The sequence below is a fragment of the Artibeus jamaicensis genome, unplaced genomic scaffold (genome assembly GCF_021234435.1).
Source record: "Artibeus jamaicensis isolate MK-2021 breed Jamaican fruit bat unplaced genomic scaffold, CSHL_Jam_final contig_588, whole genome shotgun sequence".
NCBI classification, from domain to species: Eukaryota; Metazoa; Chordata; class Mammalia; order Chiroptera; family Phyllostomidae; genus Artibeus; species Artibeus jamaicensis.
This window is the reverse complement of record NW_026521895.1, coordinates 5,097,926-5,170,014: the sequence shown is the minus strand read 5'-3', so window position 1 is coordinate 5,170,014 and position 72,089 is coordinate 5,097,926. Positions and strand designations below refer to the sequence as shown.

Here is a 72,089-nt window from a genome sequence, read left to right as displayed (position 1 = left end):
CCTTCTAGGCTTTTAATGGTTTCACAAGTTACATTTAAGTCTTCAATATATTTTGAGTTAATTCTTGGGTATGGTGTAAGTTGGTGGCCTAGATTTATTTTGTTGTACATACCTGTCTCTATTATTTCTGCCTCATCTACACTCTAATCATTCTGCTCTAGATCTCCTTATTACTACTATGAACTCTTTCAATTAATTTTTATCCCTACCTCTAGTCTTTAAATACATTTCCCTTACATAATCATACTGCTTTCATGATTAAAACACTCAGTGTCTGTAATATAAAATCTAAAACTTTTCATTTTAGAGTGCATCACAAATACACTTGTAGAGTGTACCTTGTAGAGTGTATCCACAAGGCCTGGATGAGATGAGGCCTAGTCGCTTTTTCATCCATGTGTTCAACTATTCTTATTTAGTATTTCAACCTTAAACAAACTTCTAGTGTTTGTAGCTTCCCTGCAAAGTAATACTAGGTCTCAGTGATGCAGCTTTACTTTTTATCCCTTCTGAGACTTCACTAAAATAAACACAGAAATCCATAAAAATAAAATTAATACATAACTGAGAAATTATGAGCAAATGAGAAATATCAACAGATTTCTAGAGACTGGAAAATGCAGAATAAACAATTAACAACTTTACACTAAACTTTACACTTTATACAAAAATCAACTCAAAATAGATTATAAATTTTAAATTGTAGTACACTGCATAAAGCTTTTCAGGCTATGGCCATGGTGAAGAAATTTTAGATATGACATCAAAGTCATGAATAATAAATTTTTACTTATAAATTGGGCTTCATCAAAATTGAAAACTTTTTCTCTCTAATGGGACTTGCTGAAAGGATTAAAAAACAAGCTAAAACTGAGAGAAAAACATTTGAAAATCCTAAATCTAACTAAGGTCTTATATCTTGACTATCTGAAGCCCTTTCAAAACTCAAAAAAGGACAATGAATTCTTTTGAAAATGGGCAAAAGACATACAAAGCCTTTCATGGAAGATAGCATATAGGTCTCAAATAGGTACATGAAAAGCTGTTTAATATCACTAACTCCCGGGAGATGCAAATTAAGACCATGGTAATATATTACTATACCTATTAGAACAACCAATATTTTAAAATGTTGACAAACTAAATGTTGTTGGAGATGTAAAGAAACAGGATATTTTATATGTTGCTGGTGGGAATGTAAAATAGTACAGATACTCTGGAAAAATAGTTCAGTACTTCCCCTAAAAAAAACTACACATACACTTACCACATAACCCATCAGTTACACTCCTGGGTATTTATACCAGAAATACAAAAATTTATGCCAACACAAAAACCTGTACATAATTGTTCAAGTAGTTTTACTTTGTAATAGCCAAAACCTGAAAATAAACAAAATATCCTTAATAAGATGACAGTTAAATAAATTGTGATACATCCATACTGTTAAATGCAATTCAGAAAAAAAAATAAATGATATGTGCAACATCTTGGATCAATCTCCAGAATTATACTTAATAATGAAAGTGGATATCAAAAGTTCACGTGCTGTATAATTCCTCTTACATAACATTCTCAAAATGACAAAATTATAGTGATAGAAAATAGATTAGTGGTTGCCAGGGTTAGGGTAAGTAGGTGGAGGGGTAGGCATGTTTAAAAAAATAGAACCCTAGGAAATGAAGTCAAGGAATTCTCCTAGAGTATAAAGCAGAAATGCAGAGTCAAAAAACATGCAGAAAAATATGAGTCATAGCACATCAGTTTAGAGGTCCAACATCTAGAAAACAGAATTTTAAAAGAGAATGAATGAAAAAAATGGAAAAGAAATTAATTATATATTTCAGATTTGAGATGTATAAACATTTAAAGTTAAAGTATGAAGTGGCAAGTGGAATAATGGCAGTTACAGTCCTCACCTAGAGACAGTCATAAAATTCCAAGATGAAAAATCAGTTATCTAAAAAGAATGAGAATGGATTAACTTAGACTAATCACAAACACTAAATACTAAAAAAAAGTGGATCAATGCCCTCAAGTTTACAGACACATTCTTTTTACTCTAGAATGATATACCCAGTCCAATCTCAGAGAAAGAGAGAGAGAGACATTTACTAATGATACATATTCACTACTTATCTTTTCTTAAACAGTGACTTTATGGTGTTAACTTGAAAAATTAAAGGACAGAGAAAGAAGATGAGGAGAGACAGGATTTAGAAAATGTTGATCACACCCAGGAAAGCAATGAAGACAATTCCTGGAGAGAGGTTGTTCAGTGGTCCCCAAATCAATCAACCTGATTTAGGTTAGAGTAGGATATTCCCTGGTGCCAGGAGGAAGGCATTTGGGAAAAGATCCCAGTTTGAGAATATATGGGGAAATATTATGAAAATGGAAGATGCGTATCACTTTTTCTTTAAGACAAAAGAGAAAAGCCAATTGCTAACCCAAAAGAGAAAGAAAATACCAAGGTCGTGTACAAAGCTATGATTCAAATATGGAGAAAATAAATCATTGGCATATTTTAAGCAATTGATAGCAAGAAAAAAAGAATTCATTGTATCATATTACATAGTATATGCCCAGCATAATCATAAAAATTTAAACTTTCAGAGTCAATTTATGAAGAGGGGTTAAATATTGGGTTGCACTTTCATATCAAATTATAAGTGATAACAATCTTGAAATAAAAATAATAGGGTGGAGAGTGATGAAAGCAAAAAGGTGGAGGAAACAGTAGAGGTGATAATATCATCTCTTAATAATGTAGCAGCGTATTATTTATTATTATAAAAGTAACCCCATAGATGTAATAAAATGACAAATAACTCTAAAACATACATGAAGAGTAATAATCCTATTAAGTAGTGGTATGTAGGAATCACCAAAAGAAGTGCAGGCAAAAAATACTTAAAAGCTTGCCTCTAGGAAGCCAAATAACTAGCTGTTAAGTGAAAATACTTTTGTTGGTTTGGCCATTGAATTTTTTTAAATTGTTTTATTATTGTTACATGTCCAGTGTTTTACTTATAATTTCTTTAAAGTTTTTGAAGAGAGAGCTTATGAGCCATCTCTTCCAGGAAGCCTTTCCTAAGCCTGAGGGTCCAAATGGCTCTTCTCTGTGATTCCACACTCCAGGTGCCTACTTCCAGCTTGGCTTTAATCTTATTGTACACTTACTAGGTGTTCATCTCCTCCACCAGACATGGCTCCTTCTGGAGTAGAAACTGTATTTTACTTATTATTCTACCCTCATCAGCAGAGTAGGTAATGATTATATGTTCACTTAATTTATAAATAATCAACTACATTGGGTAATCTATATTAAAGTTAATATTTCAGTCTGTTTATGGGGATTAATATAGACATTCATAAGATACTTAATTCCTCCCTAACCTCATTGCCTTTTTTAACCTTCTATGACAGTAGAATGGGATAGAGGTAATATAAAGCTACATGTTTCCAAATCAGCATTATTTAGTAGATATTACAAGGAAATTTTAAACATAATGTAGTATTCAAACTTCTTCATAGCTAGAATTTTGTGTTGCAACCATTCAAGGCCTGACAAGTTCATGGTATTCGGGTGGACATAAGAATATTCACGGAGCCACTGGGGTGTCTGTCATGCCTTTATTCAAGGGTGGGTAATCTACACATGCTGCAAGTTGTGTGTCTCCCTGCAATGGCACACTGCATGTCACCTGTCTCCTTGCATGGTACGTGTCATGGCACCCAGCAGGGAGTGCCTAGCCCTTTAACTACTAGGATACAGACAAAGCCAACAGGACTGCAACAGAGCTCCATACAATGCATGTGAGCCCACTCAAGGCTATGAGAACAATCAAGGCTATGAGAACACCACTTATCAGGCCCTTTCTCAAGATTATGGGAAACTGCTTCCCTTAGTTGCCCAGACACCTGAGTGAGGAAGCCAGACTGCCTCTGTTTACCCTATAAATGTAAACATAAATAAAAAATTGGTTCTCCCTGACTGGTTTGGCTCACTTGGTTGAGCCTTGTCCAACAAAGCAAAATGCCACTGGTTCGTTTCCCAGTCAGGGCACATGCCTAGGTTGTGAGTTCAGTGCCCCAGTTGGGACATGGACAATGGGCAACCAGTAGATGTCTCTCTCTCTCACATCAATGTTTCTTGCCCTCTTTTTCTCCCTCCCTTTCTCTCTCTCAAAAAAAAAAATTCAAAGATTTGGTTTTAAGTCTATCAGGTTTTAAATGAACTTACCAAGTTCAAAAATGTTAATATTCCTCACTAACTCACAGCATGCCACTATCAGCCTTAATTTGGTACTATTTCATTAAAATGTTGCAAGTGCAATTTAGTCCACATTGATCAGCAAAAGTTAAAGGGCAAAATTAATTAATGAAAATAGTAAAGGGCAAAAAATTAATATGATGGCACATCTAAAATGCTTACAGCGTAGAGAAGCACTGTTATTTTGAGATTATCCACATTGATTTGCAAAAGAACAGAAGGAGAAATCTATGTAGAAAGCTGAATTTCAACACACTGAATTGTATGTCAGCATTTTAAAAAATTATTACTAAAAATAAAAACCACTCTAAAGATTTGAAACTTCTACTGATAAACCTAACAATAACTAATGACATTACAAATAAGCTGTTTAAAAAATGTACAGCATTGCATTAAAACTCTACCTTCCAAGTTGATGTGTAGATTTACACCAAGACCTCGTACATAAAAAAGTATGACTTGCCCTGAGCAGTGAGGCTTACTTCATTGGGTGTTTTCTTTGTGAGGCTCACAAAGAAAAAAGTCACTGGTTCAGTTCCCTGTGAGGACACATGCCTGGGTCGTGGGTTCAGTCCACAGTTAGAGCACATATGATAGGCAGTGGATTGATGTTTTTCTCTCCCATTGACGTTTCTCTTCCTCTCTTTCTCCCTCCCTTCCCCTCTCTCTAAAAGTAAATAATAAATAAGTAAACTATTTTCAAAAAAGGACTCATTTGTTCTCAAAATGCATGAAAGTTTTAGATGCCATATCAAATATATATATATATATATACACACACACACACACACACACACATATATATATATATATATCACAAAGATTTTCTGGTGATATTACTTTAAATACCTAAGGAAAAGTATAATATTACAACAATTCAACAGACTTGAAGAATGTATGGAGACTTTAGACTAATCAAGGATAAATAGTTAGTGATAATGAATGTCCTTATCTTTTGGAAGGTTTGTGTGACTGTCAGAGTCTCAACATAAATCAAATCCAAAAATGAAATCAGAATGTCACATTTGCTATTTATAAACCTCACTCACTTTATCTCACTTGCTCTTAAGAATAAATTTCAGAGTTAGCCCTGGCAGGTGTTTCGAATTCCATTTTAGATAGAAGGAACATGAAAGATTAGAATGAGAAGCTCTACATCACAGTTCCTTAGAAGTAGAATGGAGTCTAGGATTTGAATCTTTTGATGTTTAATGGTTTTTCCACTAAGGGCTGCTTTCTAGTCCTTTTCAGCTACTAAAACACACATATCCTATCAGGTTTCAGTTACAAGTTATTTTGTAAAATATTGAAACTGTAATGAGCCATTTCCAAACTAAGTAATTTTTAAAGCCTCTCCAACTCCCGTATCCCAAGAAATGGCTCACCACAAGTAAATGGGAGAAATGATAGAAGTTTCCTACTAAAGCTACAGCAATATTCCATGTGAGCCCAATAAAGCAGTTAAGAGTGACAGTGAGTTAGTTTTAACAGGTTATGAAAGACGTTTAAGAAACATTTGATAAGCTACATTTTTTATAATCTACATTATTTTTATAAGCTACATGTAGAACTCTGCCTACTACATCCTACTAAGGATGCCCACTACATCATTAGAACAAAACACAATGAAATAAACAATATTTCCGGCTGAGTTGTAAGCTATCTAGTACCTTTGATCCAAGGAGTTCAAGTACCCTAAGATCCATGTAACCCATTCCACCAAGCAGGCAGACATTTTGATTGCATTTTTTTAACACTTTGGAATTTGATATTAATACTTCAGATCCATCAAGGCATTTTAAATACTTAAACATATAATCCATGCATGGAGCACAGTAAAAAGAGATGCTCTTCACATCTGGGGGATGATTTATAATAGAAAAATAGGAACCATTACAGAAAAAAAAATGTGTTCTTGTTTCCTAGGGTAAAGGTCTTGCAGGTAACGCTTTGACAGAAAACCAAGATTTCTGACCCAAAACAATGAATTTTCTTAGTGGAAATAAACAGCCCCTTTAATCATGTAAAAAGGCAATTTTGACAGATTAAACTATGCAGTAATTTAAAAAGAGAGAATAATGGCCTCAGTACAGACATTAGCCACACAGAGCTGTGAGGTCAGTGGCAGAATAGCAGCCGTAGTGGAAAGGCAAGGTGGACTGGTTAGAGGTTTAGAACAGAAAGCAGAACAGAACAGCAAAGGAGATAGAATGGCAGCCCAGGGTTTCTTAACACACAAAGAATCTAGGAAATTCTCTGTAAATATGGTGTTCCAGAGAAATGGGTGGAGAATAAATTGAGCATCAAGATTTGGGAGTAATCAGATCCTTTGCTGATTTTTTAATTGGTAGTAACCAGAGGGAAGGTGAGAGGTAGATAATGGGGTAAATAATGGGAAGGGTCATCAAGGAACACGTATAAAGGACACATGGACAAAGCCAAGGAGGGTAGGATTAAAGGTGGGAGGTGGGGGTGGGTGGGGTGAAGGGGACTGGTGAGGGGAAAATAAAGACAACTGTACTTGAACAATATAAAATAATAAAACAAAATGAAAAGATCTAGGAGTAATCAAGTAATATCCCAATCCTAGAGTCCAAAGACCCAGGTTTGATACCTAGCTTCATCACCCATGAGCTACATGATTTTCCTGATTGTTTGGGTCTATATCCTCAGTTTTCTCATCTGTAGTCTAGCATGAAATATAATAAAAGAAATAATAAAAGCATTTACTCTATGGGTTTTAAGAGATAATAAAAATAGTTCATTGGCATAGTACACTCAATAGAACATACCTATTAACATTATTAATATAGCAGGAAATCATTGAGTTCCTTGTAGCTTAATAAGGCAGCTAGGACTAATGACATAGGAGACCCAGGAAAAGGACAAAACACTGATTAGCTCCAATCTCACCCCAAGTAATGGTAGTAGCTCTATGGTAGTGGTTAAGAGAATGAACTTGGGAACCAAATTGCCTGACACTCCTCCTTACTAGGGAATCTAGGGCAAATTATTTAATCTTTATCCCTATTTTTCTCATTTGTAGAAAAAGAGCTATAAAATGATGACACCAACATAGAATTATTCCAAGGATAGAGAAAATTGCTTTTATTTTTTAACATGGTTTGATTTCTCTTTATTTTTTAAATTATATTTTATTGATGACACTATTATAGTTGTCTCTTTTTGCTCCCCTCCACCCAGCTCCCCCTGCTCCCTCGGGAAATCCCCACATCATGGTTGATGTCTATGGGTCATGCATATAGGTTCTCTGGCTGCTCCACTTCCTATACTGTACTATGTATCTCTATGGTTATTCTGTAACTGCTTATTTGTATTTTGTAATCCCCTCACCTCTTCATCCATTCCCCCACACCTCCCACCCACCGGGAAACCATCAAAACCCTCTCTGTATCCATGATTCTGTCTCTGTTCTTCTTGTTTGCTTAGTTTGTCTTTTAGATTCAATTGTTGATAGGTATTTGTTTTTATTGACATAAAACACTATACTAGTTTCAGGGGTACAACATCACGATTTGATATTTTATATATTGCAAAATTATCAGTAATACAAGTACAGTTAACATTTCTTAAGATACATAATTACAAGCCCTCAATGTCTATCCATATTGTCACAAATGGGAAGATTTCATTCTTTTTTAATGCTTGAAATATGTATATTTATTTTCCACATTTTCTTTATCCATTCATTCATCAATGGACACTTAAGTTGTTTCCATATTTTGGCTATTATAAATAATGTTACAATAGACATGGGAGTAAATACATCTTTTTGAGTCAGTATTTTCACTTTCTTTAGATAAATACATGGAAATGAGATTGCTGGATCATGTGGTAGTTCTATTGTCATATTTTTTTCTACAAAACTTCATAATCCACCCTCTCTTTACTTCTGAATGAAACTTTGCTTGAACTCTGACCTACCTTTGACTCACCAGCAATTCAATAAATTACATTTCTGGCTGTTTTTTTCTGTATTACACAAATGAGGTCATAAACCCTGTAAATCTAGAAATACTACCAACAAGGAACACAGTTGAACACATTCACACATTTTATTTCTAAATATTACCACTATCTCTTTTTTAATAATATGGAAAAATAGATACTATTGAAGGTAGTGGTGAAGCATCAGAAATATTTCCTAGATTCAATGGACTGATAAGCATTTATTAAATAATAAAAAATGAGAGCAGTATTTATTGACTACTCACTTTGTTCATAATAATAAACAAAAGCTATTTCCTTATGGAAATGTTGAGGCCTAGACTAAATAACATGAAATGCCAGTGAGCCAGGACTTGACTCCATGTCTATCAGATAGGAAAGCTCATGCTCTGAATCCACCTTGTAGCCAAACTTCAGTAAACTAAATATAATTATTATTTAAGAGTAGTGTGCATTCCTAGGGAAGTATTCTCTTCACTCACAAGAAAAGTAAAGAATCAAATAATAACAAAGCACACAAAAAAATAAACTTATAAAATCTCAGAGAATGTTTCAGATTTCCCATGTTCTCAAGCAAGTGGCGAGGTAGTGTCAAGGAATAATGAGGCCTAGGTACAAGAAGTTGAGTAATTCAGCTTCTGGGTCTTAAGCTCTTCTTGCAAATAACCTGGTGGACTGAATACTTTTAAAAATCCTTTTAAAATCCTCATCTGAGTGACTTCAGAGAGAGAGAGACAGAAATATCAGTGTGAGAGAGTAACATGGATCGGTTGTCTCCCATACCAGGGAGGTCGAACCTACAACCTAGGTATGTGTGCCTTGATGGGGGATGGAGCCTGTAACCTTTTGGTGCATGGGACCATGCTCCAACCAACTGAGCTGCACTGGCCATGGCAAGGGAATTGCTTTAAAAGCTCTTAGAACAGTGACTGGTATTTATTGTCTTTAATTACAAATAAGAATATCAGTGTTTTGAAGAAGAGAAATTAGTAATAAAAATTAGTAAATATGTTATTGTTATTCTTATTTAGCATGTTTTATATATTTATTGTTAAAGATTTGGCATAGTGCAACTTATTTATTCTTTAGTATCTTTTCCATTGCTTTGGTCACACTAGGACCACACTCTATTTCTCTTATGTATACCAGGCTATTTCACTAACTTACCACCTAAGACCACAATTTTTGCATTACCATAAATATGGCATAATTTAAGGAGAACCAATAGGTCTTTCACTTCAAAAATATTCTATGTTGGAATCTGTCTTAAATCTCCTCCATGATTTTAACCTACCTGCATCTAAGTCCCTCTTATTGTCAAATTGCAGACCATCAAACCATTAGTAGTTAGCATATCACTTAGCGTGTCCTGACAAGTAAATTTTTAAATAGAATACAATAGAATAGAAAACATCAGGGTGTGCATCATAAATGGTAAGGGTATAATTTCATACATCTTTTATTTCAATTGCATATGTGTATTTATGTGTGTATATATACATACACACATATATATATGGAACAAACACACACGTGTGTATATATGTATATATATGGCACAATAACTCCCCTTTTTGTTACAAAACCTTTTATTACAAAATCATAAGCATGTGATTCTGTAACATAACAATATCACATTCAAGCATACCTTATAACATTTTAGGTGACATGTTCAAATTGCTGTCTCTCTCATGTGAGACATTCATGTACCCTATCAACCACACTCAAGAAAGACTTACTTCTGCCAGACCTGGTATATATATGGCCTGTCCAGAAGGTATCCAGCCATGTACTATGAAAAACAGAGATATTTACTGAAGAAGATATGAGAAACATTGTACAAAGGACAATGAAGCTTCAGTTCCCTTCAAAGTAGACACTTTGGGACCTCACACAGTTCTCCCAATTGCCATCAGCTGCCCCGTCATATTTTCCTGAATCTTATTGACGGTCTGAAATTTCTCCCCTTTCAAAGGCAATTTCTAGTTTGGGGAAAATCCAGAAGTCCCAGGGTGCCAAACCTGGGCTTTATGGGTGCTGAGTCACCTGAGTGATTTGATGTTTCACAAAAAACTCTGCACAAGACATGATGCGTAAGCAGGCATATTGTCATGATGAAGCTGGCAATCACCACTTGCCATAGCTGTGGGGCCTTCTGAATCATCTGAATAGGTTCCTTGGAGGAATGTTCTAGATTAACACAAAACTTGATGCAGATTCATTGCTCTACTCACTCAGTCATTTTGAACATGATAGTCACACAGTACACATGTTCACTCAAAGGTGTCTACCACCCCCACTAAGTACAATGAAGTCATCATTGTTCACACATGCACATTCCAGTCCACTCTCCTTGGCTGTCAGTTGACATTAATGTGGTGCAAACTATTCTTTTTATGTTAATAATGACTGAACTTTTTTCCAGACACACCATTAATTATAAAATTATATATTATAACCATATAATATGTATAATATATATGTCCACAAATAATTATATATAATATAAATTTGAATTGCATATAACAATTATATGTGATATGTATAATATCTAAATAATATGTATATAATTTTATATAATATATAAATACTAATTATATGCAACACTTCTATATAATATGTATAATATATAAACAGTATATATAATACATCTGGTTCGTGACCTAAACTGTGTTTCTTACTATGGGTTGAGGGAAAAGCAGTCTGAAAACCATCGCTCTGAAAGTGGTAACATTGAGAACTTGACCCAAGTTGGATTTAGTTTACCAAAGTATTTAATGTGTTACTCAGTGGGACTGAGTATCTTATATTCCGTTTTAATGAAGGAAGCCTGAAAGAAAAGAAAATTACGGAGCACAGAACACGGCGCTGCTGGTGAGCTCAGGAAGGAGGCTGCAGTGGGGAATGTGGAACGGCCGCGAGGGTGCCGATCTGAACTAAAGAAACAAAAGGCCGCACGGAGAAATAGCGATGGCATGAAACGCTAAATTTCAACATTTACAACTTTGTCTGTGACCCCTTCCTCTATGCCTACCTCTGTATATTTATAATAGCTATAAAGCAAGAATATTTATTCCTGCCCCTTTCTCCTTCATAGGTGCACCAGAGGATAAGAACTATGAAACTGCTTTTGGTTTGTCATAAGAAATCAGTATACGAGAGCTGCCTTTAGCCCAAGGAACTAGAGATCAGAATCACTTGAACACTCCCCCAGCACTTTATGTGGCATAGTTTTGGGATCATCAGAATGACAGTTTTAAAGAAAGGTTTGTATTAATTTATACTAAGAAATTACCACAGTACTTTCCTGGTCCTCGATATACTATGCTTTTCACTTTTCTTTCCTCCCTCCTGTACTCATTTCCCTTCTTACCAATTTAAATCCTTTTGATCAATTATTACAGTCACTACATTTTACATCCCCAATTCTCTTTCCTCTCTCACTTCATGTTCATTTTGGCTGAATCACAATATTGGTGAAATATACTTTCTTGCCTTCTTAGTTCTGGAACCCCAGCAGCTAACATGGCTGGAGAAAACATATTACATGTAATCTAGTCTCTTAAATTTACGAACATGAATCTTAGGGAGGTCCATAATGCTGCTTGCCAATCATGTTAGATTTGCCTATTTCCAGTTCTCCTAGACAAGCACTTTATAACTTCTTTGTCCTCTTCACACTGTAAGTGTCTCAATGGACTAGGAGGATACTTATGGGAGGTTCCAACAGGACATGCTTTTGAAAAGATCTTGCTTCCTGTCCAATAAGAAAATTAAAGCAATTAGAAGAGAATAACGTTCTGTACCCATGTACTTTGCTTTCCCTCCTGTTGTGAAAGAAAACTATTGGTACTTCCACCTAAGTCCAACCCCTCCCATCTGTGTTCTTGATCCTAACTCACTTCCCTACTCAACAACATGATTTTGGAAATTCTTCTCTTTGACCCCTATACCAAATTCTCATTCTCTACTGGATCATTTACATCAGCAATTAAACATACTTTCTCTCACATTTTAAAAAGAGAAAAACTTCTCTTGGCTGCACTTCCCCCTAGCTAATGCTTCCACCATTTTTTTTTGCAAAATGATTAATAAATTGCCTATACTCTCTATCTCAAATTCCCTTCTGATTTATTTTTCATTATCATCCAAAAGACTTTCATCTCCACCATTCTAGTGAAACTGTTCTCATGGTCACCAGTGACCTCCATATTGTTAAATCCAATCAATATTCTGTTCTCATCCTAGTTGGTCCACCAGCAGCATTTGACACAATTGATTACCAACACTCCTTTCCTTGGTTTCTAGGTCACCATGCACTGTTAATGTTCCTCTAATCTCAGGTGCTGCTCCTTCTTAGGCTCCTAGTTTTTACTCCTCCTCTCCCTGCTTGTTAATTAAATTTATTGAGATGAAATTGGTTAATAAAATTATGTAGGTTTCAAGTTTCTGTTATGTAGGTTAATAAAATTATGTAGGTTTCAATGTAGGTTTACATTTCTATGAGACATAATCTGTATATTACACTGTGTGACTACCACCCAAAGTCAAATCATCTTTTGTCACCATATATTTTTCCCCTTAACCCTTGACTCCCCTAACCACTCCTTTCCCTCTGGTAACTACCATATTGTCTGTATCTATGAGTTTCAGTTTTATATCCCACATATGAGTGAAATCATATGGTCCTTAGCTTTTTATGACTGTCTTGTTTCACTTAGTATGATATTCTCAAGGTCCATTCATGTTGTTCACAAATGGCACTTTTAGTCTTTTCTTATGGCTGAGTAGTATTCCATAGTGTATGTGTACCACATCTTCTTTATTCAGTCCTCTATTGAAGTACACTTTGGTTGTTTCCATGTCTACCATAAAAGACTCTGCAATAGACATAGAGATGCATATATCTTTGTGAATAAACGTTTCCAATTTTCTCAGGTAGATACCCAGGGGAGGGATTGCTGGGCCATATGGTAACTCTATTCACAATTTTTTGAGGAACCATCATACTGTTTCCTTAGTGGCTGTACCAGTTTACATCCCCAACAGCAGTGAATAAAGGGAAATGCAAATCAAATCTACAACAAGATACCATCTTACACTTGTGAGAATGGCTAGTAAGAACAAGACAGGTAATAACAAGTGTCTGAGGGGGTGTGGAGAAAAATAGACCCTCAACTTCTTAATACAGGAATCCACTGGACTGGGTCTTTTTCTCTACATACTTATTCTCTTTGTTATCTCTTTTAGCCTTACTAGCTTTAAATATTTTTTACTTAAACTGATAACTCACAGATTTATGACTCTAGCCCAGACTAGTCTTCTGACCTTCAGACTCACATATCCAATTGTCCGCTTGACACTTCTTACACTTGGATGTCAACTAAATATCTTAAAATTAACCCAATCAAAATCAATATTCTGATGTTGTGTCAAACCTGGTCCACCAGCAGTGTCTCTCTTCTCAGTAAACTGAAATTCTGGTTTTTCATGTTCCGACAAATGTCTAAGCAATGTTGACTCCTTTTTTTCTCACATCATGTTTATACCATCAGGCCAACCTATAGACTCTATCTTCAAAATACTCATTGGTATAAAATACAACCTGTTCTTACCATTCCACTATTAATGACCTAGTCCAAGAGCCCCATGATCTCTTACCTGAATTTTTTCAATAGCCTTCTAACTTGTCTACTAACCTCCCACTCTGATCCTCAGTAGTTTATTCCCAGCAGGGTAGCAGGAGGAATTATTTTACAGTGTTAGATTATACCACCTATCTTCTCAAAATTGTCCACAATGGCTCCACCCATGCACCAATTTTATTTATATTAAAGTCAGTCTTCACAATGACCTACAAGCCTACGTAATATTCTACATTCCATTATGTCACTGATTTTGCCTTCTAACCCCCTTAATGTTTCTGTTTAGCTGTACAGTCCCTTTCCCCAATCTTGCTGTTGTTTAAACATGCTAAAAACTTCAATTTCATGATCTTGAGGGGGCTGTTCCACTGCCTGGAATGCTCTTCGCCCAGATACCCACATGTCTCCTTCTCTCAATCCCTTGATGTCTGCTAAAATACTACTCCCTCTGTTGTTAGTAGGATTCTAAGAAGGCCCCAAGATTTCTGCCCCATGGTGTACTCACTCCCTTGAGTGTGGGGGGACTTGTGAATATAATGGAATATCACTTGTGTTTAAGTTACTACATAGTTGACTGTCAGCTAAGCAGAAGGATGACTATTCAGATTATGATGAATGGGCTTGTCCTAAATGGAGAAGCCTTTTAAATAAGGTGAAGTCTCAAAAAATACTCTAGCTTGCTTCAAAGACACAAGCCACTCTATTGTGAATTGACTGTGGGGAGGAGGGGGCACATGACAATGAAACACAGGTGACCTCTAGGGCCTGAGAGTGACTTTAGCCAAAATCTAGGTAGTATAGATTATACTACCAGGAACAAGAGAACAGGAGCTTCAGTCCTACAACCGCAAGAAACTGAATTCTACCAACAACCTGAATAACCTTGGAAGATAATCCTGAGCTCTAAATGAGAACTATGAGAACCAGAGCACAGCCATCACCTTGATTTCTTGATTTCAGGCTTCTGAGCTGTGTGCAGGGGACACAGGTAAACTGTGCCTGGACAACTGACCTGACTCACAGAATAAATAAAATAATAAATGTGTTATTTCAGGCATCTAAGTTTCTGGTAATTGTTTGATAGCAGTAGAAGACTGCTAATATAATCAGAGATCTCTACCAGCTAATCTATTGAAAATTATACCCACTCTATTTTGTAAATTTTGTACCCTTAATTCTTCTCCATTATATTTTTCATGTCACTAATATTTTTATTTATTGTCTTTGACCAAATGCAATGTAAGTCCCCCAAGAGCAAAGATTTTTATCTGTCCTGTTCAGCTTTGTCAACTACTGTCTCTGGCACATAGTAGTAGTTCAATAAATATTTGTTGAATAAATAAAATTATTAGATACATAATTAAAAAGCAGGAATAACCAAATTAATCAATTATTTAATTTATAATACCATGTACACAAAATCTTACCTAAATTTTAAATTTACTTAATAATACTTGTTAGTATTTAATTTATCTTTAGGTATTTAAAGTATTATTTTTACTATTAAAAGCAATGAAAAAAACTTTAAAATTCATAAGTTTGAATACTGTAAGCAATAATATAAGTGCACATCTTTATTTGGGGCTTACAATTTGCTATTACTCTTTTAAGTATCTTTCTTACTAGTTTAAATCACTAGCTTGCTTCAAGTGATTAACTTACTAGTTTATCCTGGTAAAAATATTATTACCCCCATTTTAAACTTAGTGAAACTGAAGCACAAGAGGTTTAATAATTCAGGCAAGGTTGCATAGCCAGTAAGTGATGAAATAAGATTCAGACACAGGCAATGCAACTGAAGGGCTTGAGTTCTTTATATATAATATTTGTATTTTTCCAGAACCAAAAATTATAAGTTGAAAAACTGTCAAAGATATTTGAGCCATATGACAAAGGGTTAATACTCTTATATGGAAAGGCCTTTAAAATAAATAAGAAAAGCACAATATATAATTTAAAAATGAACAAAAAATACAACAAATAAATCACAGAAGAAGAAATTAAAAATGTAAATAACACTCCTGGCTGGTGTGACTCAGTGGATTGAGAGCCAGCCTGTGAACCAAAGGGTCACCAGTTGGATTCTTAGTCAGGGCACATGCCTGGGTTGCAGGCCAGGTTCCCAGTGGGGGACACGTGAGAGGCAACCACTCACTGATGTTTCTCTCCTTCTCTTTCTTCCTCCCTTTTACTCTCTAAAGATAAATAAATAAATAAAATATATTTTTTAAATGTAAGTAACACTTGAAAAATATATTCAATGTTAGGTAGATAAAGAAATATACATTAAATCAAGTCATATGTATGTATGTGTGTGTGAATATATATATATATATATTTTTTCCTTTCCTTGTAGCCTGGTAAAATAAGTTTTACTATTTGGTGAGAGTTCAATAGACAGGCACTTTTACAAATTTCCAGTGAGAGCGTATATTAGTACAGTCTTAATGAAATAGAATTCAACAATATGTGGCCCTGTCTTTTTAAAAGTCATATCAGGTGGACCCCAAAATTTCTTTCCTTATAAAATTTATTAATAGGAAATAATCAGGGATAGAGAAATAGATTTATGTGCAAGATACACATCTCAAGTCATTTAAATGAGGAAAAATTAGAAACAACCTAAATGTGAAGCAATGGTTAATGGACAACACTATTCATTGTTAATCCATAAATTAATATAGACACTTGTAATAGTAATTTCCAAAAATTAAAATAGTGGTGGAGAAATACTCATGGTAAAATATGGATAGAAAAAAGGCAAAACATTGTCACAGGATGATCCAAATTATTTAAAATGTACTATATAGTATTTGTAACCTGTGCATAGAAAAGGTCTTATTTTTAAGTTATGCAAAAATATTAACTAATGTTATCTATGCATTTCATTCAATAGATGATTTATTTTCTTCTTTATAATAGACGGGGGAAAATTTTTTAGTAAGTCTGTGTTGAGCTGAAATCAGAAGTAAGCAAAAAGTTAGATTATTTTATAATTTTTTGATCAAAATATACACTTCTAACTCATATATAAAAACAGGTGAGTCTTCTGATTCTTACCTCCTGCCCTGGTCCACATGTTGCAGGAAGACAGTGGCATGCCTGCCACACAGATGACCCCACCATGAGATCACACCATAAAAGCAAGACTAGAAAGTTCCACTCAGAAAACCCTCCAAATGAAGGTTGAAACTTCCTACCTAACAACCCAGAATCAGTTTTATATTATGGAGCTTTTTCCAAAATATGGACTATTTTTAAAAGAGTTTATTTATTTATTCAATTTTTAGAGAGAGGGAAAGGAAGGAGAAAGAGAAGGAGAGAAACATCAGTGTGGAACTGCAGTGCCTCTCATGCACCCTGCAGTGGGGACCTGGTCTGCAACCCAGCCATGTGCCCTGATGGAATTGAACCAGTGACTCTTTGGTTCACAGGCCGGCGCTCAATCCACTGAGCCACACCAGGCAGAGTGTGACTATTTTTTAAATATAAACATATAACTTAGGAGTTCTTAGATTTCTCAGAATTCCTATGAAAAATTAAATATTTTCCAGCAACTATTTTTAAAACATCTGAGAATATACTGAAATTTGTAATTGTCATATTATCAAGATTTTTTGCTGTTATAGTTTTTGTTCTTCATGTGGTAGTTGTCAAGCTACATTTTTTACTAGATGTGATTTCCAAGAAGTTGTGGTATTATTTTACCTGAATCCAACTCAAAGCAGATAAATAAATACGACATTTCATGAGGTTATGAGATGCATGTATATAACATCTCTGAAGCATGGGTGTGTAGGTACATCTCAAAATAGGACATGTTATAAATAAATTTACAGCACTTTTTTCTTTCTTCATGGTCTGTAAGAATAACTCACCCCACAATGGACAATGTATTGAATTCAATTAAACATACTGACCATTTGCTTCTTTCATTTGATCACTTAAAATCAATAATGTTAAACTTTGATTATCTAAACACCAAATTGCCAAACTCTAAAACTTAAGAACATCCTCTAAGTTCAGAGCTCTTCTCTCAAAAATAACAAACCCTTTATCCTGACAAACAAGAATTGCTTTCTGGAGTAAAAGACAGGCAGTACTGGACGAGCGTGCTGTTTCCCAAAGTCTGTGTTGGGCAAAGTACTCAGCAGCTCTATAAACACGTTCATGATCTTTGCAAGTTTGCCATGAATGATATGCAAATAAACTAATTGACACCGATGGCCAAAGACATTGCAAACGAGTCAAGGCCAGCTTGGCTTGGACTCTGAAAATAGACAGTCAGCACAAAGGTATAAAGCCATGTAAGCTTCATCCTCGGCTAGGAGAGTCACACACTGCTTTCTGACAAGTTCTTTAAATATCCCTAGCAGATGGCTCAGAACCTGGGTGAGGGCGGTCACATCATTCCCGAGGAAGGGCAGGCAGTTCATTATGGCCCTGGGTCCCTGATTTCAGGCTAGAAGGAAGTCCTCAATCAATATAGCATTTAAAAAATGTGTATGTAATGAATGCAAATACTACTTTATTTTGTTTTGGTTTGGTTTTGTTTTTCCCAAACTAAGGGCATGTCTCGCTTAGGACAAATACTCATTTCCAACACACCTGATAAAGAAGAGCAGGTGATTATACCTGCTTAGTTATGATCAGTAGTTCTGTCACATAGAAAAGAAAAATTTTTTCACATTTGGCTAGTGATATCTATTAGAGATCATCTGTTAAGAAAAGCAAAAGACACAGACAGAGAACATGAAAATAAAGAAATAGAAAATACAGTAACAAAGCCCATCATCAAGGGCAGTAAAAGCAGGGCCTTTCATGACAGCTGTTACAGTGGATGACCAGATGGCCATCAGCAGGAGAGAAGACTGCAATAGAACCAAAAGATGAAAACATCTTTGCAGCTGAGGGATTCACACATTCATCTGCATCAATCTCTTTTGTAAGCCCATACTATATTCACAATAAATTTATACAAGAATAAATAACACACTATATATTGATAGCGTACATCACCCCTATCTAACCTCTGGTTACAACTCTCTTAACCCTAATACCCACATTCTTAAAAGCATGGAATCACTATAGTGTATATGTGGTAGAAAATTTATATAGTAATACCGTATTCCCTTAAAGAGTGTTTTACTTATTAGTTTGTTTAATTTATTTAATGTTTATTTTCCTCAACTAGGAAGTAAGCTCAGTAAAGGCAATGGGGTTTTGTTTATGTGTTTTTGTGTCTTCATCCAACGCTGTATTCTCGGCACCAAGAATAGTACCAGCGTATAGCGTGTGTCTGCTACATGTTTGTGGAATAAATGAAAAAGTGTACATACCATTTAGGAACATCATATAATTCACTGTACTTCTATAACATTGAAGATAAAATGTTTACTATTCCTTAAAACTGAGTGAGTACAACAAGTTCAGAAATTTGTGGTCTAGTATCATATCAGCTGAGGTGTATTTCAACTTGATAATTAAATAGAAGGTTCACACTTTCCAGTAAGTACTTCCAAATACTGTATCCCAAATACCTGAAAATTGTAAAAGTCAAATACATTCCTTCATGACCCATCCACAAACTCATAAGAAGTGAGGACATAAGATATAAGTAGACATGAGGAAACCTGGGTTTTACTCTTCTGTGCTATAAAAACAATATACAATATTGTTAATACTCCCCTAGTTCATTTGTTGCCAGGGATGCAGAAAGCTAAGCAGCTCTGGTGGCTGGCTGCCAGTAGAGGGCAGCAGAGAGCTACTTTGAGGAAACCGCACACAAAAGGAAGATTTAGCTCCCCTCTGAGAGTAGTAGGGTCCTTAGCCAGATCCACAGTGTGCTAATGAAGAAACAGTATGTTTGGAAAACCAGTCCACAGGGTAGCCAGCAAGAACCGAGTTCCCAAATACATTAATATATGAAGTCAAGGAGCAAGGGAGATGGCAAGAAACAACGCCAGAATACTCAGAATAATCCAGACTCTGACTCAGCACAGCTCCCAGGAGCCACTGATTCAGACAGAGAGCGATTGCTCTGCAGAGCTTCTGAATCAGATGAAGTCTCACTTTTATTACAGATCCAAATTTTTGGATCCGAATATCATTAACAAAAATGTTGTGAATACAGTCTGCACACAAATATTATTTCTTCCATGGAAAGAATAGAAAATTGTTAGTATTAAGAGAAGAAAATCATATTTGAATGAAGAGTAGCAAGCACTGACTCCACCATGTGGCAGGTGGTCTCTGAAATTCTCTAAAAGTTGAGATTTCTCAAATGGAATCTTTGTGAGAGGCCTAATGTACAGCAGCAAGGTCAGTCAGTAACCTTGGGTCCCAGTGTGAGGGCCCCAACCCTGAGGACAACAAGGGGTGAAATGCAACCTATTCAAGAACAGGAGCCACACTCCTTTTCTGTGTCTTCCTAGTGGGATTAGCTTAAGTTAGTAATTTAGCCTCTCTAGCTCAGTTTCCTCACTTCTAAAACAAAATGATGCCTGTCCCTCTTCGGTCTAAGATCAATTCGCAAGAGAAAACATGCCTTGTCAACTTCATACAAATATAGGGTATTGTTATTACCAGCCTGAATAGTAGGAAGAGCAGGAAGATATCTAGGGAACAAAAGAAAAGCAACTAAAAACAAACTTTTGACCGATTCAGAATTTTCTTTGTAATGAATGAACCCAGTTCTTCTATCAGTCCAGGTCGGTATAGTTTCTGATTCTCCTTGTATATGTCTTGGCCTGACTGGGGCATAAATTAAATGCTGGGCTTATTCTCATCATGGAGTAATATTTGCCTCTTGTGGACAGTCTTCTCCTTGCTGAATGTGGGTAATAAAGTTCCAAGGCCATCTCCTGAAGGAATATGTTCATAGGGCCACAGAAGCCAAAAGGAAATGTGAGCTGTTTGCAGTGAGAGCACTTTGGCTCTGGTTAATAATAATAATAACCATTACCATGAGGACATGGGAACCTGTTAGAGGAACCCAAATATAGCCACCTCAGTTTTGTGTTCAGTTTATTTCCATACTGTAATAATTCCGGATGGACAGCAAGAGAGAGCTGAGTACATGCTGATGAGTTAGTAAATGTTGCCTGGAAAGCTAAGATTTGTGTCATTCTTTAAATCAGAGAAAGGGGGAGATAGTTGCAACATAAAGAAGGATTTGTCAATTCAGCATAAACACTGAAGAGTCAAAAATGAAAGCAGGGCACCAGAACAGGGTCATCACAAAAGAGGGTTGATCATCAATTTATAGATATTTTGAACTATAAGAGAAAGTGGAGAGTTCAACCTCCTCATTTTGTATATAAGGAAAGTAATGTCCAGAGAAGTGGTGTGAGTAGCTCAAAATCTCCCAGGTGTTAATGAGTCCAGTTATCTTGTTATTCTAGAATATTAACTGCTAAACTAGATAGCAACCCAATCAGGAGCCAAATCCATAGTAAATGCATAAAAAATATGGATCAAAAATAAAATGTAATAGACAAAATTGGCTTCCTTTAAAGTTACAAATCACAAAACACGGGTCCTTATGTTCCAGTAGTCATCAGCTGCTTTGCTGATAGGAAATGAAACACATTTGTGCTTCAGCCAGTGCATGAACAAACTCATGTGCCCATGTACATGACCAGCTTATAGTCAGAGAGAAAGAGATGAACTCTTCTTTACCTCTGCCAAAAGTGTTAAATGCCAAGAAAATGCTAAATTGTTACTCTGAAAAGCCTTAGGCTATGTGTCTCTCTGCTGTTGCTAAGACCTGTGCTTAAATATTCCACTTATTTTATGCTATATAAAGAAGAGATCAAGTACCTCCAGAAATGGGAATCTCATTTCTTTGAAGTTCAAAGTGTTTTGAGAAAAGGTGATATAGACAGGGCGTATATGTGGTGAGTTAAAACATATTTTTAGTATGCTCCCTGATATTGACTACACAGCTATCTCAAGTCAACTAAACAGTTGGTTCAGACAAAAGGGAGTCTCAAAAGTTTCTACCTTTTCCAGTTTTGTTATGCATTTGTGAAGTAATACATGTGGTTTTAATTTGGGGAATTATTTAAATAAAGCACAACCCACAAAATTATTTTTTAGAATAAGTCCCTTTACATGAAATTTAAGACATTAGAAGACTATTCTTACAAATTTCAATTCCCTTGTGTACAGACTTCAGGTAGTTAAGAATATTTTTCTTTCTATATCTCAACATAATCTAAATTCAGTAAAATACCCTTTGATATCAAAAGAGTACTGTTTGCCAGGCAGACTACTCTGAAAACCTGGGGAAGCGATCCCTTACCTTCATCAGTGTTATCGGTGTTATTGAGCATTATTGTCACTAGATGGCGCTGATGCCGTTTGAATGGGATTCCTTCCCCCACCCACCCACTTCCTTTTTTTTTTTTTTTAATTCTTATGATTTGGGGATTTTTTTTTTTTTTTTGCAGTTGGAATTTTGGTGAGTGGGTGATATTTTATATATTAATGAATGCAGATCACTTATTTTTTAGATGAAAAAAGAACTAGAAAGGTGAAGTAACTTGCCTCAAGATCCATAGGAAGAAAGCCAGAGTTGGCAAACTGTTCTCATGTTTACACTTACAGGCTTTTAAAACGCAAAAGTGTTCCAGATGGAAGCAGTGAAGGCCATCATCTTTTTATACCAAAACCCATTGAATAATAGTTATTACATATTACACTGGTTTTATTTTGCTTTCTCCCCATGGCCTTCTCCTTGGAAACTGGATACACATGAAGCATGAGGTCACATGACTTTCCCAGGCCAGACTTTAAAGAGTAAGAGAAACTGACAAAAAGGTTTCATGTAAGTCCAGGCAGATTCTGTCCTCCAGGGAGGCTCCTGAGGGGTGTGGGAGGACAGAAAGCTCCCCTATAAAATTGTTAAAACTAGACAAACATGCACAACAAACCGTCTTATAAAGACTGCATCTCCAACTCAGCTTTCCTGCCAACAGAAAAGAAAGCCAGCGGAGTTTTCTTCAGAAGGCTACAGCTAAGCAGGATGCAGAGGAGGCTGTGAGAGCAATGCCGAATCATTTTCACAGACCGAGCTGAGAAGAAAGAAAAGGGATAACTGAAGCGAATATGAAGGCAAATGAACTAAGTGCCACGAATGAAGCTTTCAGATATTCCCGCTCTCAAGGGAAAACCAAAAATTCACCACCTCTTGGGTGGATTGGCAGGCAGGAGCTAGAAGAGGGAGTTCTCATACGCTCATTCAAAGTTGTTGGACCCTTTATTTGGCCCCACCTCAAGAAAAAAAAAAGGTGGGGGAGGAATGGACAGGCTCCGAAAAGAAAGGAAAAGGGAGCCAGCTTCGAGGCCAGCCTTGGGGAAATCTCCACAGATGAGCATTTTTGCTGCGTTAAGTGGCCAGCATTAGCATCCTAAACACGTAGGAGAAGGCTGACATCGCCTGTTAATATAATGCGGAAGAGGGACGATAGACCTGGGAGTTGAGAGTGGAAGCACTAGTTTTACATAAAACAAAAAAACAAAATATTGGTGAGGACTTAAGTCCTTGCAAGGGGGAGCAGATGGAGTGAGTTTGGGGTGAGCCCCATTCCATGGGGGGGAGGAGGGAGCATGAGCTGGGACATCAGTTTTAGAGGCTTTAATATATATATATATATATATATATATATATATATATATATATATATATGCATGATTTTAAAAATTAATTTCTACAACATGTAAATAACTTCTTGGTCCATGGTTCTGAGGTCACGTCTGGGAGCGAGGGCAGGAAGAGTCATCTTCAGGACGCCTTTTTTAACCTCCTGCATTGGGACTGAGAACTGACAAATAAGTAGATTCTGCAACTCAGCATTATAACGGTCCCCTCTAAAGCCATGCACCTGCTTCCTTTCTTTGCACTTAGAAGAGATAGAGGTAGCGAAAAGGATAAGATAGGGATGGAGACAGGGACAGAGTGAGGGGAGGGTGCAGGAAAGAGAAGAGGGAAGAGGAAGGGGAAAGGGAACCGAGGGAGGAAATGAAAGGGAGGGCGGGGGGGGGGGGGGAGGGAAAAGCTGCAGGAATAAAACCCATTTGAAGTCCAATTACTTACGAGAGTGTTTTTTTCCCCCAAACAAATCCAACGTGCTTGTTCCCTCCTCATCTTTCTAGCAGACTTTCAGCTTGAACAGCGTTCTAGGTACATTAAATGAAAACTTTGCATGGATGGGGCGTAGAGAAATGTCTGGAGGGCCAACACGTCGATGTGGAAAGTCTGCCACTCTGGAATGAGCCAGACACTGAGTGCACTCAGAACTCTGGTCACTCCTCTTTCCATGGCCCCTACACCCTCACTTAAGCATCCGCTGTCCCCAAGAAACGCCTGAGGCTGGCTGGGCAAGATCCCGGAGCGAGGACAGCTTTTTCTGCCTGAGGAGCCCATGGGTTCCACCAGACTTAAATGTGAAGAGGCCTCCAGTCGCTCCGGGCCCAGCCCGAGCCCCAACCGCAGTGCTCTCTCCCCTGCTGTGCTGGTTTCTGGAAACTCGGGGACTCCACTGTAAAGACCGGGGATTTCGCCCCTCCGTCAATGCCTTTACCTCGGGATGTCAAGCAATTCATTTGGGGAAATCAGAAGACTGTAGGCTCGAAGAATTAATCAGGCAGAGCCAGGATCACAGACCTCAGTGTCTGGGGATTCGGAGGGGAAGTGTGGACTGGGGAGAAGTCGCGAAAAGCCCCTGCAAGGGACCCAGGCTGTGTTTGTCTGCAAGAAAGCCCTAAAAAGCACTGGAATGTGGTGGTTCCGGCATCAGTTGTTGCTTCCTAAGACCTGAATTCAGGCTCGTCTAGATAAATTTGGGATGAAAATGGTTTATCTCCCCAGACCCCAATACTCCCGGACCCGCTGCTTCCCTAACGCGCTCCGGCGCTTTGCTAGAGCACCGCGTTGCCACTAACTCAGTGCTCTGTCACTTGTACAGAGCAATTACTAAGAAAATATTGTGACGATGTTGTGGGGCGAACGGGAATGTGAAGGGATGCGGAGGAGGGCGTTAGTTTGGAGAGCAATTTGCAAAGGAATATTAAGTCTGATTCCCGAGGTCACCGCCGGAAGCCGGGGTGCCGTTGGGTGAGCTACAGAGCTCTTCCTCTAGGTGGCGGGCGTTCGCACCAACACCGTTTCGCGGGTGCTGACTCCAAACCCAGTATTAAGCTTCTTGCTGGTTAAAAATAATAATAGTAATAATATAGAGGTATGGGGCTTCCCCCCCTTTTGGATATTTATTTATTGCAGGGAGAAGTCATTGATTTTCCTAAGCAAACTGTGTTTCTTCTTCACTTGGTGGAAAATAAAAACTGTTTGAATAAATAAGTTATTTCTGAACATTTTGTTGTCAAAGTGTTAAATGTTCCCGTCATTTTTATTCAAACACTAACATGATTACAGCCAATTATATATTCACCAGTGTTCTTTATTTTAGAGTAATTGTACTTGTCACTAATAAAACAGAAGCATAATGGATCGCTACTGTTCTGGATTTCCAAGCAATTTTGTGTAATTTGATTGAATTATACATCTTATCTGCTACTTTTTTATTTTTATATTTGGGGATCTTATTTTCTTGAAAATTGCAGCTCCATGCTTGTTTTGTTGTTTCTCCAGTAACGTACACTTCGGTAACACTGATAAATAGAAAGAGTCCCTTAGACTTGCTGAAAATCAGCTGTTTCTTTCCCCAGCCCTATCCCCACCCCCTCGCTAGTCTTCAGCGGGGAAGACCCGAACTCGGCGCTGCCAGTCAGTCTGAGCCACTGGGGTGTGCTTACCGGAACAGCCCAACGCCAAGACAAACTCTCCCTTCACTCCGAAGGCAGCCTCCTCCCTGCCTGGAGTCTTTGGGGTTTTGTCTCTTTCCCGTAATGATACTGTTGGGTGTCTGGGGCTTCAAACATGCCAAGACAAGCCAACCATGGGTCCGGTTCATATGCAATATGTATCAAGGGAAAGAGCATACACAATGCAGCCAAAAGATAAACTGTATATATCACGCCAATTACACAACCCCCCAACGTCCTGCCTACCCAACTGCCCACCCCCGCAATAACAACTATTTGTCTACTCTCCTGTTCTTGTTTTCAGATATACATAGAAAACTGGGATCACTAGTTTCTCCCTTTAGAAAAAAAAAGACAATTTCCATGGAAAGATAGCAGGAAAAAAAGACACATATCTACCCGGTGTTCCCATATCTGAACAAATTAAGAAATAAACGTGACAGCAGATAGACAGGACCAGCTACGCAACTGAAGGAGCGAGACTGTGCAATTCTTTTCCCAATGAATCCCTCCATTTCCTAGGACACAACTCCAACGCCCCACTAGGAGCTGCAGCTGCGAGATGGAGCCAAAGGCTCCGACAAGTGGCTTGTGTATGACCCAATATTTATCAATAACAACAGCAACAAAACCAAGTGAAACCAAGGCTGGGGATTTTGAACTGCTTCTAAAGCCCTGGCATGGACACGCACGTGGGCGGGAAAAAAAAAATGTTGCTGGAGATGAGTTGGTTCCATTTGTCAGCCCTGGGGAGCAATCCTGGGGCAAAACCCAGTGCTAATTGATCCCAACCAGCTACGCTATCTGAAACGGTTCGAGTGGACAAAGAATGAGGAGTGTATGCTAAAGATACTCTAAGTATTTTTTTTTCAAGTGAAATGAGGTATGTAGTCAATAGTGTGTGTGTATATACATATAAATAGGGAAAGAATTACTTCAAATTAATGAGGAAAATAATGTTCCATGTGTGATTCCGGACTTCTTTAAAATCGAGTGTCTGGCACAGTCTGATTGTTTTGTGGTCGGGACTTCGAATTTCCTCCAGGAAAACCTGAGGACCCCACTTAGTGTGCTCCCAGCTGAAGAGAAGTCACTCATTACAATTAGAAACCATTCTCTCCTCTTCTGGGGTGTTTACTCTCAGGCCAAAGGGTAGGTCGGGTGGGCAGCCGGGGCTGGCCGCGGAGGCGTGAGTGGGGACGGCCCGGAGCCAGCCCCGCGCCCCTCGGCTCCCCGCGCGCGCCCCGCAGCCGCCTGCCAGCCTCACAGGCCCTGTCCAAAGGCGCCTGGCGTTTTCAGAGTTTTCATTTCCTTGTGTCCTCCTCTATCTTATCTAACAAGTTCACGCCCCAGGAGAAAAGAAAAGGGTGACAATAAAAGGAAACCCCTTCACCGCAGTGATTCATCCTTCACAGGCACCGAAGGCAAATTTGCCGACCCTGCTTTCTTCTCCAACCTTACTTTCCCTCCCGCGTGCCTTAGTACCAACCCACAAAGGAGATACTCCAATTGGCAAACAAGAACATATCTAGAATTGTTTTTAAAATAAGAGTGACCCCCCACTACCACTACCTTTGTTGTAGATTCTGAAATGGAGGGGTCAGATTGGTTTGTTTTCACATCCTAATGGTAACGTGTTCCAGACGCCATTCCGCATCTATCTCGTCCTGGCCGCTGCTCTGCGCCCCGCCTGCAGCTCCTTCCGAACGGCTGGAGAGAAATGGGGTATAACGTCTCTCCCCTAATGGGTTCAACGCCCGTTATACGTAATTGAATATTCGAATTAACTTCACCTGCATGCACCCCAGTCCATTAACTCTGAGCTGTGCTTTATATAAATAATAAGCTTAAAACCTTTAACTGGTCTCTATTTTTTTTCCCGTGTTCGCCGTGGCAGATGACCTCTTAGCCCCCAAATATTGATCTGTGTGCGTGCTTCCGGTGTGATGTGCAAACATGAGACATCTCAGCTGAAAAGGTAACTTGAAGGGGGGAAAATCTGGAAATGAAACCTAAAAGCAAGTCTTCTAGCTTGACTGCGCCCTGCAGGCGCGGGCGACAAAGGAGCACGGGGCAAGAACGCACGGAGGAGCTCCGGAACCGCGGCGGTTTCAGCCTCCAAGGGTGAGCGGGAGAGGGAGAAGATCAAGGCTTTTTGGCACACACTGCTCCCACAGATTTGCTACTGCTTCAGTTTGGAGGGGTAAGGGGAAGACCTCCCGGAATGGAAGTTCAAGAGTGAGGAGGAAGGTGGGTGCGAGATTGGCACAAAGTAAACCTGACTCATTGGTTTGTTCACCTGGGATTTTAGAAAGGAATAGAATGTATTTGATTAGTAAATCTCTACTATGACTTTCCCCATGCAAAGCAGGGCATTGGGATGGGTGGTTCTGCGTGGGCCTGCTGGCCTGCTTGCCCCATGCATTTTTCTCTCTTCTCATTCCTTCACAGACCATCAGAGGGTGCGAGCATTTTCTAAAATTTATTCATCGATCTCCTATACGGACCTTGGGCTATTCAGTGCTCCGCGTAGACTTGTAAGTATTGAGAAGGTAGCTGGTTGATAGTTGACCACCTAATTGCGACTGGGTCACAGCAGTCCATCATTCCTCATAAGGAAGTTAGTTTAGGGGGACTTTTGGAAGAGTGCTTAAAAATAGGAGAGATCCGATGCCCCGCATTCTCTGAAGAGTGCAACAACACTTTCCCCAAGTATATTATTCAGGCTTCTATGGGAAATCAAACTGAAGCTCCAACTAATTATGGAGAACAGTGATGGGATAGTTAGAAGCTCAGCATTTTGAGGCCTGTAAGCTTTTCTTTCAACCTGATATATATTTATAAAGTCATTTCCCCCTTTTGTTGTGTCACTGATGGAATATTCAAGGTAGCATTGTCTTGTGTGCTGACTTTCGACAACTCTTACTTTCTTTCTCCCTCTTTAGATAGACTCCAGGATTAAAACTAAGGACCTGAGCTCTAACCTGCACCATTCCCCTTTACCATCACCCCTCCAACTCTTTGTCATTCTTTTTAGCATTTCCTGATCCCCTTAAAGGATGGGCTGAGCCTTTCCTTGGGCAACCAGAGGGAAAAAAACAAATTGGTTTTTTAATGTGTGCTTGCCTGAAAGGTATGGGACCATTTCTCCCAACTGAATGGGACCAAGAAATGGATAGGCCTGTCCTTATACAATCAAGGATTCAACTTTATCTGCAAATTGTCCACCCTCAAAGATCCTGGAGTGTGCTGGAAATAATGGGAAGCAAGTAAAAGGGTAGTGGGCATTTTATATTCACAAAAGATGTGCAGATTATTCAACTGAGAGGTTGTTCATAGACTTCTTTTTAAGGACATGGCCCTGGGGTGGTAATGTTCCATCGTGGGTCTCTCTGCACCTGTCTTTCTGCAGCGAAATATTGTGAAGAAGCTTCTTCCCACTGCGTTTCGTTGCAGGTCTCCTGAGACCATTCCTTTTGATGAGTTTGTACTTGCCTTCAGAGAGCTTGGGACCACTGGTAGAATCAAAGAAACCTGCGTGGAGAGTCCCAGGGATCTATATCTAGACCGCTCTTCGTTTCTTTCCTTTCCTTCTTTAACCTTGGACTTCCATGCTTCCAAAGTGGTTCTCTAGCTGATACGAGTTAAACATTTCGACTCTCAAATACCAGGCTCTCCCATAGACTTTTTTTCTTGAGGTTCTCAAGGAAAATTGTCGTTGCCACAATGTTATGATGGAAAGATGCTGAAATGACAGGCCTAGTAGACGCTTGTCTTAATCATCGGCTTCTTAATTTAGTTTTAGTGCGCTGTGTGTGTGCGCACGCACACACACATATACACGAATGAACACACACTCACACATTAGTGCGCGCCCCCGGGGATACTGAGGGTGCGCGCTCGTACAGAGAGCAACCGCTTGACAACCTGCAGCTCCCTAATGAGTGACGACGCAGGGCTACTGCAGAAAAGTAACACTTCCCTGGTGTGAAGACCTCTTACTGAGAAGTTTAGTTCACTACTGTTCTCGCAAACCTAATCGTGTAGCCTGTAACCAAAACCCACAGAACAAGGATAAAACACGCTAAAGAGTAACTCATAATCACTAAATGTTTGCACCATTACCTGCTGTTAGGAAGGGATTACAGAGGAGTTGGCTCAGGCGAGGGCGGGCCTTACTCCTTATAGGACCTCAGCAAACACCTGGATGCCCCTGCGCGGGGTCCCCTCTCCCAAACATCACGGAGTCAGGGACTCCCTGAGCATCTGCTGGAAGAGAGCTTTAGTGAGAGGTCCATGCTGGGTGCCCTTCAAGGACCCCCAGTTCTGGGAGCCAAGAGTGATTTTTCGGTAGAAACGACCTGCCCTCTAATCAGCGAGTAACAACAGAAAAAGAGCGAAACACCAAAAGCGAGGAGGAGTCCTGAAGACAATGCAACACTCCCAAATGGAAAAAGTAATGTGCTGCTCCCTGCTCGAACACAATAGTCTGTGGAGCCTTGGTTATTAATTACAACTAGAAATTGAATAATCTAATTCATTTTCTAAGCAATTCCTCCACTGAAACTGCTCACTTTTTACAAGGTCTGTCCTCTTTTTGCGGGAGGGGGGAAGACTATGGACAGAGAAGGAAAGTTTACCACTATATATGCCAGAAAATTACATTTGCTCTGACATAGGCTTTGATTCATTAACATTGTACATTTATAAAAGTCTGTGTGTGAGAGATCAAAATTAAGCTGATGGTGAGAAAATATTTGAATGATAAATAATTTGTTTCAGATCTAAGACGACTGGATGCCCTGTCTTCTCACAATAATCACCGAGACTGAGTGAGATGGAAATACAGAGTTAGCGCTTCATGTGTTTAAGAAAGAAGCCCGAAGTAGACATGGGCAGTCCTTCACATCAAATTTGCACCCAAATATCCAGTATGATATACAAAGCTTGATCTAGGTACTTTCAACTTGCAAAATGCCGGTCCAAGAACTGCCCCCCCTTCATTTCATCTAGTAGCAGTTTTAAAAAGAAGCCATTGCTGAGACAAATGTGGGCTGCTGAGTAAACAGTGCATGTTTTGTTGAACAAGCCTACTCCCACACCTATATATGGCACTCTGTCTCACTACAAAGTCCAATTAAAATTATTAACAAGAATTCAAACTCACTTCACCCAAAATTTCAAATAACCTTTTTCACAAGAAAGACTAGATCTTTAATATAGTAAACTGTAATCTATTTATTCCTACACAATATCCTATTTTGGAAGATTTGTATTCATGCAATCTTTAAAATAATATAACATATTCTTAATTTGCATGCAGAACATTTTTCCAGTCAATATAAGTTCCTGGCACATAAAATCAGATTATTACAGCTCTCATTAGCAGACTTCAGTTTTTGCTATTTGAAAGTAAACAGAAGAGAAACTTATTTCCACCTGCTAAAATTTCATGCAGCAATACAAAAACAATGCACACTCAGCTTTGACCTAAGAAACACCTTAAAATATTAAAAATTCATCAGTCAGTGCTGGTGTTGTATTCAAGGAATGCTCCTCCAGTTTGCTGCTGAGCTTGGATTTGAATAAAATGCCCAATGTTAACAAACAATACCCACGTTTGGCACTTTGTGTATTAAATTGATCAAACAGATTTTAGGAAGCACAATGCACAATTTGTACAGACCTGATTGAGTTAATATAATATCAGCAAATTTTACATCGAAATGATTCTGTTTCTTTTCTTTGTGTTTAAAACCAGCACAGATTACAAATTTTAATGATCTGAAAATGTTTGGTATACAAAATCATGCTTATTTCAGTATTAGCAAAAACACAAGAAATTTTTCAACACAAACACCCAGCTGTGTCTATTTTAAAAGCAGTTCAATGACAGCTTGCACTTATGAGCATGCAATCAGCTAATTTCGCTTTTTTTTTTCTTCTGTGTTAATCAACACTTTCCTTCCTGCATATCAGAGTACAAATAGTATAGTTACTCCACATCAGTAAATGTTTACGTAACCTGTCCTTTCCCAAGAATCCGGTTACACCGAATCATTTCACGCTAGACCGACTACGAAAACGTACCGGGCCGTCCACCTCAGAGGGAGCCCTTGTGTGCCATTATAAGTGGCAATGGGAAGGGGGGCTGTGGGGGGGAGGAATGGAGTGAGGCAGAGGAACAGAGGAAGGAGACGGGGTGGGGAAGTGTGGGGGGAGGTGGCAGAGCGGAGGGGGGAGGAAAACCAGTAGAGGAAGACTAGGAATAACAGGCCTCAGGAGGGAAACCGGGAGGAGGTAAAGGGAGCGGAGAGAGGAAGGCCCAGAGATCTCTTCAGCCCGGCCCGAAAAGCCCGTCCCCTCACCCGGCTCTGGGAGGAATCTGAGCTTCGAAGTCAGTGTTGGGGGCCATGTCACCATCGACGTTGGGAGGTGAAGCCCTTGAATTTTCCCACACGTAAATATAATTGATTTTAAAGTAAGAAAATGTGTAGAAGGAGGGGGTGATACGTACATACAGTGGAAGGACAGTTGAGGTTAGTCCAGCGTTCAAAGCTCTGATAGAAACCATTTTAACAATCACTAGCTATTTTGTAATTGTCTATTTTTCTCTGCAGAGTTTATTCTCTCAGAATGTCCAGGCGAGGGTGGGGGCGGGAAGAGTGGAATAACTCCCTCTTCACCTGAGTATTCATCGACTGCATTCTTCACAGTGGGGTTGAAGTGTAACGTCATACATAGGCACCGATTTCCCTTCCTTCGTTTTCTTAAATACCACACCTGCCAGATAACTTGAGTTTGTCACAGCGAAGGAATGTTTACATATTATTATTTACCTTATAGAGGAGGGAAAAAAAGGGCGCTTTTATTTATGCTTCTCCTCCACCTCCCTCTTCTCTCGGGGCTACACCCTCCGTGAAGTGCGGGCGCTGCACCGCGCTGCGCGCCCAGTGGGGATGAAGCGGCCTTTGATCAGCGGTCTCCGCACCGAATTCCGATCCCCGGGAAATGCGGGGCTGTAGCCCTGCCCCCGGCCACGGGGTCCCTTTAAAGCCCCCGAGGCACAAGCCCCGCTCTCACTTCAGCCCTCGGCGAGCCGTCCCACTGCTGACGCCGGAGAAGCTGGGACGGCGGGCGCACGCCCCCAGGCCCCTCGGCGCCTTCCAGCGGCCACCGCGTGGGAAAGGGTGGCTTCCGCCCGCGGATGGCTCAGCAGTAAGGCTTGCACACATTAAAAGCATCTCAGACACGGGAAGGAAAAATAGGGAGTGAAAATAGGAAGTCTTTAAAAAACGGAAAGCAACAGACGCCCACCCTGACGGTCCCTCCACTGTTAACAAGCAATATGAAAACATTTCCAGGGTGATCACTCGAGGCTACTCGCCTCCAACTTGGATTAAAAACTGAGAAGCTGGAGCGGCGAGGAGAGAACGACCCGTCACCCAAGCGCGTGAGCCTCGGGCTGCGGCGGGGCCGAGGGAAAGGAAGAGACGCACGTACACGGCATGTGTTACCTGGTTTATTTCGAGACTGTGTGGCACTGCTCTCCCTCTGAGCACCCCTGACTTCGGGAGGCCCCCACAGGAGCCCGCCACTGAGCCGCCCCCGCCCGCCGCCTCCGCCGCGGCGCCGCGAGCCCCGGGCCCGGCTCCCCGGCGGAGCCCAAGCCTCGAGTCCCAGGCTCGCCGCCGCCCAGGCCCCGAGAACCGAGTAAGTAACCCCTGCTTTGCCCCGCACACGCCAGGCCACGTCCTCCTCCCCGTCCCGTCGTTTCCGACCCTCTCCCAGACCCTCCTCCCCCCAAGGTGGAGGGCACCCCTCCCGCGCCAGGGGTGGGCCTCCCCTGCCCGGCCGTCCAGAGCCGGGCTAGAGTGTTACCCACACGGGGCACAGTTTTCCTAAGGACGCGGAAAGGCCGGCCGGCCTGCAGGGCCGACTGGGGGAAGTAGTACCTCGCTTCTTCCTCCTCCATTTCCTGCCCTTTCCTTACGTCCTCTCCCCGCACTCCTACACGTCTCTCCACCGCTACCGCCGCCCCCGCTTTTAAAAATAAAATTGGATACAAACTTTGATCAATAAGGACAAATACTGACGTTCAAAGGAAAATGACCCAAGAGACAGTGAGAAGGGCGGCGGAAATGTGAGATATCTGCCCTACGAAGGGGATTTCGGCTGAGCTGCCCCGCGGAATGGAGGGGGCGCAGGGGGCGCAGATAAGGGCCGCGGCGCAGCGTGCTCCCACCGGCATATCCCTACGCCGCTCCGCAAGGCCGGGGCCCACGGAGAGGGGGAGGTGAGCGCCCGAGGGGGCGGGAGCCGGCGGGCGGGGCGTGGGTGGGTGGGCCCAGGCCCGCTGATTGGTCGACGGCGGGAGAGACGCACCCGCACGCCGCCGGCTCTGATTGGCCCAGCGGTAGGAAAGGTTAAACCAAAAATTTTTTTACAGCCCTAGTGTGCGCCTGTAGCTCGGAAAATTAATTGTGGCTATAGCCGCCTCGATCGCTGTCTCCCCAGCCTCGCCGCGGCCGCTCCGGGACGCGCCCGCCCGCCGCCCGGCTCTCCCCCCCTTTGGGCTGCTGCTGCTGCTGCTGCTGTGACTGCTGCTGCGAGAGGAGGAGGAGGAGGAAGCAGCGGGGGGGGGAGCGGGGGGTGGGGGGGAGACCAAGAAGTAGAGTTGGGAGCGAGGGAGCTTCACCCCCGGGGCGGTGGTTGTTTCTTTTTTTCTCTTTCTTTCTTTTTTTCTTTTCCTTTTTTCCCCTTCTAATTCCTGAGGGGTGGTTGCTGCTTTTGCTACATGACTTGCCAGCGCCGGAGCCTGCGGTCCAACTGCGCTGCTGCTGGAGCGCTCAGTGCCGCTGCCCGCGCCGCCCGCGCCCAGCTCGACACCCACCGGTCGCTGCCGCCCGCCGCGCCGCTGCCCCGCTCCTGCGCCTCCGCAGCTGTCCCTCGACGACTGGGTGATGCTGGACATGGGAGATAGGAAAGAGGTGAAAATGATCCCCAAGTCCTCGTTCAGCATCAACAGCCTGGTACCAGAAGCGGTCCAAAACGACAACCACCACGCGAGCCACGGCCACCACAACAGCCACCACCCCCAGCACCACCACCACCATCACCACCACCACCACCACCCGCCGCCGCCGCCGCCCGCTCCGCAACCGCCTCCGCCGCCGCCGCAGCAGCCGCCGCCTCCCCAGGCACCGCAGCCCCCTCAGGCGCGGGGCGCCCCTGGCACAGACGACGACAAGGGCCCCCAGCAGCTGCTGCTCCCGCCTCCGCCGCAGTCTTCGGCCGCAGCCCTGGACGGGGCCAAATCTGACGGGCTGGGCGGCAAGGGAGAGCCGGGCGGCGGGGCCGGGGAGCTGGCCCCTGTCGGGCCGGACGAGAAGGAAAAGGGCTCCAGCACCGGGGGGGAGGAGAAGAAGGGGGCGGGCGAGGGCGGCAAGGACGGGGAGGGGGGCAAGGAGGGCGAGAAGAAGAACGGCAAGTACGAGAAGCCGCCGTTCAGCTACAACGCGCTCATCATGATGGCCATCCGGCAGAGCCCGGAGAAGCGGCTCACGCTCAACGGCATCTACGAGTTCATCATGAAGAACTTCCCCTACTACCGTGAGAACAAGCAGGGCTGGCAGAACTCCATCCGCCACAACCTGTCTCTCAACAAGTGCTTCGTGAAGGTGCCGCGCCACTACGACGACCCGGGCAAGGGCAACTACTGGATGCTGGACCCCTCGAGCGACGATGTGTTCATCGGCGGCACCACGGGCAAGCTGCGGCGCCGCTCCACCACGTCGCGGGCCAAGCTGGCCTTCAAACGCGGGGCGCGCCTCACCTCCACCGGCCTCACCTTCATGGACCGCGCCGGCTCCCTCTACTGGCCCATGTCGCCCTTCCTGTCCCTGCACCACCCCCGCGCCAGCAGCACTTTGAGTTACAACGGCACCACATCGGCCTACCCCAGCCACCCCATGCCCTACAGCTCCGTGTTGACTCAGAACTCCCTGGGCAACAACCACTCCTTCTCCACGGCCAACGGCCTGAGCGTGGACCGGCTGGTCAACGGGGAGATCCCGTACGCCACGCACCACCTCACGGCCGCCGCGCTCGCGGCCTCAGTGCCCTGCGGCCTGTCGGTGCCCTGCTCTGGGACCTACTCCCTCAACCCCTGCTCAGTCAACCTGCTTGCGGGCCAGACCAGTTACTTTTTCCCCCACGTCCCGCACCCGTCAATGACTTCGCAGAGCAGCACGTCCATGAGCGCCCGCGCTGCGTCCTCCTCCACGTCTCCGCAGGCTCCCTCGACCCTGCCCTGTGAGTCTTTAAGACCCTCTTTGCCAAGTTTCACGACGGGACTGTCCGGGGGACTGTCTGATTATTTCACACATCAAAATCAGGGGTCTTCTTCCAACCCTTTAATACATTAACATCCCTGGGACCAGACTGTAAGTGAACGTTTTACACACATTTGCATTGTAAATGATAATTAAAAAATAAGTCCAGGTATTTTTTATTAAGCCCCCCCCCCAATTCTGTACGTTTGTTCAGTCTTTAGGGTTGTTTATTATTCTAACAAGGTGTGGAGTGTCAGCGAGGTGCAATGTGGGGAGAATACATTGTAGAATATAAGGTTTGGAAGTCAAAATTATAGTAGAATGTGTATCTACATAGTGACTGTTTTGCCATTTCATTCAAACCTGACAAGTCTGTAAGAGCCGCCAAATTTCCATGTGTGCAGTATTATAAGTTATCATGGATCTAAATGGTGGATGCAGACCTTGAGAACAACCTAAATTATGGGGAGAGTTTTTAAATGTTAAACTGTAATTTGTATTTAAGACGCATTCGTAGTAAAGGTGCCCAAGAAATTATTTTGGCCATTTATTGTTTTGTCCTTTTCTTTTAAAAACTGTTTTTTCTTTTGTTTACTTTTAGACCAAAGATTGGGTTCTAGAAAATGCACTTGGTATACTAAGTATTAAAAAACAAACAAACAAAAAAGTGAAAGTTGTTTCAGTTGGCAGCACTGCCCATTCAAATGAATTGGAAGGGGACAAAATTAATGATTGCCTTCAGTTTGTGTTGTGTATATTTTGATGTATGTGGTCACTAACAGGTCACTTTTATTTTTTCTAAATGTAGTGAAATGTTAATACCTATTGTACTTATAGGTAAACCTTGCAAATATGTAACCTGTGTTGCGCAAATGCCGCATAAATTTGAGTGATTGTTAATGTTGTCTTAAAATTTCTTGATTGTGATACTGTGGTCATATGCCCGTGTTTGTCACTTACAAAAATGTTTACTATGAACACACAGAAATAAAAAATAGGCTAAATTCATATATATCTTGATACTTTTGTCTCTTTTATTAAGTAGAGCTAATTTTTAAAAGATCATTTAAGTTCTAGGGAATTCAAAGGCTTTTTCAGCCACTAAAATTTAATCTGCTCCTTTCACTTGAACTAAGACTTTAAAAATGAAAATATTTTTTTTTCATTGTGGAATTACATTTTACCAGGAGCAGACCAATTATTAATAAACACTAGCTTTAAACAAAATATAGGCTTTTCAGCTTATATCTTTAAGTTTCTGTAGATACTAAAAGTATACATAATTTAATGTACATAGTTACTTGTGTTTATTTTCAAATCAGTCAATAGAATGCTTTTCATATATTTTGTTTCAGATATCTTGTTTATACCACTTGGCAAGCTATAAATAAATGTATATGGTTAGATAGAAGTGGATATATTGCACACATATGTAATATATATAAACACAGAGTCCTTCAGTTCAGGTAAAATTTGCGCTCTGAATGCTGCAAATATTTTTGTTTCAATATTTGTATTTATACTAAGTCAGCATTTATTTTGGTGGCTGTTTACCCACAATGGAAGAGTTCTAATAAAGATGTGCTGAAGTTGGAATATAGATTTTGCTTAAGTGATCACCTGTTGTAATGACTTGCAGATCAATGTTTATATTTTATTTTTAAATTATAACAATTTAAAATTCCAGCTGTTCAGAAGCAGTCAAATGCCTTTCTCATTTTCTTTCATACTTTACAATGTAGAGGTATTTATTTCATTCCCTTTTAGATAATTCTGTAAAATCTAGAGATTTGTTTCTTTTGCTTACAGTCATAATTTTAACTTGCAATATACATATGCATAAATGTATATGCATATATATATGTATATATATAAAAAAATCTGAAACAAAATGGAAACATTTTTGAATTGCTTCAGCAGTCCAATTGCTATGACTCCAGAAAATAATTAGAAAACCTAAGTAAAAGGTTTAGTAACTAATTGGATCCTGTGGTGAGTCCGTGGAGGACAAGTTGTTCATTTGTTACAATTGTATAGTCTGAAATGTGTTCTGCAGTAATGCAATAAGCTGGCTCCTTCTTACAATGGGCCCAATGAAAAATAATCTGTCCCCAAGATGTTATCGGCAAACACTTAGAGAGTTGCTCAGGAGAAAAAAAAAGCCTAGGAGAGAAGCAAGGGTGACTCACATAGATTTGGAATAGAAATACAGAACAATTAATATTGGAATAAGGAGACAGGTGAGTTGTGAATGGAGAGATAGAAGTAGAGAATGAGGAGAGGAAAGGGAAAAAAGGATATTTTAGATGCAAAAAATGTACTACTACCAAAAAGAAAGAAGGAGAAAAAGGAGAGAGGGAGAGAAAAGAGAGAGAGAGAAATCTAAGACAGAAAGATAAGCTCCAGGAATATTGAAAGAGTTGGAACCAAATATATACAAATAGGAAATGGACCAAACCTACTAAGACAGCTAGTTTATTTACTTCTTTAAGCAGACTGAACATGATTTTATTTTCTTGGTATGAGAGCAGTTCTTGAAATTTAACAGTTCTTTAGAATGAAGCATGAAAGAAAATTCTACAAATAAATTGTTTTAGAAGCCAAATTTATTGCTGATATTAAAAATTGTGAGAGTCTACTGAATGAGATTAGGCAAAGGAGGTACTAACATATTTGTGAACAAAAACAGCTCAAAGAAAAACGTGTGTTTAGACTGAAAAAGGTGAAGATGTGTTTTTTGCTTTTATCTTGGATTTTATATGTGGAATGAGAATGTACTGGCACATAAGAATATAGTGTTTTCCCAATCAAAAGTTGAAAAGAAAGTTGAACTCTTATACTGCGTTAAAAGGAAATACACGTGAAAAGAAAATTTCTCCCTTGAGTATTTTTGGCTATATTAAGTAGCTATATTTAACATTATTTTTGATAAATGTTGATTTGCATGATGGAAAAATCAAATTTCAATGGCAAATGTTTGAGGTCAAGATCAAAACTGGCTTATTTAAATTCATAGGAACTAAGAATTGGAGTGAAAATTCTGCTCGGAAACTTGTCCAAGTTACATATATAATGGATGTGATTAGAAGTAAAAAATAGCTTTTGTTTAATAGGCTGACTAGATACAAAGGGGGACAGAGAGAGAGAAATTCGTGAAGGTCTCCTGCAGCCCAATATGAACATTTCATATACCTCAATCTGTCCTATCATCCTTCAAATTATCTTCTTCAACAAACATGACAGTTTTGCATGGCATTTCATAGATTTTGCAGCAAATTGGTTGTGATATGGTGTTAGATATTTATTGCCACTACCAACCTTTGCCAGTTAAAATTAGACTATGCCAGAAAAACACTTCAAAACTTTTTGAAGTGTTTCTTCTTTCATACTTATAACTTTTTTTAATGAGATCAAAGTTGCTCTTTTTTGAGATTTTGGAACTCAACATGATTACAATTTATAACTTAAAATCCAAAATTATAGTTTATTTCCAGGTTTAACAAATTTTATGTGAATTCATCTGGTATAAGTTAATACATAAAACATTGCAAAAATGATTTAGGTAGAGCAGGAAGGTGTTCTTCCAAATATGTTTTCTCAACTAGATACAAAATTCACTGGAAATCAAGTGAACATGAAGTCCAGAACCAACAAGATTTAATACAAATACCTTTATGATTATGGAAGACTTCATGTGGTTTCTATGATTTACATAAAATTAAGGGTAGAGGAAAATAATGTAGTGTATTACTTATATATATTTAAGTTGGACATTTTACCCAAATAGATGGATAAATTGAATATATTTAGAACTCTAAATATATAAATGTGGTTTCTAAAAATTGTACTGTCTACAACATTGTTGAGAAATTTGCATGCATTGAAGTAATTTCGCTTTTGAGATATTAATTTTATGAATAGCTAATGTGTCTGGGACTAAATGACTGTTGGAGAAATAGGCTAACAAAGGGTGAAGGTGAAGATCATTAGACGTTTTGGAACCGTCTAAGACGGGTTGCTGGGGTTGTGTAACTGTGCCTAGAGGGCGGGGTTCCTGTACATTCCTACTTCACCAGATAACCTGCCCCCAACACCACTTCAGCTTCTGCCAGACAGATGGAACTCTCCAACATGAAAATCTGCTCAGCCATTCCAACAAGCAGGGTAGGTGAAACTTGAATTAAAATTCTACCCTCTTTTTTTTTTCCTACTTGAGGCTAGATCCTGAAGATATGGAAAGAATAGGGGTCATCTAGATTCTCCCCTCACGCAGCGTACGAGCGCATCTGCATTCTCTCTAAGAGCCACCTACCTGTAAGAGTTCAAAGACATTATCTTTCACAATACTTCGTTCTTGATGTTTTTTGGCATGCCTTTTTTTTTTTTCTTTTAAGTTTCTGTTTTCTAATCCCAGTCATTCTCCCCAGTCCCTCTTCAGGGCTTCCCCTCCCCCCAACCACCAGCAGTTAAAATAATCCACCTCTTAGTTTTCCGCCCCCAAACCGACCTTTTCCCCACTGTAGCGGCCGTTCGTTGGGACCTTGTCCTGAGGATGTAGGCCAAGGTAGCTCCGGGTAATATGTGATGTACTGTTATGTTTTTAGTCTATTTTCTCCCTTCCGATTTGTGTGTTTTTTCCCTCCACCCAAGACTGCCTGAGGTTGTCTCAAGGAGGCCGAAGAAAAAGACTTGTGGTCTGGGAGCGCTCTTACCCCAAATTGGTAAGTGAAAGTGATTTTCGGAGGGGAGGAGGGGCCATACCTGACTGCTTTTGACTGAGGCTTAAACCACGATTTTGAGATCCAGGTCTAAAGTGCTCTGCTTTGCTTTTCCTTTCTTTTCTTTTTTCCTTTCCTTTCCTTTCCTTTCCTTTCCTTTCCTTTCCTTTCCTTTCCTTTCCTTTCCTTTCCTTTCCTTTCCTTTCCTTTCCTTTCTTTCTTTTTCTTTCTTTCTTTCTTTTTTTTTTAAATTTCCTTTGCGGGGTGTGCTATCATGGAAGTAGCTGAGAGATACATGCATTTCATCCATGTCAGCAGAAACTCACACTGCATCCTTAAGTAAAGTGGATGTAGACATGGCCAAGGGGACATGGAGAAATGGAGAGAAACCGGGCGAATTTATATGGACAAGGGTTAGTGGGGGACTGAAATGGGTCCCAAAGTGCAAAATAATTCGTTTTGTGGAAATATGACTTCTGAGTTTAATCGCAACTGGGAGAATATCCTAACTAGACTTTCTTAACGTTTAAACCTGTAGGTATTTGCTCGCCCTGTTTGAGACAAAGCTCTTTGCTCTAGAGCCAAGGACTTGCCTCATGCCAAAGTTCTTTTTCCTTATTTTTTTTTTTAGAGGTGGGGGAGGGCGTGGGTAGAAGGCTCCTCCTCCCCGTTTTCACACTAACATTACCATCTTCCCCAGAGCTGGCCACCGCAGCCCTGGCCTCCTAGGTCTGGGTCATGCAACGGGATCGCTCTGATTTGCCGAACTGTCCCAGGTAGAGTGCGGCAAGGAACCTAAGGAGCCAGTAACCGGACTGGGTGGGAGACTTCTCTGCCTGTTCGAAGGACTAGGGAAATGCGCACCGTTCTGGGCTTGACTTTGTCCCTGCTGGGAATATCCCAGTTCCCGGCTTTGGGAATCTCAGGCAAATAATTGATTCTTAATGCGCACTTAGGGGACAGTGGGGTAAGCACAGAGCCTGGCTGTCCCGAGAGTGGCTGCGAGCGCCCCAGACACCAGTTGTCTCGGCCTGAAGCGAATTTCGGGCCTTTGCTGAGGTTTCCTATTACCCTTCCCCGAATCTCCGGGGCTCCTGGGTGAAGTTGGAGAGGGGTATGATGGCGGGAATTGGTATCCGCTGGGACCCAGCAGCGTTGTTTTCTTGGGTTGTGGAATCATGCAAAGTGACTTAGACTGATGATTCACGGCCGTGGGCAGAGCGCAGCCGGGGAGGAGAGGCGCTCTCTGGACAAAGCCGCAGGTTCTGGCCTGGGGAAAGCCGAGCGCTGCGCAGGAAGCAGCAAGGTGAGGGCGCTCTTGCCCAGGACAAGCAGGGCTTTGCGTTCCGTAGCTCGCCCCGGCTAATGCCAGGAAAATTGACTCCGGAACCCTGGCTGGCGCACTTCCCCACCTTTCTCTTTTCTTCTTATTCTCCCATGTTCTCCCCCTCCTTCCCTTTTCCTCTAAAAGTTGTTTCTTTTGTTTACCTTGTGCTGTTTCAGATCTCAGCACTTATCTGCTAGTTGATAAAACTGTTCTGTCTGTAATAGACATCTTTTTTCTTTTCCACTCCCTATTCCTCTTCCATTTCACTTTCTACCTCTTTTTCCTTTTCTGCTAAAGTCTCTAGGCAAAAGTGAAGGGTTTTTACAGAAAAGAGGTACCCTTGGGGTGGAAGCTCTCTTAGCACTAAGGGGAGCCCTGTGTTGGGGAGAGGGAGGCAGAGGTTTGGGTGGGCAGAGCATCCCTGCCTGTGTGGGAGATTATCAGGCGGTGGTCTTCAGCCTTGGCAATACTAGGGGAAGGAAAGGACAATGCAGAACAGAGCTCATCACTTCCGATTGTTCTTCCATCCTCCTAAGACCTAATGTCCATGCTTCAACATCATCCATCCTTACCTGGACTTCTGTCAAATTTGAGGTAGGCAGAAATTTTGAAATTGTAATCATAAAAGGCATTTAAAGTAACAAGTAACTCTCAAAATTATTTTTGTGGGAGCGGAAGGGGAGATAAAATGCCCCAGGTCCTTTCCATGGTCTGTTGCCTGACATGTATAATCCTCTCCCATGGTATTTGGCCTTTCGGAAGAGCTGCAGGGGAGGAAAGCACATAGCATGTTGTGAGATTTGGAAATTCCTGTCCAAATGAAATGAGTGTACAGTTTTGCCAGACATATTTGGATAACCATTTTCGCCTTGGTTTAATTTGCTTACCCAAGTAACACCCCCAGAATCCAGTTGTGTCTTCAGTTTTACTCCCTCTTTCCCAGTCTCATTCTTTAAGTCAGAATGTTCTTAAAATGCAGACATTTTCCTCAGCATCTGTTTGGTCAGGTGTTGTTGATTCCATTGATCAGGAAGAATAAAAACTGTAGTGGGGTTAGTGAGGGAGAGTTCTCTCAGATCTTCATTTTTCCACTGCCCTGAAATAGTGACCTGATCATTGTTGTTTGAAGTTAAATTATCTGTTAAATTAGCCCTAAACAATAACTGATGATATTTTCCCTTTGGGTCCGGTTGCCCCTAAATTATTTTTCCTAGATGGGAAGAAGAGGAATCAAATAGACTACTTGATTACATAAAAATGTGAAGATAATAAAAGTCAATATTTATGTGCTGGTAATACTGTTTGAGAAATCACTTTCAAAGAAGCTATATTTTATAAATAAGTTCTTTTAAAGGACTGTACTTTAGGAGGACCACACTAATTCAAGGATGAATGTAAATAAGCATCTTTGTTGATTAAGAAAAAATGTGAACACTGTATTTTCATTACTCTACAAAACCTAAATGCTCAAACTCATCATATACCGGTGCTTGCTAATCAAAATTAATTCTGTCATCCAGGGCTATTCTCAAAAAAGGAAATTTAACTTTAAGCAAAATCTAAAATGTTTTAGATATATGAATTTCTAGAAATCCAAAGTATATTTATTTCTTTGAGTCAGACACTTGTTTGTTTTGCAATCATTATATGAGACAATTTTGGAATAGCGCAGATGCTCCCCGCCACCCCCCCCCCCCGTCCTTGTTTCAGATTGCTTGCATATGCAGGCATCTTCCAGGGTATATTAAGAAAATGACATTTTTCTCATTTGTTTTAACAAAAGCACAAAGAATCTTTAAACCCCAAGGTACTACCGGTAGTTCAAAAATCTTTAAACATAATGAGCACTATTGTGTTTTTCCTATTAAAAAGAGCTGAATGAATAATTAGAGGCTATGATGAAAGTTGAAAAATTTAAAACAAGAATAAGGTGATAATTTTATTATTTAATACTTTTATAATTTTTATAATTAGTGATGTAGTTTTAAAGTTGGCAAGCTTTCTTAGAAAAAGTAGCGTACTCCTCCCACCCCATCAAAAGTACTTTAGATCAAATGAAGAATCAGGTAGCACTGGCAGCAGGGCTTGTTTATTATTTATTCTAGTAGTCGTATTAGATTTTAAAATATACTTTTAACTATACATTTTGAGTTTACTGCAGGTTGCAAGACTAAAATTGATCATTCCTGCATCAATAGTGTTGTCTATTACTGCATTGATTTATTTATGCAGAGGCTTTTGGTTATTTACGAACATATTTCGGCATCTGCTTCTTATTATCAGAGGTTGGTTTTAATGAAAGTGCTTATATAGGAAACATACTTAATCAATTTTAAGTAAATCTAATAGTGAATTATGATTACCCAGAGTTTATGAAATTATTTGCATTTGCTCTTTAGCAATTAGGAAACTATTTTTTATTAAAACTTCATGCTACTTGAAAACTTCCATTCTTCTTTTCACATATTGTATTGATATGTTTCAATAAATAGAAAAAGATAATTTTATGGTGTCAGATATATAAAATGAAACTAATCCATAAGCCTTTTTTGTTGTTGGTGTTGGCATGACCAGGTTATCCTTGTAACAGTAAGGTGGCCTCTGGGTTTACTAATGTTGTAGATGAAAAATCAAGGAGCAGCAGGATTTGAATATAGAAATGGCGTTGTTCCAAAAACACCTAAGTTATGCCAGAGGTACCTTTGCTGCACAGGATATTCCAGAGTTCTTCAGTACATATTAAATACATACACTCATCTATTCTATTATTTAGTGTATGGTACCATTATACCTGATAAAAATATATTTCTCTTGAACTAATAGCTCACATATGAATGTTATATATCAGGGCTCATTTGAACAAATATAAGACCACGGGGTGTGTCCTATATGTACAAAGCAATAGTGGAAGAGCGATGCATTGGAGTTCATGCTTATCTTATTGTCATTACAAAATGTTGAAAGATGACTTGGAAATTGAAAAAATAGCTTAATGTATCGAGGGCTATTCACTCATTTTACAGGGCTTCCTGCTTGGAGGATGAGTCTTTCCTTGCTAATAGTGTGGAATACATCTACCAAATATGGTTTACACACTTATTCTTTATCTCTTGAGCTCTCCCACTCTCTCCAATATTTGTGAGAAATATAAGGAGGAAAATTAACCCAACTCTTCCTTGAGGACCGAAATGACTTGGGAGATGAGAAAGGAATCCCTCCACCCTGGTGAGTTTTCCTGAAATTACTGAACTGCAGCACCCTCGCTGTGAGAGGTGGAGCCTCCCACTCCCAGGGCTGCAGGCAGGAGGTGGCCAAGCCTCAAGCTTTGCAGAGGTTGAAAGAAGCAGAAGGAGAACTTAGAGTTTATTCGGTTTATTTTTTTGTCCTGTGCCAAGCTCTTGAAGTTAACACAGGAACATAGCCCTTTAGGACCAAGCACTCTTGGCATTCTTTCGAGACTGAAATTCCAGAGCATCTGATAAACAGGACTTATAGGTAGGGTATGCTCACCTACCCCTCTCTCTGTCTTTTTACGCACGTACCAGCTCGTCTTCACGTGCATCTGGGTAGTGGACAGTGTTGACTTGAATTGCTCTTGCTCGCTCCAAGCCTTTCCTGTGAATGAACCCAAAAACACTCGACAGGTCGTGAATAATCGTTTTAATGAGTGTGCAAAGCGTGCGATGGGGTGCACAGAGCTGTCGGGTTAAACAAACAACTTGTACCCTGACCAAATCCGATTGTTAAAGTGCAAAGTGATGTCAGCTCCATTTCCATTGCCTGTCGGAGAACCACAGATCTGACATTTGGGAGTCCAATTTTTCTCATTAAAAAAAGCCCCACAATATTTTCCAACTGTATATATGATCTTCTTTAATACTAATCTGAGCCAAACAGAACTTCATTTGAGAACCACAGAAGTAGTGGTGTTACTGCTTCAAAAACAATTGAAAGAAAAACAAGGACGAAATCAGAACATATATAAGTCTGAGAATTTTTTTGATAGCTCACACATCATTGTTGACCCATATTGTAAAAACCTTACCTTTATTTTATATAGCTCACTAGTGACAAATATCATGTTAACTATATCTAATTAACTAGGATTGGTTATTTGGTCCTGTACTAATACAATCTCTGAACCTATAAGGATATTTTCTATGGAAAATTTAACTAAAATTTGTTGTTTATATTAGCTTGTGAGAGGATGAATGGATAGGTAGTTCCCACATTTATGCTTTCAAGGAAAACAGTTTGGAGGAAAGTAATGGGAAAGGAACCCTGATGGACCAATCCAAACAAGAAGGAAAAGCACAGACACCAGTGAGTTATTTAGAAATCACACTTTCTTCCCCCCTCTTTTGCACAACTGTACCAGGGAAATACTGCTTTCCCATCCAGTTAAAAGATCTGCTTGGGCTCAGCCACTTGTGCTCCTTTCCTCATTGATCAAAAAAAAAAATCTTTTACAATTCCAAACATCAAAAAACCCCATAAAAGCATAGTAAAACCCCAAAAGATTTTTTAAAAAAATCCCTTCTATGTATCTTTTCTAAAAACTTTATGGAGAGATGTGTAAAATGTTTCCCCTGCTAGCACCTTCTGTACATTCATAACTCAACTAAAATAGCCAAAATGCTTGGAAATCAGTGTATTAGTTCCAACTAACTAGCTTCTTTAACCTAGAAACAATTTAGAAAATTAAAGTTTATATTTCTATTGGATTACTATAGAATACATATTTTATTTTATTACAAACTGGAAACATTATGTTCTACAGTCTAGAGGTTATTTGTCTTCTAATAATTATAATCTGCTTGTAGAAATGAAATATTAGGAATAGGGTACACTTTAGTATAGAAGCTCAGCAGCATTTGATCACTCAGCCCCTATTGGTCATATTGTCATCTGCATATCTGTCAGTCTCTTTGACCATCTATTTTACATATGAATGTCAGTGTACAACCGATTGCAATTAAATGAATTGATCTACCTAAAACATAACTGAAGTATTTGACTGAGTAAGCAGTTTCTTATAGAAGTCATAGTTTTTTATTATGGTTGCTAGTTTTTATACATTTGTGTCAGTTTAGCCCTACTTGGATAAAATGGAAAGTCAGTTTTCATCACTAAAACTTTGAAAAGACAATCAACAGTTTAGGATGGTGATTTTTGTTTAACTATTATCTAGTGAATGCCTCTATCAGAATATCAGTTCAGAATAGCCTTTATTTTCTAGGAAGTTTGATAGAAAATGACTATCAAAAAGGAGAGGCTTGCACTTTTATGGTTTTAAAGATTTTGGGGCACACATCAGACCATGGAGTTATTCCTTAAACAGAGTTCTTCTCTTTGAGCTGAGTTGATGAATTTTAGGAGTCAGTGAAAGAGCCACATCCATTTCTGTTTTAGATACACAAATAGCAAAGCTAGAGGGTACATCTGTTTGTGTATGTGTGTGTGCATGCATATATATATATATATATATATATATATATATATATATATATATATATCTCACCACCAAAACATTAATTGTATTTGAAAGAGCAGAAAGCTTGTTGTGGAGAGAAGTGAAATACTGAATTTATATTCCATGGAATCTGTCTGTGGAGAGGACTGGAATTATATACCTGTCTTAAATGATACACCATCTTCAGTGAGGTGCATAACAAGACCAAACAGATGAAGGAAGCAAACTTGGAGGAGAGTGACCTTAGATATTTGGATGGTCCCAAGCAGAGGGAATCCACGTATAAATGCAAATCACATGAAGAACAAGCATGGGTTCTTTGTTCTGTCAACAAAAACAAGTATAATTTTTTTTCTCTACAAAGCAAATCACAAAATGATCTTAGCTGAATTTGGAGGAGGGGAGAAGTTGGGTGACTAAGAATATTTCAATTATCATATTTCTGATCCCCAAGTCCTGTTTACTTCATAGCTGCCAAATTTTATATCCAAAATTTAGTTTCTGTTCCTCCCAAATCCTACATGGGTATGAATCATCCTTGATCATTTTTAGTTTTTGGCTTAATTACTAGTTTTCAGCTTTAAATTAACGATAAACTAATTAATCTGACTAATGTTCCTAAACTTGTATTGAATAGTATAATAGATGCAATAACAACACAAATAAAATAATAAAATCTGCAGCAATAATGACAAAATAAAATGTTAATAATAATAATGCAAACAATAATAGCAGAAACAATTTTAAAATAATTTATCTGGCTGACAGGATGAAGAGGAAATTTGTGTTTCACAGCTACAATTGGGCATTCCTCTAATTTTTTGTTTCACTGGTTAGATGGATGATCTATCCTGGCCCAACTCAAGTATTCTAAGAGAAACTCCCTTGGTTTAATATAGTAGGGCTTTTTAATGGCACTGGGTACATTTTTACCCACTCATCTTCATTGATATGGGCATGTTCCTCTTGGACACCATTCAGAAGTAAACTCTTGAAGGAGACTGGGGGCAGAGGCAGACATGTGAAGGGATTATTGGGTAGAAAGACCTGGTTCCTCTGGCAGGAGTTCTGCTGGCGAATGAGCAACTTGTCATATTTGGGATCATGTTATCAGAGCTAAGGAGTCTGAGATGGGCAAAGTACTTCAGTTATGAGGTTTCTGTGAATCCAAAGAGTGGCAGTGAGGAACTCAACCCATAGGGCAAGACACAAAAATTAAGAATTAGGTCCCTTTGGACATTAAAAAAAATTCCTTTAAGGATGGAGGGATGGAAAGGGGTCAGTAAGTGAAGGGAATAGAAGTGGAAGGAGGAGGCCAGGTTGAAGATGTAACTGGTCGAGATCTAGCTAATAAAGCTAAGCTTACTGTAGAGGAGGCAGAGGTGTTTTTTGTCAGTTGTAAACCTAACAAGGTTTATCTGTCTAGGTGTGAAACAGCCACCAGTTCCTGAGGCTAAGCTGGAAAGAATCTGCCAGTGAGTCTGTCTGTATCTGTGGGAACCTAACTCTTCTCTCAGCCCAGTATTCTGAGTCCCCCAGTACCTCCCCCTCCAAAGAAAAAGGAATAAAAAAAAGCACATGGGAGGGAATTAGACTTAATGTTTGTCATGGAGATGTTGGAATTAAAGCAGGTTTTTGAGAACTGCCTTCATTTGTGGAGGGGAAAGAAAGCTGGTTAGGAGTGGGAGGCTAGTTATAGGAGAGGAGAACAGAGGTTGGGCTAGAAATTCCATGGCAGCCCAGTGGCCAGGGTCAAATGGATAAGAACCCTAGCTATAGAAGGATAGTTTGGGAGCAAGGAAAGCTAGCCATTAAATGTTTTTGCTTCTGTATTCCTGGAAGTTAATGTATCACTGATAATTTATGAAAAAAAAAAAACCAAGACCTGTATGCTTCGTTCAAAAAACAAATTACAAAAAGAAAGACATAACTACCAATACCCTGTTCTGTTCTCTACAAAATGTTTTTTTTCTTTAGATATTGTTTTCAAACACACACTCACACAATTCGTAACTAAAGCAAACAGTAGTTGAAGAAAGAGAGGGAGGGGAAAAAAGAAGAATGCAACTTCCCTGCTGGTTGTAAGTGCATCCACCTCTTCACTTCTCACAGAACAGACTGAAGAATTCTTTTTAATTTCAGTCTAGTCTTTTCACTTAATATGAAAATATTCCAGTTCATGAGAAAGTTATTTCACTAGTGATTTTCCAAGAATGAGGACAGGGACTTTCACTTCTAGAGATTAATTCACCAAGGTGATGCTTAGTCTGCAATGGGAGAAAAAGGCTTTGGCTGCAACTATATATTGCTCTGCTTTTCAATCATACTCCCAGGTTTTCTCCCTGTACTCTAATAATTAATAACTAAGTTCATTTCAACACTTCTGAAAGTACAACTATGCAATTTGAACTCAAACTGGAGCTTTCCATACAAAATCCAATTCTAATAAAAATAATACTTTAAGAAAAACCGTTATTGTGATTGTTTTTCATTTGTTTACATTGTTTCTTTCATTAAGAGAAAACTATCATTTGTTCCAATAAGATAATTAAATCAATACTGCTATTAAAAAAATGGCCTTCAATCCTGTTATATACAACCCCCATATGTGACTTTTAAGAATTTATTTTCAAATACTTTATATTTAATTGTATATAAACTGACAACCCCTGAGTCATTGGAGACATGCCTAACTAAAAGAAACCAAATTAATAGGAATATTTGACAGAAATAAGAAAACAATAAAAGTAGTTATTTCACAAAGTAGTAGAAGTCATGCAGATACCAGGTGCACTCAGTTTATGCACCCATTTAAAAATTATTAGGCTTTTATATTCCAATATCTTAAAAATACTTAGCTAACATAAAGCAGATATTTAAATGCACGCACGCGCACACACACACACACCATGCTGCATATAGTTCAAATATGTATGCTTGTTTATTTTTATGGAAACTAAGACAAAACATATTAGCATTTCTAACTTTCTAGCCACCAAAACTTGGGGTTTATTTTTGACCTGTAAACAGCGAAGGAAAGCCAAAACCACTACATTCTGTTTAGGTTTTATTATGAAGCAAATACAGATTTCTATCTTGGGATGTGCAACAGTAAGGAATTTAGGGGTGAGTAGAATTAAGATCTGCATATACTTTTAGTAACCCAAGATGTAGTCATTTCATTTTTAAATACTAATATCCTACTATTAAATGAAAGAAATACACAGTTTCAAAGACAGGTGGGTAAGCCAAGGTTAAAGAGTATTTCAGAAAGGTAATGGCTTCAAATGATGCTAATGTTTTTTTCCCAACATTTTCAAGGCAAATACAGTCAGGTCTTTTGCACAAGTAGCAAAGCAAATATTTTAGAAATGGGCTACAGGGAATTTAATGGACTGACACTCTGAATATTTATTAAGGGTCATACTCCTTTGAATAGGGTTGCAGTGCTCCTTAAAAGCGGGGAGAGGAAGGTTTGGGGGTGGACAAGTCCCTGCATCCTAAGTATTGCTAATGGTGAAAGGATTCCATGCCATGAGAGGAACTGCAAAAGTCTATTGGTCCTATCAGGTTTATTCTCTTTTTTCAAGTGCACATTTCAGAAAAAGAAATGTATCCTTTCCGCTAGGCTCTCATTTGCAGTTATGGTTTCACAGATAGCAGCCAGTTTGTATTATAGTCCAATGCATCAGTTCAGTTTTTAAAACAATGGACAGGAACAATAAAGTTAGTCTTTTCAATAAAATTCTCATCGCACTTGGAGAATAGCAACAAGGGAGGCTTCAAAACAGGGCGGTGGGAGAAGAGCAATACTCTTTAAGAGCGATTTCGGAAGATACTAAGTAAAATGATGTTCAGAAATTGGGATTAATAGAGCAGCTTAAATACAAATCTGCCGGAAATCGCGCTCCGTGTGAATGAAAATGAAGGAATTTATGCATATTCTAATTTTCCCTCTTCGGCTGCTATTTTGGAGGAAGAGACTTCTTTTGCTGATGGTGGAACTTTTTTGTTCTGCACAGGAAATGTGTAAATGAACACAAATATTTTTTCTTCCCCTTCCATTTCTTCCCTGTATTCCTCCTCCCTCTGTATAATCAGATGTTGTTAGGGTCCTCAGTTCTGCAGCCACTGATCCTAAGATCTCTCCCCACTCCCAGAGAGGAGGGGGAGGGCAGTGAAGAGAAAGGGAGTTAGGGTTCCTCTGAGTCACTAGACATTTGGACATTAACAAGAGTTTCCATTCCATCTTTGGACATTCGAGGAGTGTAGAGAGTGAGGATTCAGACGTTTAATGTGATGAACGTTAATGTCAAAAACTACTCTTTCTCACAACCAAATTGCCAGGGACGACAAGGTTGAAGAGACCTTAAAAATGATCCTATAAACATGTGACGATCTGCTGACCTTCGGAGCCGAGTCCAAACACTTCCCCTCTCACATCCTCGGAAACAAACAGGGCTAGTGCATTTTAATTATATTAAGCCCAGCAAGGAACTCTCTAACTCGCCTACTCTGACGTAAGTTATAGTTAGTCACCTAATGATTGAGAACGAGTGAAGTGGAGCGCTATGTTTCCGTGGAAGATGTAAAGGACTCCTGAGGCCGTCCGAGGAAGTGAGTGGGGTGCTGGCCGGGCGAGTAACCCCGGGAGAGAAAGGGAGGAGGTCAGATCGAGAGAGGGAAAGAGGCGCTCCCTCTTGTCCGGCTCCCGCATTTGCAGGCCAAGCAGGGAGCTTCAGAATTAATTCGGAGGCGGGGGTAGACAAGCTGAAACAAACTCCGAGTTTCTAGACCCGGATAAAAACCCTGGAGGCAACCTGATTCCTAGTAATTTAATTTCAAAAGAGCCGATGATGACCGCCCCCCACCCCGCTCCCTCCGTCCCCGCGGCAGCTCACAGGGCGCCGCCCGGGCTTCCGCTCAGGCCCACCGGTTGGTCGGTGCCAGCTTCTCCACCCGCACTCGAGGCCCCCAGCCTCGGAACGGAGGGCGGCGGGAACAGCCTCGCCACCCGCCCCGGCCCGCCTGCCCCGGGCGCCCCCCGGTCAGATACGCGGCAGCGCTGCCCTGGGAGCGCTGGTACCAGACTGCCCGCTTTCTAACATCCAGTTCTCCAGACGCCCTCCGCCGCCCACAGGAAGGGGCCACGGCCGCACCGGCAGGTCCGCGCTCCCCACCCCCACCCGCCCCCGTGATTCGGGCCCAGGTGTCCATTGGCTTCCAGGACACGAGTAGGCGTGTGGGGGCGCAGATTCGCCTGGCAAAACACTGTACGTGGGAGCACAGACCTGTCCTTGAAGAACTCACGTCAAGCTATCGTCACCTTCGTTAAAGCTCAAAAATCCCTATTTTACAGATAGTCTGTTGTGATATGATAAGGCCTTGTGGGCAGAGAAAACCTAGGGAGGCTCCTGGGCTTTGGCTCTAGCCCTTCCCAGGGTCTTCCCTCCCGGACACTCGAGAGCCCGACTTCCGGCCGCTCGGGGGCCGGAACCTTACCTGCCGTAGCACTTCCGCCCGATGGACTCCGGCACTTCCGCTAGTCACGTGGCTGAGGGATACTGAGGAGAACTCTGTCTTTCAGGAGGCTGATGGGACCTTTACCTGTTCCCTTTATTTCTCTTTATTTTGAATTTCTTGTAATGCCTCCCCTTTCCTAAACTTTGGAGTATGGGGGAGGAAGTGAAGCAGACCCCAAGGGTGAGAGTTAAGGCACATTGAAGATAATTTTTTAGGGGGGCTGTCTGCGCAAATTCATATCGACATCTTTTTAATCCCCCCTCCCCACACCCAGGGCTAGGCTGATGTCTGCGCTTAGCATGCAGTAAACGTTGAAAGAATTAATAAATGACGTTTGCTTCTTTAGGCACCTGGTGCTTAGGGCTGGTGGGTAGCCTCGGAAATTGGCTGACTTCTGACTAACAGTAGTCAGACTTCTGACTACTGTTTTGTTGAAGTTAGTTGAAAAGTTAAGTAATTTTTACAAGCATTTTGATGTCTTCAGGGACTCCTCAAAACTAGGAGGGAATGTCAAAGTTGTCGAATATGTTTTTCTTGAACTTTTTTTCTTTTGTATGGGGTAAAATGCTGTGATGTTAGAATTTGGTGGTTTATCAGCTCTTCTGTGGCTTTTTCCCCCCATTTTGTTTTCATTTTAAAGTTTTACTTTCTGCAACAAGAAGTCAAGGCTTTATGAAGTTAATCTCTTGTAGCCAATTTGTGGCAGAAATTAAGAGATTTCTCTTTTGCTTTCAAGCTACGCTATAGTTTAACTCTTATCAACCTTAACTCACTTGTTTTGTATTTCCTACATCATTCAGCTGTTCTTGTTCTTTACAATAACATTTGTTTTTAAATGCCATAGAACTGTTTGAAACCAGGGGAGAAATTTTATAGTTGTGAGACTAGATCCCGTCAGTCGACATATATTAGATGCATATGCTATTGAGCACTAGTTGTATAACTCATAGCCTAGTCTCTGGAGCATTTAATGTCCCACTTTTGTGGACTGTACCATACTGAAAATATATAACCAATAAGGTAACAACAATGAAGGTAATTTGAAAGGTTGTAATTGAAAATTAAATTAAAAGTATATTTGTTAGCATCGTTATGAAGAGACATTGGAGGGATGCAAAAAAGATCCATCCATATCCTCTGGGAATTTAAAATCTACTTGGGCATAAATAATGTAAATGTAAATTGATAGAAATAGCTACTAAGTTATATTCAGTGTCTGGCATATGGAAAAAATTCAGCAAATAATTGTCTTACATATTAATTGTCAGTCGTGTCATTCTTTTAACAGAAATACAATAGTGATGAGAAATAAAGGAAGGATTCATTAGGGAAACTTTCACAGAGGAAATGATTTTGTACTTCATGTGTCCCAAAGGAAGACTAGAATAAGTAAGCTGTTTATATTTGGGGACTGGTTAAAATTTGCATACATGGAGAATGAAAAGTTTGATGAGATAAAGTTTGGTGGTAATTTGTAGTAAACCTTAAAGAACAGAGGAAACTGTATGTGATAGAGACCTATCCTCTATGCAGAGAATGGCATGGTTAAAATTGAGATTCATATTTTAAAAAATTTTACCCAGCAACTGAGCATAGTGAGAACAGAGAGAGAGAGAGAGTAGAAAATAAGATTTTGGTGGAGTTCTGGAATGGGATGTTCCTAGAGAGTGGCTGTAGACAGAGCCATCATTAGGACCTTTCTCCCCAGTTACTGTACAATGAAAACTACAATGAGATGATAAAGTCAGTAATAAGCTTTGACTAGAACAAAGCCACAGTACCAACTGGAATCAGTAATTCTTCATTGCTGGTGGTGGTAGGAAATGTTGTATTGATTGATAATGATTTAAAGTTAGTTATTTATCCATTATTTACATTTACTTGTTATTCAGTAACAGAAGTTCTGAACTGGGTGTGATTTTTGAACTCCTCAAACCCAAGGGGCACATTTGGCAAAGTCTGGTGACATTTTTTACTTGTAATAACTATGGGCTATTACTGCCATTTAATTAGTAGAAGCTAGAGATGGATGTTGCTAATCATCTTATGATGTACAGGAGAGCCCCCCACAACAACAAATTTTCCTGTCCAAAATGTGAGCAGTGCCCAGGCTGACAAACCTTCAAGAGATGGATATGAAGCATGAGCTCTTACTCTGGAGAGCTGTACAATGAAGCCCAGGAACTAAACAATGAAGCCCAGAACCTAACTTCTATTATAGTAACATTTCAACTGAAGAAATGTTTTGTTTAGTGGGTCAAATGAAGCTCTAAAAATGGCAGTTATCTTCCTAGCCCCAAGGCCTTAGAAACAGGAAAATCAGAAGGATACCTGCTTGGATTTTCTACTTTTTATAAAATGGAGTTAGAAATTTTCCTTAAGGATTTAAATTAATAAAATGTGCCTTTGGAGTTGCTTAGCAACTTATGAAAAAGCTTGTTTTTTAGGAGTTCATTTGTTTGTTTAAAACTAGGGTAGGTTGCATATTATTAGCTACATTACATAAATCAACAAAGAAATGTACACTGAAAATGGAATAAGATGTTTCAACACATTTTCTGCTCTCTGTGTCTGGCAATTAAAACACTCTAATTGTCTGGTAGAATTGCATCAAGTATTCGACAAACATTATTTATGTATGAAACTTCAACATAATATTGAGTATGTAAGAGAACCAAAGGGGAAAAATTAAGCAGGTTTGTCATAAAGTATGTGTTTATCTTAACCTTTCTTCTTCAAAAATCTTATCAACTAAGTACTTTTATCAGACACTAATTATACTCTTTCTGAAAAGAATTTCTCCAACACCCTTCAGTGCTTGCACCCTTTAATCATATCTCATTACATCTACCTAATCCATATCTTTTTTCACATTGCCAGGGCTCATTAACAGTTTTAAAAGCCAATCTTGGACATTATTATTCCTTGTAATTGAGATGAAAATAATGCCAATAATATTTTATTTCTAAAATGTAATGGATCATTTAAAATTTGTTCTGAAGCCACTTCTTTTAAAAATATTAATGAGAAATTAACTTTTAAACATGCATTAAGCTAACAGGAATGGTGAGATATGTCTGAAAACCCTGAAGCCCCTTTTCAGACGCAAAGTTATTTTTATAAGCTGTTTTAACAGTGGATCATCCATCACTTTGAAGGGAAGTGATCCTTGATTAACAGTTGGCTGTAGAAACAGTGTTTCTACAGATGTGTGGAAGCAATACAGGTGCTACCTATGAACCACAACAGATCTGAGCATTTTTATCATTGAAAATATAAGTTCTTTAATGGGCCTTATCTTTGTATATTAGCCCATTTAATTTCAGACAAGACAAATTGAATATCCAACTCAAATAATGCACCATAAGTACTATGTTTCTCATAAACCTAAAGAAAAGATTATGGCTAGCCAAATATGGCTAGCACTTTATCCCTGCTGATTTCTCATTTTTAGAAGAGGAAACCTAGATCCAATTTGCAGTTACATGACTAAAGTAGAGCCTCATGCAATGACATTTTAGGACTTGAAAGTCAAGTCCTGTCTCTCAGAATATAACTACATAGGACTAACGTTATTCTCAAAAACGAAAGCTGCCTCCAACACTATTACTGAGTTTGAGTTTCTTTCCCAAAAGTAATCTTTAAGCGCCTTAAGTAAAGTTTAATGGCTTATCATTTATGCACATACTATTAAGCTACATTTGAAAGACACACAAACCAAAGACACACAGAAGACACACAGAAAGACACACAAAAGTAATTGTCCAAAAAAACCCGAATTTTGTACAAGTTCCTCTGCTATTATTCGATAGTAGTGGAAATGCAATAAATCTTTCATTCAGATTGATTTTTCCCCATTTATTATTCCTGCCAAAGAGTATCTCTTACTTTAGGTGTTTTATTAGACATATATTTTTTAGTCCTCACTGAGGACTTTAAAAAAATTGATTTTAGAGAAAGAGGAAGGGAGGGAAACATGAATGTGAGAGAGGAACATTGACTGTTTGTCTCCTGTACCTGCCCTGATCAGGAATCAAACCTGCAACCTTTTGGTTATGGGACAACGCTCCAACTAACTGAGCCAAACTGGCAAGGGCTTATTATATATTTCTTTAGTTTTTTTTCTTTCAATATTTTCTTTTAGAATCTTATATTTGCTCTGATTTCTCTCTGTTATAAGGTTCAGCTAGTTGTTGACTATAGAAAATTGTTGTTAAATAGAATCAAGTGAAACAGTATAAGAGTTGAAGTGTTAGGTGTGCTGTGTCTTATCTTTTTTTTTCAAGTATAGTTGTCTCCATTTCCCACTGCCACTTTCTCCTGCCCTACTCACTCCCACCTCTCACCCTCAGTCCTACCTCCTTTGGCTTTGTCCACGGGTCCTGTATACATGTTCCTTGATGAACCTTCCTCTTCTTTCCCCGTTCTCTCCCTCCTCCCACCCCTCTGGTTACTGTCAGTTTGTTTTTTATTTCAATGTCTCTGGTTCTATTTTGCTTGCTTCTTTGTTTTGTTGATTAGGTTCCACTTGTAGGTGAGATTGTATGGTATTTGTCTTTCACTGCCTGACTTGCTTCACTTAGCATAATGCTCTCCAGTTCCATCCATGCTGTTGCAAAGGGTAGGAGTTCCTTCTTTCTTTCTGCTGCATAGTATTCCATTGTGTAAATGAACCATAGTTTTTTGATTCACTCATTTACTGATGCACACTTAAGTAGCTTCCAGCACTTGGCTATTGTAAATTGTGCTGCTATGAACATTGGGATGCATAGGTTCTTTTGAATTGGTGTTTCAGGATTTTTAGGGTGTAATCTCAGCAGTGAAATGGCTGGGTCAAAAGGCAGTTCTATTTTTAGTTTTCTGAGGAAATTCCATAGTTTTCCATAGTGGCTGCACCAGTCTGCATTCCCACCAACAGTGCAATAGGGTTCCCTTTTCTCCAGAACCTTGCCATCATTTGCTGTTCATTGCTTTGTTTATGATGGCCATTCTGACATGTGTGTAGTGGTATTTCATTGTGGTTTTAATTTACATCTTTCTGACAGCTAGTGATGCTGAGCATCCTTTCATATGCCCCTGGGCCCTCCCTATGTTGTCCTTGGAAAAGTGTCTGTTCAGGTCCTTTGCCCATTTCTTAATTGGATTGTGTGCCTTCCTGGAGTGTAGCCGTGTCAGTTCTTTATATATTTTGGAGATCAAACTCCTGTCTGAGGTATGGTTGGCAAATACATATTCCCACACAGTTGGTTTACTTTTCATTTTGCTGATGTTTTCTTTAGCTGTGCAGAAGCTTTTTATTTTGATGAAGTCCCATTTGTTTATTCTTTCCTTTATGTCCCTTGCTCTAGGGTATGTATTGGTGAAAACATTGCTGTGTGGAATATCTCAGGGCGATCTGGCTGCAACATCTGTCACCCCGATTGCCCAGGTTATGTCTTATCTTTTACTGTTGCTAAGAACTGAATAGAGTAAGTTAATTAGATTTTTAGGATCTGTAACAATTCTTTTTCAAAAGTCACTCTATTGGCATTTTTTCTTTTTTTTTTTTAATTTAAATTTATTTATTTATTTGAATTGATTATGCTGTTACATTTGTTCTATTCCCCCCTCCATTCCCCTCCACCCTGCCCCCCCAACCCCACCATTACCCCCCTTTAGTTTATGTCCATGTGTCTCAAGTCCTTTAGGTTCTATATTTCCCAACCTATTCTCGCCCCCCCCATCTATTTTCTATCTACTGTCTATGCTACCTGTTTTCTGTACCTTCTCCCCCCATCTCCTCCTCCCATTCCCCTGTTGCTAACCCTCCTTGAGATCTTCATTTCTATGTTTCCACTCCTGCTCTAGCTGTCCTTTTAGTTTGCTTTCGTTTTAGGTGTGGTTGTTAATACCTGTGAGTTTGTTGTCCTTTCACTGTTCATGTTTCTTTATCTTCTTTTTCTTAGATAAGTCCCTTTAACATTTCATATAATAAGGGCTTGGTGATGATGAACTCCTTGAATTTGGTCTTATCTGAGAAGCACCTTATCTGTCCTTCCGTTCTAAATGAGAGTTTTGCTGGGTAGAGCAATCTTGGTTGTAGGTCTTTAGATTTCATGACTTGGAATATTTCTTTCCAGCCCCTTCTTGCCTGTAAGGTCTCTTTTGAGAAATCTGCTGACAGCCTGATGGGGACTCCTTTGTAGGTGATTGTCCCCTTAGCTCTTGCTGCTTCCAGGATTCTTTCCTTCATTTTAATTTTGGCTAATGTAATTATAATATGCCTTGGTGTGTTTCTTCTTGAGTCCAACTTTTTGGTACTCTCTGGGCTTCTTGGATTTCTTGGAAGTCTATTTCCTTTGCCAGATTGGGGAAATTTTCTTTTATTATTTGTTCAAATAGTTTTTCCACTGGTGGTTGTGTCTTTCCCCCTTCTGGTACCCCTATAATTCGGATATTGGAGCGTTTAAAGATGTCCTGGAGGTTCCTAAGACTCTCCTCATTTCTTTGAATTCTTGCTCCTTGACTCTTTTCTGTTTGTCCATTATTTGCTTTCTTCTGGTCCACTGCATTGATTTGAGTCCCAGTTTCCTTTTCATCTCTGTGGAATTCGTGTGGAATTCCATTCATTTCCCTTAATTTAGCCTCCATATGTTTCTCTAATTTGTGGCTGTAATCCACCAAATCTGTGAGGAAGGTGATGACCAGTGTTTTAAATTGTGCGTCTGAGAGTTTTGCTATTTCTTCGTCATTTAGATTTATCTCTGGGGGCTTTGAGTTCTGCCTGCGACATTTTTGGTCTGTTCTGGCCCTTTAAGTGGGACAAGCGGCGCCTTGGAGTCCCAGGTCGCTGGGTTGTGACGCTGTATGTGGGGGCGTGGTCAGAGCGGGAAATGGCGCGCCGCCGCTGCCACCTCCGGCTGGTCCAACCGCTCACTCCCTCACTCGCGCGTAACCAGGCAACCACAGTCAACTCGTTGCCACCGCCTCCCCACTGTGTCGCTCCCCCGGTGGGCTGCTCGGCGGCTCACCAGGTCCAATCCTGGGTTTGGAACCGGCGCGACTGGATTCGCGCGCCCGGTCCGACCGAGCCCTCCTTTGTAAGTCCTCACCCGACTCCGGTTTCGCCCCTTACCGGTCAGGCTGAAGAATTTGTTGTTAGCGGACTTCCGAAAAGTTCAGTTTTCCATGTTCTGGTTGTGTTTTGTGATGCTAATATTTAGTTGTCCCTAAACTTGGTTGTGAGAGGAGGCAGGCACATCCAGCTAAACCTCCATCTTGGCGGAAGTCCCGCATTTTTTCTTTTAAATTTTCTTAATTTCTTTACTCATCTTTGGGGAGGGTAACTTTGCATGTACTCAGTTATATACAAGTTTTCATGTGTGTGTGTTTTGCTTTGCTGAAATAGCTTGAGTATTCAAGTCCTACAAAATACCAAAGACAATGTTTACTTTAATGAAACTTTCCTCATTTTATTACCAATTAAATTATTTCTACTAATAAAAATAAAACTTACTAAATTTAACAACATACTATATTATGACAATTTTAAAAATTACAAATTCAGTATTAATATAGTTTAAAACTATTAAATATTAAAACTGTTTTTGTTTTTATAACATTTTTATTTTTGTTTTTTGTTATTAAAAATGTTTTTCCTTTTCTGTACTGATTATGTTTTTTCTTGTCCTTTTCATGTTATTTTCAGAGGTCTCACTGGTTTGCACAATGAAGATTGATAGCATGATCATCCAACTTGCATCAAAGAATACCTATTCATCGGTGTGCTGTTATCTAGCAGAGATTTCCAAATATTAGTTCTTTAACTCAAAGAAAAGTAGCTGCATCCAGGCAGAAAGGCACCTGGGAACCCCCTCAGTGTGTATGATTTGTCTCCTGACAAAGTTGCTTCAGCATTTTTGTTTGCTTATTTGTTTTTGAAATACTTCTCTCTGTAGTATCCTCCAGTCTCTAAACTACTAGGTAGGTTCCTAAGTTCCTTCAGATGTGTCCCATGTCAGAATTCTTTATCCACTTCCCACCCTCTAGCTCCATGAATTAAGAAGAAATAATAATAAAAGAATAAAAATCATTTGTTTCTGTTTGACTGAATCATCCCAGGCTTGAAGTGCCTTAATGGGTTAATTAGCCTTATTATTGCATTTACTATCTTACACACATTTGTTTGTGGGAAAGTGTTCCTCTTGGCCTTTGTCTTGTTAGAAAAAGGAACACAAGGTCTGTGACATTTGCTCTTGAAGTGCATGGCACTATGGCAATATAAAGCTTGAGCAAGCGTAGTTTTTCATTGATGGGCTGTTGATGGCATGGAACCATCTTTCCCTGTCATTATATGCTGGCTTTGATTTATTCTGGGCCATACCCGCTTCCAGAGCAACAGTTCTAGCTTAGTATGGAGTTTAGTACCATTAGAAAGAGAAGCATGGTGCCTCTTGGAGGAGGAGTTTTGAGAGCTTTACCCTAGCAATTAAGATGTGTGTTGTAACTAACTGAATCTTGCAAATATATTCTTTCTAGCCTAAGTGAAAGAAAAAGAGAACAGCTGCTATTATTTATCATCATTCATTTCTCATAAATAACCGAGATTTTAAGTAAGTATTATCTTGTCCTGGAATTAATTCTTTCAATTCTTGTCACAGCTTTTGTTCTGATAGATTATAATGAGAGAGGTATTGACACGAAATTTTAAAAAATGGACTCAAGATGAGCTTTCCCTTTGGTTTTTAAACTTCAAGATCAACACCGGATAGCATTATACTAAGTGAAATAAGCCAGGCAGTGAAAGACAAATAGCACATGATCTTACCTATAAGTGGAACCTAATCAACAAAACAAACAAGCAGGCAAAATAGAATCAGAAACATTGAAATAAGGAACAAACTGACAGTAACCAGAGGGGCAGGGGGAGTGAGATAACAGGGGAAAGAAGAGGAAGGTTCATCAAGGAACATGTATACAGGACCCACGGACAAAGCCAAAGTGGAGAAGGATGGAGGGTGGGGGGTGGGAAAAGTGGTGGTGGGAGAATGGAGACAACTGTACTTGAACAGCAATAAAAAATAGATATGGTATCACTTAATAAATAGATATTGGTATCACTTAAAGCTAAAAACATTCTTATTTTAAATACATATGTTATTCAAACATTATTCTTTTTCTTAAATATTTTATTTATTTATTTTCAGAGAGAGGGAAAGGGAGGGAGTGAGAAAGGGAAAAAACATCAATATGCAAGAGAAACATGAATCAAAATCATGGCCCCCATCTGAGGACCCGGCATGTAACCCAGGCATATGTCCTGACTGGGAATTGAACTGGTGACCTTTCCCTTTTCAGGACAGTGTCCAAATTACTGAGTCATGGTGGTCAGGAATCAAGCAATATTCTCTGCTCTTAGAATATGTAATAATCATGTGAATTTCAAATATATCATTTATAATGGTAATTATCTTTTGTGAGTAAGTTTTATATGCCAGGCCTTAGTGAATTTTTTTATTTAAGTTATTTATCATAAGTGACTAATTTGATTTCTGGATCAAAACTTTAGTGATTACTGGCCCTGGCTGGTGTAGCTCAGTGGATTGAGTGTGGGCCTGTGAACGGAAGGATAGCGGTTCAATTCCCAGTCAGGGCACATGCCTGTGAACGGAAGGATAGCGGTTCAATTCCCAGTAGGGAACCCACGAGAGGCAACCATACATTGATATTTCTCTCCTTCTCTCCTTCCATTCTAAAGATAAGTAAATAAATAAAATTAAATAAAAAGAATTAAAAGTTGTTTAAAAAAACCTTTAGTGATTACTGTGTATCTATCATTGATAGATGGATCAATTTTTGGCTTGTTGATAAAATCAGCATATAAGGTTTCCACTACAAGGGGCAGATCTGTGGGAGTGACTTTGCCAGCAAGTCCTCCCATCTGCCACAGATGAAAGTAACACTACCAAGACATAATCTGCTTGGGGAGGAGAGGTGGCCAATCTCTCAGGGAAAACGGCCAGGAGCCCCTTCCTCAAAGGACTTTTACTGGGTTGTAATACACAGGAATACAGGTGGTAAGGATCAAGCAGTAGATAACATTTCAAAGAAATCTGAGGGCTTAGTCTGAGTGTCTGTAAGGAAAGGGGGTTGCAGAAACTTTGGGAGACATACTCATTTCCTGCTCGGACCCTTACCATATGAATGAAAGCACTCTTAGCAAAGCAGGTTTCACAGGATTTCTAGGAATTCTTTGTGGTGCCAGATTTTTCCCCCAGGATCTTTTCTGGCAAGGCATGGAGCTGCACCCCTCCTCATCAGGTATTCAGGCTTAAGGGGATTAAAGCCAGGAAGCACTTCTCCCAGAGGACATGGGGACTCGGGCTATGTCACAGATCCAGGAAGCAAGGGTCCATTGCTCTTTGTTGCAGCCCCCTGAGTCCTTCCATGATGGCCTCCCAAGTGATCGTGTCTGGCTTAGGTTGCCCCTCCTCAGAGGAGTCATACCCATCATGGACTAACCTGATCATGCATTGGGGGCAGGGGGATGAATCAGAGGCAGCATTTGCTACCAGAGACAAGCTTTGTCTCCTTGTGGCTTGCATTCCGGAGGTCACTCACTCATCCTTAGCCATGGGAGGTAGTTACAATTCCTGAAACCAGGCAGAGCAGTTCCCAACATAGATCAAAGGTTATAATACATTTTCTGAGGTCAACCCTTTCTGTGGCCTACAAAAGAAACATAAAACTGTATAATTCTGTTTGGGATAGGAGAGTAGTGGAAGTAAATTATCATTGCTCAAACAAGAACTCAAGTTCTAAATTCACCATTTACTAACTGTGAGATCACCTTGACATTTATAGACATCAGTTTCCTCTGTCAAATGAATATATTGTCAAAAATTCTTCATATGGGCATTGTGAAATTAAATGAAATAATTCACATAAAGTGCTTAGATCTATGCCCAGAGTATGGTGAGAAATGAATGGTAGCTAATACACTGAGAATGTTATCACTAAGAGTAATAATAATATTATTATAATAAGAAAACATAAATTCAGCACGTGTTTAGGCAAGCAAGACTTTAACAGGGACCAATTGCAGAATATTTGAGACCCTAGAGTTTCTGAGAACTATTCCTATTCTATTTTTAGATCCAGTTGAGTTATCACCTTTGCCTTCCTATGGAGTACCACATTTTATTTTTGCCCCCTATAATTCTTGCATTTTAAATTAAAACATTTATTTATTTATTTATTTATGAGAGAGTGAAAAAGAGGGGGGGGGAGAGAGAGAGCAAAGTATCGATTGGTTGTTCCACTTAGTTATCCATTCATTGGTTGATTCTTGCATGCGCCCTGACCAGGGATCAAACCCACAACCTTTGGTGTATCAGGATTGGCACTCTAACCAACTGAGCTACCTGGCCAGGGACACCCCTTACAATTCTTTATTTTTCATACTATTTGAGGAATAAATTGATAAATGAATAATCTTCTAGTCTTTCCTAAGTCTCAGGGCTTAATAATATCAAGATGTGTTACTCCCTTATGTCACATTATAATGTAGGTCAGGTAGAGAGCGGGGTGGGGGGGATTCTTCATTCTATTGAGTTTCGTTTGGCTATTCAGGGACCCATGAATGGCTTGGCCATCTTCTAGAACCCTGGAGTCCTCCATTAGATATTCTGCACTGCGTTAGGAGGAAAGAAAACTTGTTGAGGATTCTAAAGGATATCTTATTTCACTGGCCAGAAGTCACATTGCACAATCTAATTGCAGGGGAGGTTTTAAAGTGTAATTTAGTGGTGTGTTTGGGAGGAAAAAGAATACATTGCTGAACACAGCATTATCTCTGCCTTACCAATCAACCAAACACTTCCACCAACAAAACTAAGTCAATTATCTAAAGATTAACATAGGAACTCCTACCTACAAAATTTATTGCACTAATCTCATGTTATGAAGACTTTGTCAACAGGGCTTGGGGTCTAGGAAGGCTTTATACCACCTTTTGATATGTTTAGCTTTACAGGAATTCTATGGGAAACTTTTTATGTAGCATTTATCCTGCTTCATTTCTACTTAAAGCTTGTATATGTGAAAGAGACTATATCATCAAATGAGCATTTTCCTTGCTTCTATCATCTTGTGTCATTATCCCAACATTCTTTTATTACAGCTGTTATTGAGAACATACTTTCAGATTTAGCATGGAGATTAACCATGAAATAAGTAAATAGCGAATTGTTTTGTTAGAATGAAGTCTAAAAGTCAATGCTTTTAAGAGTTTTTTATTGTTAACTGCTATTTCTAAATGACTATAATACTAAAAAAACAGCAGATTGATAACTTTAGATTTAATTTTTTTCTATAAAGAACTGCTATGATGGTAAATTCTATGCTCACTGCACACTTTGCTATGATACTCCAAAATATGACTTTTTCTGAAGTTACACTTTACTGATGAGAGAGTTGCTTATATTACAACGCATTTAGTACATGAATTCCTAGGCGCTATTCAAAAGACAGACTTGTAATGTTTTCATAATCATGTTTATTCACCATGGCTCGGGAATGAGATCAAATGTCCTGCTTATTTTACACTTTACCAACCAGTCGCAAACAATAGCAACTAGCACTCAGTACTCACATGAATACCAATAATCTGTTTGAGGCTGGCTGCGTGTATGAATAATTTGATTTCCATTAAGAATATGTTTAATATTTTGAAAGGAATACACATTTAAATTATTTTGTCATAATTAATGTACATAAATAAAATTAGTCATATATTTTTATATTTTATTAAAAATCAAACTATTCCTTATTATTCATGTTTAACCAAAAGATATTTTGCAATCTCATTAAGATACATCATTAAGAATGACGTTTTACAAGCAAGCAGAATAAAAATAAAGACACTGAAATAGAGAACAGGGGGACAGTGACCAGAGGGGAGAGGGAAGGAAATTTAAGGGGGAAGGGGGGAGGGATTTGGAGGAACAAATGTGAGGGATGCAGGGACGAGGGCTGGGGGGGTGGGGGGAGGTGGGGGGGAGGTGGGGAGCATGGTACGGGGGGAGGGGCTTAGATGGGAGAAATAGACAAAAAACTGTACTTAATAACTAAATTTAAAAAAATGAGAAAAAAAAGAATGACGTTTTAGTAATTAACTAAAATACTGATATTATTTAGATGATTATATATTCATGTGCATACTTCTGTTTTTAGTGATTATAACAGTAAAGAATTTTGACATAAAATATTTGTTTTCCAAATGCATTTTTAGTGCATGCCATAATTTTTCATATAATTACCTGTTTGCAAATTAAAAGAGATTATAGAATTCAAAATAATATCATAAGTTTTGTTTCCATGTTAGTTTAACCAACTCTACCTTTATTGAAGAAATGTAGAAAAATGAATATCCATAAATACATTAGTTTTTTAATTGCAAATGCACATTATTTAATTGAACAATTATGTGAGAGAAAAGTGTTTGCAAGTATGCATTTTATAAAAGTGGAAAATGGTATTTTTACTATTTTATTAAGTAGAAATAAATTACTAAGTGTGTAGTCATGTGAAAACAAATGTAAAATATTTATGACAAATATTTTAGGTGTTATGTATTATAAGTTCAGTTATCTTTAATTATCTATCTTTGCATACAGACTTTCATTTATTATATTATTTGGGATATATAAATAATTTTTTTATATTTTAAGTAATTATTGATAAAGGTTAGGGAGCATTTACAGAGAAAATGATTTAAATTATATTAACTTTTGCACAAGTATTCTAAAACTTTCATTTTGTTTACTCTAGTGAATGTGAACCTCTAGAAATAATTTCAAGTTTACACTCTATTTGAACATACAAGTTAGTGAGTATTCATATTAAAAATGATTACCTTGAGTGATGCATATTCTTTATGAGATTTCATATACTCTATTAACTATTAAAAGGGTTTAAGTGCTAAAGAATTCATTATTTTGTTTCTTTTGTCTTAAATTGGTATTACAAATTCTACATTTGTATCATGAAACTTTTAGGTTAGTGATAGAGCATAGATATTGTAACCTAAGGTTTTATACATATTTGACAAAAATAATTTTAGTCCTATAGTAGTTAAGTAGAAATTGTTTAGCAGTTGCAGTTTTAACATAAGTGCTAATTATAATTCATTGGCAAATTATTTAAAATTTTATGTAAGTTGGCTTTACCACAATTTCTTCTAAAACAGTTGTTGTATTTCCCCATATTTCTTGCATCATGCATTTTGAATTTAGCATCTGACATGTTTTTTCAACTACTGGTTTATAACGAAAACATGTAGGTACTCGAGGGAATGTGTTAAAAGCAAAAATTCTATGATCCTTGAAAGGTAAATGATGGCGCTGAGATCGTCACATCTGGATAGGAAGTATTTCACTTGTTTATCTATCTAAACAAACACAAATAAAATAATTAGGATCTTAACAATGCATGATTTAGAGAACAACGTATGGCTTTGATTAGGTCAAAATCCAATTTTTAAAAAATTTTTTCTTTGCTTCCACAAATGAGTAAAGATGAATTGACCTTAAAACATCAAATGCCTTTGAGTAATTACAGCAAATATATTTTATATTTCGAAATTTAAAGGTAAAATTAACCCTTGGCTTGCAAACATTCATATATATTATGCACTTAAATATATTTTTACATACATATACACATAAATACACATGCATGCACATATATATAATCATGTAATTATTGTATGCCTAATTATTAAAAAAAGTTTACCTCGCTATATTTTATTCTTCTTAAAACTAATACATATCAGAATTGCTAAACTGTTAAAAACCAGTCACAACCAAAGTTAAGTGAATTTCTTGTAAGATCACACTTGTTCATATTTAAAATAAGTTCTTGGCATCATAGTAAACTGTTAATTGACTTGTAAACTTACCTTTGTAGTAAATTATAAAAGATATTTTAATGTGAACTAATTCTTAAAACTATTTTGATATCCCAGAGACAGAAATTTTGATATAATCATGCTTTCTTGATGAATTGAAAACATCTTTAAATTCTAGTCACATGGCTTACTATTAAATTAATACAATTATACTCTCTTGTTTAGTTACTAGAAAAGTAATTGTTTAATTAAACATGTCATTTGTTTACCATGTAGTGTTTCAGAAACGCTAGTTCAAAAGATAGAATAAGGATTTATATCAAACACTTCAATCTGACAAGTAAATTACATTTCTTCTACCATAAAGAGGTAAGCAGAAAACTGTAGCAGTGATGAAAAGACATAGTATTATTACTCAGAGATATGATATGCATCAGTCTACCAAAATATGACCTTTTCTGCTTTCAAGATCAAGACAAACTCTCTACCACCAGTAAGATAAGGATTTGCCTTGACTTTTAGTATTTTAAATACTATATTAAAATTGTCATTTCTTTCTGTTACTCAACTCAGAGGCTAAAACATAATGTTATAGGCTTTAATATGAAAATCTGGGTCAAATGAAATCTATAGGCATTGTACACATATGAAAAAATTTGTCTCAGCAAATGCCAATTCAAGAGTAAAATATATAAAATGTCTCCCTTTTGCCAAAGCAGGATTGTTATTTTGTATGTTTTATTGTTTATATTTTGTTAACCAGGATTTGTTTTGATTTCCCCTTTTCTTATAGCAATTACCATTGTGCTTACTAGAGTAAAAGGCCTTCTCCCACCTTTTTGGTTAAACATATGAAGTAAAAAAAGTAACAATATAATTACATGTGGAAAGTAAAAAAATTTTTGATCTTCAAATTTCAAGAAAGTTTGTATAATTTTCTAAAGTTTTTATGGCACCAGAATGCAGGTTTTGTATTTTGGTTATATTTGATATAACTAAAGTATAATATTTATCTTTGAGACAATATTTCTGATTTTGATTTTCCCATAGGAATGAAGAGATATAAAAAAACTAAAAGATTACCAATTGTTATGCATGTTCCTTAGAACATGGCAAATTGATTGTGGTATGTCATAAAATATGAACAAAGTAATTTTCTGTTATTTAGTCAAAGTTCAGCTTTGTGAGCTTGTTAAATGTTTTGAAAAGTGCTGAAATATTGCCTCTTTAGTCTATGAACTATAAGCTAACTATAAACATCTATTTCCTTAGCTCCTGATTCTCTGTACATTCCTCTGTTAATTTTAAAAATTATTATTATAGGAAGGTTTATATTAACTAATATTTACTGAGTGACTATTATGTATGAGACACTTTATGTAAGTTTTCTATTTGGATTAATTTGGTCACCTCTCCATACATGACACCCTGTTATGTTCACAATAAACTTACATTACCGAGTAGATTAAAATTATGTATGGAAGCAAAATGGTGAACTAGTCTGTTATAATTAAATTAATGAAAGGGGGTGTTAAAGTGTGGTAAAGCCAATCTGGTATTATTTTATTTTGGCAGTTATATTTTTTTCACTCCTCAGTGAACCACAAAGAAAGAAGATGGGTATGAGTTTTACAGGGGTGAAATAGGTTGTCTGTCAGTTAGGTTTAGGCGACAGTCTGTCTGCAAGCCGTAAGATGATCTGCAGAACACTGGAGGGAAGCAGGCAGGATTCCTGGCTTGCAAGAATAGATATTGATCTACCTTAGCCACCTAAACAATGCCTCACCTGTTTGCCTTGTCCATACCTTATTTTACGCAGTCTAATGCTTGTTTTGTTTGACTTTTCTTTTATTTCTCTGAATCTGAGCTTTGATACACTTTGGGGAGTACATAAACACAGTGTTGTACTTGAACATCACCATACTTTTGAGTCCTCTGGTGGTTTAGGACCACCCCTCCCTCTTGAATAGCTCTGTTATTGAAAATTATGAACCAGAGCGAAATTACTAGGCTTCATACAGAAGTGGTTGATCCAGCAGCCTAGTGTCCGATAACACCGAACGTGAGATGCTACTAATTACTGCCCTATAGACCTCGTTCAAAATTTCTTAAATTTCAACTTGCAAAGGGATTTATTATTAATTCATTTCCCCCAGCAAATAGTTAAAAAAATAAGTTACTATAATATTTAGAATTCTATTTCACTTATCTTGGAGCACAACTATGTTACCTATGTACTGCCTCAAGCACTAATGAAATACAAAAGTACATTCAGCTTCCCAGTAAAGTATAATATAAATATTTACCAGCACTTATTATTAGTTTGCCATTTCCTGCTGACAGCTATTCCAATTTTGCCAGCAGGCACTGGATCTCAAAATTGTATTATGTTTTAAACAAATAGTGACAAACAAAAATTCTCATAAAATAAATGAGCAAGATTTCTTTGGGGGGGGACAAAACCTCTTCCAATGTCAAATGAATATTTCTTTCAAATTCTGACACACACTATTATTTAATTTGCATATTGTATATTTCACCCTAATTAGAAAACAACGAAGTTAACAAGGAACTAAGCAATAGGCACTCAAGGACATTTTAACATGATTGGTTTTTTGATTATGAGTGTTTCAACTTTTTGCTGTTCCAGAGCAGCTTGATCCTAATACTTTTAATGATAAAGGAGGACTCTGATTTGCAAATGATACCATTTAAAGGCTAGCAAAGAACAAAGGCAACTTGTTTTAGAACCTCAAATAAAAATGTTTACATAAAACTGTTTTTTTTTTTTTGTGCTATCAAGAAATACCATAACACTTACCAATTGACAGCATCTAAAAACAGTTAAAAATATGTCTTGGGCCCTGACTGGCGGGGCACAGTTGTTTGGTCATTGTCCCCCAAAACAAAAGGTCACCATTTCATTCCCAGTCAGGGCACACACCTGGGCTGCACATTTGGGCACGGATGAAAGGCAAGTAATAGATGTTTCTCTCCCCCTTTTTCTCCCTCTCTTTCTCTCTCTCTAAAAACAAATAAATGAAATCTTTAAAAAATATGTCTTGGCTTTAAACTGGTATAACTTCCTAAAGACCTTTTATCCGTGATAATCACTTCTCTGCAACCACCATCCATTTTCTGATCTACTCTTACTTTATTATGTTCAGTTGGGTAGAGCACCACCTTTGTTAAAGCAAACCCTTCATCTGTTCAACACTTATTCCCTTGCAATTGAATGTGGTTGAAGAGAAAAAATATAAAACACTGCTAACTGACCTCACCTGAAATTTAAGATTACTTTTATTTAAATTTTTTTTTAGATTTAATATGCTTATTTTTAGAGAGAGAGGAAGAGGGGGAGAAAGAGAGGGAGAGAAGCATCGATGTGTGAGAAAGAAACAACTGGTTGCTTCTCTCGTGACCCCAGGTGGGGGACCGGGCCTGCAACCCAGGTGTGTGACTGAACGAGAGTCAAATTGGCAACTTTTGATTTTGGGATGATGCACAACACACTGAGCCATAACAATCAGGGCTAGGATCACTTTTCTCCTTAATACTGTCTAGCAATCATATTACATTTTCCTACTTGATTTATGAGACATGGGTGACTTCTTAAGTCTTCTCTTCAAATTTCTAACACTTCTTGCTTCCTTCTCATCTTGTGCTATTGATGATTATTTCTCCTCCACTAAGAAAACAGAAGAGAATTTCCATGAACTCTCTCTACCTGTATTGACCTAACTATATTTATGCAAATTTACTTCAGACTTTATTACCTTATTCTTAGAGAAGGCTGGCCCTCTACCTGTGTAGTATATTCTGTCCTTCTCTCACCCATTCTATGATGTGGGTCTGCAAATTTTTTCTTCTCTTTCCCACACCGCATATACTGAATTTCCCTCCACATTGGATGCTTCGTATCAGCACACACACATGCTGCTATTTTTTGCATTTCTAAAAAACTCCCTTTGACTCCACTTCCCCTTCTGGCTCATTCCGTGTATAACTTTTTCTCTTCTGTCATTCCTTTTAAGACAAAAGTTGAAAAAGTTTCTGCATATGGTTTCCAATTTCTCTATATTTTTAAATCCATTCCAAACAGATTTTTATC

The 72,089-nt window shown here is 39.0% G+C and overlaps 1 protein-coding gene across 1 annotated transcript; it reads left to right on the top strand.

The window, feature by feature from the left end:
- Window positions 1–34,679: 34,679 nt before the first annotated feature.
- On the top strand, window positions 34,680–36,143 carry FOXG1 (forkhead box G1). Its single transcript, XM_037165623.2, has one exon. It carries the CDS (start codon window positions 34,680–34,682, stop codon window positions 36,141–36,143), a length of 1,464 nt encoding a protein of 487 aa, XP_037021518.1.
- The last annotated feature ends 35,946 nt before the right edge of the window (window positions 36,144–72,089 follow it).

Excerpts from the sequence above, each read along its gene's own strand:
- FOXG1 (XM_037165623.2), top strand. The coding sequence starts at position 34,680 with ATGCTGGACATGGGAGATAGGAAAGAGGTGAAAATGATCCCCAAGTCC.